Source organism: Cryptomeria japonica, chromosome 11, assembly GCF_030272615.1.
Source record: "Cryptomeria japonica chromosome 11, Sugi_1.0, whole genome shotgun sequence".
NCBI lineage: Eukaryota > Viridiplantae > Streptophyta > Pinopsida > Cupressales > Cupressaceae > Cryptomeria > Cryptomeria japonica.
This window is the reverse complement of record NC_081415.1, coordinates 585,373,358-585,445,446: the sequence shown is the minus strand read 5'-3', so window position 1 is coordinate 585,445,446 and position 72,089 is coordinate 585,373,358.

Sequence of the window (72,089 nt, the reverse complement as noted above, 5' to 3'; positions counted from 1 at the left end):
TGATAACCCATCACGCGTTATCACCATTTGATAGACTTCGCACATTCCCAAGGTAGATAGGAATAGTCTTCTTCATGCAATATCCTTCATGTGCACATAGCTTACGTGGCAACATGATCTATTCTCCATTATACTGCTAACTCATCACACAAAGATCACCGATTGAGTCACATAGGCTTGAGGTAATCCAACTAGAAATCCTGAAGTGGAAACTACCTACCAATTGGTAGTAACACAATGCTTCCATGTGCTGGTTCCCATAACTGCATGCCAGTTCATCTTGAACAAATATGCCGCTTCACTTTGGCATATAAACCAGTTCATACATATGTTGGTTCCTCTCTCTTTTCACCTATCACATGTGCCGGTTCACACCATGTCACATATTGACATCAATGAGAACATACAATATCATTATGTCTTCATGTCGGTTCACATAATGCCGACAATCTCCCCCTTTGGCATTGATGGCAATATAGAAAGATATCTTCTCCGCTTCACATCTTCTACCCCGTTTGCTACAGATATCTTTTCGCTTCACTCCTTCTCCCCCTTTGACAACAATGCCAAAGTGGAGGTACAAGCATCTCTGTTCCATCATGTTGCTCCCCCTGAGGAGTAGCATCCTTCAACACTTCAATCAACAAAAATTTGTCTTTGCAATACCTGACTGATATGGAACAATTACTTTTAGTTTACCTCCTGAAGGGGCAATACCACTAATTCACCTCTCAAATGCACAAATGTAGTCTTTGGGAGAGGCTTGGTGAATATGTCTGCTAACTGCTCCTTACTGGAAACATGTTCAAGTGCAATCTCCTTATTCTGAACCTTTTCCCTCAAGCAATTATACTTAAGCTCAAAATGCTTGGTTCTAGAATGTAAAACCGGATTCTTTGATATATTGATAGCACTTGTGTTATCACAAAATATACTTACTAGTTCAGATACAGGGATCTTGAAGCCTTCTAGTACATGCTTCATCCAAATTGTTTGAGTGTAGTTCATGAAAGCTACAACATACTCTGCTTCCACTATAGACTGAGAGATACAACTCTACTTTTTACTCATCCATGAGACCAGTCTACCACCAAGAAAGAATGCACCACCAGTTGTGCTTTTTCAGTCATCTACATTACCTACCCAATCAGCATCTGTGAACACTTTAAAATTGAAATCATTGTTGTATGGGTACCACAATCCATAGTCAATTGTTCCCTTCAGATACCTAAGAATCCTCTTGACTTCAATCAAGTGGGATTATTTGGGACTCTTCTAGAACCTTGCAGTAATGGCAACTGCATGTGCAATATCCGGTCTGCTATGCACTACATAATGCAACTTACCAGTCATTGACTGGTATTCCTTCTCATCAACCAGTGCGGAATCATCCTCTTTTGTCAATTTGCAACCAGTCACCATCGGTGTACCAACCGGTTTGCTATCTTCCATGCCAAAGGTCTTCAATACCTCTTTGACATATTTAGACTGAGTGATAAAGATTCCATCTTCCATTTGTTGGATCTCTAGTCCAATGAAGAACTTAATCTCCCCTATGAGTGACATCTCAAACTCTTTCTTCATTTCATCAGCAAACTCATGACTCATCTTGTCATTTCCTCCAAAGATAATGTCCTCAACAAAAACCTCACAGATCAGGATCTAATCTCCTTAAGCCTTCAGGTAGATATTGATATCTTCACTTGTTCTCTCAAATCCAATCTTCACAAGATGGGAATCTAGGCACTCATACCATGCCCTAGGTGCTTGCTTTAGACCATATAAGGCTTTATGTAGCCTGCACACCATATCACTATCTGCAGATAGGGAAAACCCATCTGGTTGCTTTATATATACCTCCTCTTCAAGTACACCATTTAGGAATGCAGATTTTACATCCATTTGATATACTTTGAACCTTTTAAAAGCTGCATATGCAAGAAGCATACAAACTCCTTCCAATCTGGCTATAGGAGAAAAGGTTTCTCTATAGCCTTCTCCTTATTCTTGAGCATATCCTTTGCACACCAATCTGGCTTTCTTCCTAGTCACTGTGCCATCCTCATTCAACTTGTTTCTGAACACCCATTTGGTGCCAATGAAATTTTTATGCTCTGTCCTGGGTACCAAGGACCATGTACCATTTTTCTCTATCTGGTCAAGTTCCTCTTCCATTGCCTTGATCTAGTCTTCATCTTTATGAGCCTCTTTGAATGATTTAGGCTCAAACTCAGATATCATACATGAGTTTTCTCTGATCTTTCTTCTTGTAAGGATTCCTGCATCCTTATCTATTATGATTTTCTTAGGATCATGATTCATTGACATACCAAGGAATGGTCTTAACTGGTTCCTCTTGCTTTTCCTCTTCATCCTCATCTTCATCAGTATCAGCATTCATCGGTTCAGGGACACTATTGCTGGTACATGGTTGACTAACAACTAGTTCCCAGAAGGTTGCAACTGGTTCATTTATAGCTTTCTCATTGCCAGTTTCCTCAGCTTTCTTAGAGGATTCATCAACTCTTACATTGATACTTTCCATAATTCTCTGAGTCCTATTGTTATAGCACTTGAAAGCTTTACTCTTGGTGGAATATCCTAGAAATATTCCCTCATCACATTTAGCTTCAAATTTGCCCTGATGTTCACTCCTCTTGATGTAACATTTGCTACCAAATACCTTGAAGTAGCTAACCACAGGTGTCTTACCGGTCCAATACTCATAAGGATTTTTGTCCTTACCTTTCTTGATGAGTACTCGGTTCATAGTGTAGACTGTAGTGCTCACCGCTTCTCTCCAAAAGGTGTGAGCTACCTTCCCTTGAATCAACATGGTTCTAGTTGCTTCAACCATAGTCCTATTATTCCTCTCTGCTAGGCCATTCTGCTATGGATTTCGGGGGGCAGACAGTTGTCTCTTGATGCCAAATTCTTCACAATACTTGTTGAATTCACCGAAAGTGAATTCCCCTCCTTGAGCAGTTATGAGACACTTGATCCTTTTACCGCTTTCCTTCTCCACTAATACTTTGAAAGCTTTGAATTTCCCAAAAGCTTCAGACTTGTATTTCAATAATGTGACCCACATCATTCTTGAGCTGTCATCAGTGAGGATCATGAAGTACCTATCACCCTACACACTTCTAGTTTTTATAGGACCACACAAATTAGTATGCACAAGATCAAGCAAGTTGTCAGCAGTGAAAGATTTACCTTTAAAGGTTGAGGAAGACATTTTCCCCAATTGACACTCTCTACACAAGGTATTATCCAGTTTGTTTAGCACTGACAACCCTCTAACTACCTTGATCTTACTAGACTTCACAATGTTATCAAAGTTTACATGACAGAGTCTCCTATGCCATATCCAACTATCATCAACCTTAGCCATAAGACATGTACTTACATTTGCATTCAGATGAAATAGGCTACCTTTGGTCTGCATGCCGGTGGCCACCAATTTACCATCTTTTCTATTGATTCTACAAACCCCATTCTTGAATTCCAGAGTGAGGCCACTATCATTTAGCTAGGCAACACTTGGAAGGTTATGTCTGAGACCATCAACCCAGTACACATTGTCAACACTACTCTGTCCATTTAGAGAGATGGACCCTTTTCCTTTGACCATGCATGGTGCATCATTGCCAAAGCGAACCACACCACCATCATACTCCTCCAAGGATAGAAAATTTCTCCGCTCACCAGTCATATGGTGAGAACAACCACTGTCAATGATCCACTCATTGGAATTATCAAACCGGGAGACAAGAGCCTTCTTGTATGCCACATCTTCCTTTACAGCAACAAACACAATGTCTTCATTCTCTTCATCTTCTGATTCCTCATCTGTAACACCTTCATCGAGTGCCACAAAACAGTTTCTCTAGTTTCCTCCTTTGAATTTCCTGAACCTTTCTAGTTTGTCCTTGTGATCGCCATTAGGACAATTTATAGCAATATGTCCTATCCGGTTACAAGAAAAAATTTTTATAGGTAGCTTACCTTTGTATTTACCAGTTCCTTTAGGAAGATTTCTGGCAAGGAGAGCTTCAAATGCCATCAAAATCTCCTCATCATTCATTTCTCTACTCTGACTAGGTACCCCACTAGTGCTAGCCTCTTTTCCTTTTCTAGATGGTATAACAGAGGCTTTAAATGCTGATTCAGTGTTTTGAACACTGCCATCAAAATTATTTAGCTCATAGGCTGTTAACTTGGCTATGATGGAGTCCAAGGATACTTTAGACTTGTCTATTGATCTCAGCTCCTGAATAGTAGTGACCCTTATTGCATAGACCGGCAACAGGGATCTCAGGGCTTTAATTACCACAGTGGAATCTTCTATTTTGCCACCTACACTCTTGATTTCTCCAACAACCGTTTTGATTCTCATTCCATACTACTGAATGGTCTCTCCTTCAACCATCCACGTGTCTTCAAACTTCCCTCTCAGGGTTTCTTCCTTAGCCTGTTTTACATGCTCATCACCACCATAGATATTTTCAAGAGCATCTGATACCTCTTTGGGATTTGCCTTGTCCTGAACATCAATAAACTCAATGTCAAATAGACTACTAATGAGGGTTTCCATGACTTGCCCATTTTCTTGTATCTCTCTCTTTTGGTCATCGGTGAGAGTACCAGTAGGAACAACATATACATTTTCAACATAACTCCAGTGTTGAACACCCATGCTTTTGATGAATATCTTCATCCTGTCTTTCCATATACCAAAGTTTTCCCTGTTAAACATTGAACCTTCCCTCTTAATCATTTGACTAGGATCTTTTCCTCAAGCAGTTAAGCTTACAACACAGAGGACCTGGAGGGGCTCTGATACCAATTGATAACTCAATGATGAATGAATAGTACCAAATAGGTACTGAGAGGGGGGGGGTGAATCAGTACAGACAAAAACACAATTTTAAACTGGTTTGACAATAGATACTTCAAATGACTAATAAATAGTGATACCGGTTCAACACAGACTGCAACTGGTAAAGCCAAAAGTGTCAAATACAAACATTAACCGGTTGAACACTTAGCTTTTCACTAAACTCAAAGCAACACTATCATTTCACCCTTATGCATAAACAGGTAATCTAACATTAGATCTTCATAACAGTTAGTTCAATATGTTTTATAGACAGGCATAAAACACAAACCAACATATGCTCAACAAGTAATAACAAAGCATCACAAGATAAAAATATTACACATGACACACATATTTTTCATGTGGAAACCCAACTGGGAAAAACCACAGTGGGGATGAATACCCACAAGTTGCTTTTGAACTCTTTTGAAGTCCACTCTGTTAGGAGCCTTGTCCGGTTAAAGACATTAAAATAGGTTCTGCTAGGAACTGATCCTGTTAGGGATCACCTGGTTAAGGGTTAAATCCGGTAGGGTTACCTTGTTAGAGGATTTCAAGAAATCAATAGCTAAAGGATCTCTAGAGCTCTATAGCTTCTCAAAACTCATTAACTTGAGTTACCCTATTAAGGGATTTGAATCAAGCTGGTTAAAGCTTACCCTGTTAGGGGATTTTGCATCAAGCCCAGTTAAGGTTACCCTATTAAGGGATTTCACAACTGTTGAAGTGGTTAGAGATCAATAGGAATTACAATGATCTGTTAACAACACTCAATGCTAATGCAGATCCGTTTTGGCTCCTCTTCTCCTTTTGCACATTCACTTTGCAGGTATCTCTTCTCTCCTTTGGTCTGGCAAGAATCACGTATCACTTCCCTTGGATACACATTCACAACTTTTTCCAACAACCTTAGAAAGAAACACAACATCGACCTTATAGGAAACAGACGGCCAATAGCAAAAACCCTAAACCCTAAACCTGTTAGGTTAAGCAATTCAAGCAGTTCAATCCTGACCGTTGAATCATACTGCATTAAATGCAATAATCTTGAATCGATCTCAAGACATTCTCCATCATCCATTTTCCATCGATTTCATGGTGGCTGATAACCCATCACACGTTATCACCATTTGACAGACTTCACACATTCCCGAGGTAGATAGGAATAGTCTTCTTCATGCAAGATCCTTCATGCGCATAGAGCTTACATGGCAACACGATCTGTTCTGCATTATATTGCTAAGTCATCACACAAATATCACCGATTGAGTCACATAGGCTTGAGGTACTCCAACCAGAAATCTTGAAGTGGAAACTACCTACCAACCTATAGTAACACAATGCTTCCATGTGCTGGTTCCCATAACTGCATGTTGGTTCATCTTGAACAAATATGCCGCTTCACTTTAGCATATAAACTGGTTCATACATATGTTGGTTCCTCTCTCTTTTCACCTATCACATGTGCTGGTTCACACCATGTCACATATTGACATCAATGATAATATACAATATCATTATGTCTTCATGCCGGTTCACATAATGCCAACACCAATATCCCTCGTGGGTATTTGCGACATGGTTTAACAACCTCCTATGGATTCTATAAGTCTAGTGGTTGTATCGGGCATTGAGAGGTTGATCTTTTGGTGCAACAACAACAACCCTATCTTCTAACATAAACCAAAACAAAATGTTGAACCAGTTACTCTGGTAGTATCAAAATATTCAATGGTAACTGAAGATCAGAGCAGAGGAATGGAAAATACGAAGACTCCTAAGTATGTTAGGGTAAATCATTCAGAAGATCAGGTCATTGGAGACAATAATAAAGGAGTGATAATAAGAAGAAGGCTGGTAGCTAATGAGGTATGTTTAATTTCTCAAGTTGAACCAACATCAGTAATTGAAGCATGTAAAGATGAATGTTGGATGAGATCTATGGAAGAGGAATTATATCAGATAGAAAAGAATAATACATGGACTTTAGTTCCCCGACCTAAAAATAAGAATGTTATTGGGATTAAATGGGTTTTTAGGAATAAATTGAATGAAAATGGACAAGTTGTGAGGAATAAGGCTATATTGGTTTGTAAAGGATATTCTCATATGGAAGGAATTGATTATGATGAGACTTTTGCTCTGGTAGCTAGGATTGAAGTAGTGAGATTATTTCTTGCTTATGATTCCCATAAGAACTACAACGTTTATCAGATGGATGTTAAGTGTGAATTTCTCAATGGAGATCTTGAAGAGAAAGTTTACATTGAGCAGCCTGATGGATTTTCACTTTCAGATGACAAAAAAAAGGTTTGCAGGTTAAGGAAAGCTTTATATGGATTGAAACAAGCCGCTAGAGCTTGGTATGCAAGATTGGCTAAATATCTTTTGAAGCTTGATTTCACTAAAGGTAACACTGACAGTAATTTATATTATAAGATCACTGATGATGGCATATTGATTGTTGAAGTCTTTGTTGATGATATCATTTTTGGAGTTGAGGATAAGTTATGTATAGAATTCTCTGATAATATGAAGAATGAATTTGAGATGTATATGATTGGGGAGATGAAAGTTTTCTTATGTTTGCAGATTACTCAAACTAATAAAGGTATTTTCATCTATCAAACTAAGTATGCTAAGGAGTTGTTGAAGAAATTTGGTATGGAAAATTCTAAACTGGTTGGTACTCCTATGGTTACAAGTGAGAAATTTACTAAGATAGATGCATCAGCACCGGTAAATCCTATAAGGTATTAGGATAAATGGTGAACAACTGAGAGGGGGGGTGAATCAGTTGTTAACACATTATGTGAATTAAAGAACTTAAAACTTTATACCGGTATAAATTGATTAAACATTAAAGCATAAATGAAAACTAGAGAATCAATACCATAAAACCATAACACATAACAACATGATTTGTACGTGGAAAACCTCAACAAGGAAAAACCATGATGGAAAACCTACCCACAGCCAGATGATACTTCTGCAACAAGTATATGATTACAATAGGGGCATGCACATGAAAGAAGGCACACTGCCTAGAGCACACTGCTCATCACAATGGAGTCTCACTAACTACAGAGATGTCAACCACCTCAAGATGTTTGGACTACAATCTAGAGAAGAAATTTTGGTGATAGCATAAAACATGCAAGATTACAGTTTTGGTTAAGCTTAATACCAGAGGTCTAAAACCTCTTACATAAACCCAAATCTATCACCTATGATCGACCAAATCGTCTTCACAAATGATTATTACATTATTCGCTCCTTGCCCATCATACATGATCTACAATGAGATCTTACATACATTTATACCAACCTGAGACCTAACCAATTAGGTCAACCACACAAATGATAATATAATAGACCCATTACATAATCCTAAAATAAAATTATAATACATGTCGGCCTAAGGTCAAACAAATTTCATCCAATCAATAAAACATCCCAGAAACACATCGGAGGATCCACAAACATGTTTCATGCAAACCGGTCCATAACCTAAGTAGCACCGGCCCTAAATTAGATCCACACACACCAAAGAAATGAAACCAATCAGTTGAGGCACAAACATGATCACCATTAGCATCCTGCATCCCTTCTAGAAGCTACACCAACACCACTTATGCATAACATAAAAGATCTTCAATAAAACTTTATTGGTGAAACCCTTACCACACAAATAAAGAAATCTTACTAGAAAATAAGATAGCATCCGATCATCAAGTCAATACCAATTGACTTAAACATACTTCAGAAGTATATGAACCATCCATACAAACATATTCTATCAACCAAATCATACTGGTGGCAATCAATGGATTATCTTCCCAATCCAATCCATCTACCAAAAATCGATAAACAACCATGAAAATAAGTGTTGACATCAATGACAAAAAATCAGTGCAACACATAATCAATTCCATCATATGGCCAACATTCTCCCCCTTTGGCATTGATGGCAAAACTAGATGTGAAAAACATCCAAGTGCCAAGAAAATACCAAACAAGTCTCCCCCAATGGAAGATCACCAACAATCTCCCATGAAATTATATAGTAATGAATCTATGAACCAAAATTGAAACAAAAGGACCAAATACCGCCAAACTCCCCCTAAGGAGTGCAATCAATAAATAACAATGGTTTTTCACATATATTCCTCCCCCTTTGACAACAATGCCAAAGAATCAAATAGAATAAATAACTCTAAGTCTCAAGGTTGACTACTCCCCCTGAGTAGTAGCACTGATTCATCAATCCGAAGAAAAAGGTAGCTGTGATAATGTATAATGGACTGATGCACAAGTGCATCAGTTAAGTCTCTATCAAAGGGGTAGAAACCCCCAATCTGTAGCTACCGGTGCAAAATTTTCACCATAATCAATTACTTCTTTCTGAGAATATCCTTTTCAAACCAATCTAGCCTTGTTTCTTACAACTTATCCATCCTCATTCAGTTTGTTTCTAAAAACCCATTTAGTTCCAATAACATTCTTACTTTTAGGTTGGAGAACTAAAGTCCAATTATTGTTCTTTTCTATTTGATCTAATTCATCTTCCATAGCTTTCATCCAACATTCATCTTTATAAGATTCAACTACTAATATTGGTTAAATCTGAGAAATGAAACATACCTTTTGATTTGCCAATCTTCTCCTTGTCATAACTCCAATGTTTTTGTCACCAATGATCTCATTTTTCAGAATGGTTTAGCCTTACATACCTTGGTGTTTTCTAATTTTCAGGTTCTTTGTGTTGCTCTTCCGTTACAGTTGAGTTTTTTGATGATGTCAGGATAACTGGTTCAGTATTCTATTCTAGTATAGGTACTATCAGCTCAATTATTATCATTTCTACTATCGGTTCACTGTCATAAGATTTAGCTTGGTCTTTGTACTGCTCATCCACTTTCACATTAGCCCTGTCCACAATTCTCTGCAATCTTTTTTTATAACATCTATATCATTTTCTTTTAGTTGAATAACCAAGAAACATTCTTTCATCACATTTAGGATCAAACTTTCTAGTGGAATCATCTCTTTTGATGTAACACTTACTTCCAAAGATTCTGAAATACTTAAGAGTAGGGGAATGACCAAACCATAATTCATAAGGTGTCTTATCGGTATCTCCTTTGATATGAACTCTATTGAATGTATAAACTATCATACTTACTTCTTCTCTCTAGTAGATATGAGGCAAATTCACCTCCATCATCATGCTTCTAGCTGCATCCAAAATGGTTATGTTCTTTGTTTCCATAATGTCATTCTGTTGAGGTGTTCGGGGTGCAAATAACTGTCTCCTAAAGCCATTTTTTCTCACAAAAGCTATTGAATTCATCAGATGTGAATTCACCACCTTGATCTGATCTCAGACACTTGATTTTCATTCATGTATCTGTCTCAACCATAGCTTTAAAGATCTTGAATTTATCAAAGCCTTAAGATTTCTCCCTTAGAAAAACAACCCACATCATTCTAGAATACTCATCAAACATTAACATGAAATATCTATCACCTTGAAAGCTTCTTGTATTAGCTAGACCACATAGGTCAGTATGAATCGAATCAAGAACATCATTAGATTCCTTAGGTGTTCTCTTAAAATAAGTTTTGATTTTCTTACCCATTTGACATTCTTTACATACTGGATTATGAGGCTTCACAATCTTAGGTAAATCTCTAATTACCTTAGTTTAACTGATCTTTACAATGAAATCAAAATTTAAATGACACGACCTCTTATGCCATAGCCAACTTTCATCAATATGTGCAATCAAACATGTCTTTTCACTAAAGTTCAAATGAAAGATGTTACCTTTTGTCTATGTATCAGTTACAATCTCCAAACCTGATTTGCTAATGATTTTGCACTTTCCATCCTTGAATTGTAATTGAAATCCTCTATCTACCAATTGTCCTACACTCAAAGGATTATGCTTCATACCTTCAACATAATATACATTATCAATGTCATGCTTACCATCCAATGAAATGGTTCCTCTTTCTTTGATCATGCATGCCTTGTTATTACAAAATTTGACTTGACCACCATAAAAAAACTCCAAGGTTAGAAAATTTCCTTTGTCATTTATCATATGATGAGAACATCCACTGTCTATTGCCCATTCATCTATGTCTTCAACTTTTTTTGCAAGGGCATTTTCCTCATTCTTGATAACTGTTTCCGAATCATCTTCCTTCATAGCATAAAATACCTAATCTTTTGCATTGCCAAATCCACTAGTTGAATCTCCTGCCAGTTCTTCTTCTGAGTCATTAGTTACTCCTTCCTCATTAGCATAGTAGCATGATTTGTTTTTGTATTTCCTATACTTTTGCTTGATCTGACATTCAAGGTTAGTCTTCAAAGATCTTCTTTCTCTTTCTTCCAATTTTGGATTCCTTTCAGGACATCTAGATGCAAAATGACCTATCTTGTTACATGCAAAACATTTGAAAGGAGATTTTCCTTCATACTTACTTCTTGACGGACCTCTAGGTATCCTTCTAGAAAACAGGGCTTCAAGTTTCTCAAGCTTTTCATCTTCTTTCCTGATCTCTTCCAATTCCTTTTCATACAAAAATTTCCAATCTTGCTTGCCGGTTGATGATGCAGATGCCTTAAATGCAGTATCAACCTTTTTAGCTCCAGAAGGATCAAATTCTTCAAGCTCAAAAGCAGATATCTTCCCAACAAGAGTATCTCTATTGACATAAGAATTAGGTATCATTCTTAGCTCATTAATTGCAGTTACCTTCATCTTATATACCGATGGCAAAACCCTTAACGCTTTTGAAATAATATCTTCCTCGCTCAAAGGTCCACCACAACACTGAATTCCCAATACAATTTCATTAACCCTTTCCATGAATGCAGAAATTCTTTCATCTTCTTCCTTCTTCAAGCTATCATATCTTACCCAGAACATTCAAGTTTTAAAATTTTAACAGTAAGATCACCATCATTCAGAGTCTCCAAATTTTCCCACATAGCTTTTGCCGACAATTTGTCTGATAGTCCCATGATTTACTGATCTGATAAGGCACTTAAGAGGGCTTCTCTAGCTTTGCAATCATTCTCAATGTTCTTAACCAATTCTATTGGTGTAGGAAGACCAGATGCTGGATTATGAGGAGTGTAACTATTCTGAGTTATTTTCCAAATTTCTTTTTCAATGCATCTTAAATGAGTCTCCATTTGAATCTTCCATACTCCATAGTTTGTTCCATCAAGCCTAGGGCTGTCCTTCTAGAGAACATGAGTTGAACTATTAGTTGCCATAGGATCTTCCTCAAGTGGTTAAGCTTCTGCAAAAAAAGGACCACGCTCTGATACCAATTGTTAGGATAACCAATGAACAACTGAGAGGGGGGGTGAAACCGTTGTTAACAAATTATATGAATTAAAGCAATTAAAACCTTATACCGGTATAACTCATTAAGCATTAAAGCATAAATGAAAACCAGAGAAACAATACCATACAACCATAACACATAACACCATGATTTTTACGTGGAAGACCTCAGTGAGGAAAAACCATGATGGCAAACCTACCCATAGTCAGATGATACTTCTGCCACAAGTATATGATTATGATAGGGGCATGCATATGCAAGAAGGTACACTTCCTAGAGTGCACTGCTCATCACAATGGAGTCTCACTAACTATAGAGATATCACCCACCTCAAGATGTTTGGACTACAATCTAGAGAAAAAAAATTCGATGATATCATCAAACATGCAAGATTACAATTCTGGTTAAGCTCAATACTGGAGGTCTAAAACTGATAGCTCAATGATGAACGAATAGTACCAAACCGGTACTGAGAGGGGGGGGGTGACTCAGTACAGGCAAAATTCTATCCAAAACTAGTTTGTCAACAAATACTCCAAGTGACTAGAAAGTAGTGACTCTGGTTAAAACAGAGTGCAACCGATAGGACCCAAAACAACAAAAACAATCATAAACCTGTTACTCACTAGGCTTTCCTCTTAGCTTAATACTATAGTACCATTACACCCTCATGCATGAATAGGTAAACTATCATTAGATCTTCACAATAGTTAGTTCAATTTGTTTTATAGACATGCATAAAACATAGAACCATCATATGCTCAACAGGTAATAACAAAGCATCACAAGATAAAATCATCACACATGACACACATATATTTCACGTGGAAACCCAACTGGGAAAAACCACGGTGGGGATGAATACCCACAAGCTGCTTTTTGAACTCTTTAGAAGTCTGCTCTGTTAGGAGCCTTGTCCGATTAAAGACATTACAATAGGTTTTGCTAAGAACTAACCAGGTTGGGGATCACCCAGTTAAGGGTTAAGCCCGGTTAGGATTACCTTGGTAGAGGATTTCCAGAACTCAATAGCTAAAGGATCTCCAAAGTTCTATAGCTTCCCAGAACTCAATGACTTCAAGTTACCCTGTTAAGGGATTTGTATCAAGTCGGTTAAGGCTACCCTATTAAGGTATTTCACAACTATTGAAGTGGTTAAAGATCAACAAGAATTACAATGATCTGGTAACAACACTCAATGCTAATGCAGATCCGTTTTGGCTCATCTCCACCTTCTGCACATTCACTTTGTAGGTATCTCTTCTCTCCTTTGGTCTAGAAAGAATTACATATCACTTTCCTTGGATAAATACATACAAATTTTGCAAACAACCTTAGAAAGAGACACAACATCGACCTTATAGGAAACAGACAGGTCGGTAGCAAAAACCCTAAACCCTAAACCTGTTAGGTTAGGAAATTCAAACGGTTCGATCTTGACTGTTGAATCATATTGCATTAAATGCAACACTCTTGAATCATTCTCAAGACATTTTCCATCGTCCATTATCCACCGATTTCATGGCGGCTGATAACCCATCACGCGTTATCACCGTTTGACAAACTTCGCACATTCCCAAGGTAGATAGGGATAGTCTTCTTCATGCAAGATCCTTCATGCACACAGGGCTTACGTGGCAACATGATCTATTCTCTGTTATACTGCTAACTCATCACACAAAGATCACTGATTAAGTTACATACGCTTGAGGTACTCCAACCAAAAATCCTGAAGTGGAAACTACCTACCAACTGGTAGTCATACAATGCTTCCATGTGTCGGTTCCCATAACTGCATGTCGATTCATCTTGAACAAATATACCGCTTCACTTTGGCATATATACTGGTTCACATCATGTCACATATTAACATCAATGACAACATATAATATCATTATGTATTCATACCGGTTCACATAATGCCAACAATCTCCCCCTTTGGCATTGATGGCAATATACAAAGATATCTCTCCGCTTCATATACAAAGATATCTGTCTGCTTCACATCTTCTCCCCCTTTGACAACAATGCCAAAGTGGAGGCACAAGCATCCCCGTTCCATTATGTTTCTCCCCCTGAGGAGTAGCACCCTTCAACACATCAATCAACAAAAAATTTGACTATGCAATACCTGACTGATGTGGAACAAATACTTTTAGCTCACCTCCTGATGGGGAAATACCTCCAATTCACCTCTTAAATGCACAAATGTAGTCTTTGGGAGAGGCTTCATGAATATGTCTGCTAACTGCTCCTTACTGGAAACATGTTCCAGTGCAATCTCTTTATTCTGAACCTTTTCCCTCAAGAAATGATACTTAAGCTCAAAATGCTTACTTCTAGAATGTAAAACCGGATTCTTTGAAATATTGATAGCACTTGTGTTATCACAGAATATACTTACTGGTTCAGATATAGGGATTTTGAAGCCATTTAAAACATGCTTCATCCAGATTGTTTGTGTGCAGTTCATGAAGGCTGCAACATACTCTGCTTCCACTGTAGACTAAGAGATACAACTCTTCTTTTTACTCATCCATGAGACCAGTCTACCGCTGAGAAAAAATGCACCACCGGTTGTGCTTTTCCAGTCATCCACATTACTTGCCCAATCAGCATCTGTGAATACTTTCAGAATGAAATCATTTCTGTATGGGTACCATAATCCATAGTCAACTGTTCCCTTCAGATACCTAAGAATCCACTTGACTGCAACCAAGTGGGATTCTCTTAGACTTTTTTGGAACCTTGCAGTAATGCCAACTGCATGTGCAATATTCGGTCTACTATGCACTACATAATGCAACTTACCAATCATTGATCAGTATTCTTTCTCATCAACCAGTGCGGAATCATCCTCTTTTGACAATTTGCAACCAGTCACCATCGATGTACCAACTGGTTTGCTATCTTCCATGCCAAAGGTCTTCAACACCTCTTTGACATATTTGGACTGAGTGATAAAGATTCCATCTTTCATCTACTAGATGTGCAATCCAATGAAGAACTTAATCTCCCCTATGAGTGACATCTCAAACTCTTTCTTCATCTCATCAGCAAACTCATGACTCATCTTGTCATCAACAAAAACCTCACAGATCAGGATCTAATCTCCTTCAGACTTCAAGTAGATATTACTATCTTCACTTGTTCTCTCAAATCCAATCATCACAAGATGGGAATGTAGACGTTCATACCATGCTCTAGGTGCCTGCTTTAGACCATATAAGGCTTTATGTTGCCTGTACACCATATCACTAACTTCAGATAGGGAAAACCCATCTGGTTGATCTATATACACCTCCTCTTCAAGTACACCATTTAGGAATGCAAATTTTACATTCATTTGATATACCTTGAATCCTTTAAAAGCTGCATATGCAAGAAGCATATGAACTCCTTCCAATCTGGCTATAGGAGAAAAGGTTTCTCCATAGTCTTCTCCTTCTTCTTGAGCATATCCTTTGCACACCAATCTAGTTTTATTCCTAATCATTATGCCATCCTCATTCAGCTTGTTTCTGAACACCCATTTGGTGCCAATGACATTTTTATGCTTCGGTCTGGGTACCAAGGACCATGTACCATTTTTCTCTATCTGGTCAAGTTCCTCTTCCATTGCTTTGATCTAGTCTTCATCTTTACGAGCCTCTTTGAATGATTTAGGCTCAAATTCAAAGATCATACATGAGTTTTCTCTGATGTTTCTTCTTGTAAGGATTCTTTCTTCCTTATCTCCTATGATCTGCTTAGGATCATGATTTAGCTTGACATACCGAGGAATGCTCTTGATTGGTTCTTCTTACTTTTCCTCTTCATCCTCATCTTCATCAGTATCAGCATTCACCGGTTCAGGAACACTATTACTGGTACTTGGTTGACTAACAACCGGTTCCCAGAAGGTTGCAACCAGTTCATTTACAACTTTCTCACTACTGGTTTCCTCATTTTTTTAGAGGATTCATCAACTCTTACATTGATACTTTCCATAATTCTCTGAGTCCTATTTTTGTAGCATTTGAGAGCTTTACTCTTAGTGGAATATCCTAGGAATATTCCCTCATCACATTTAGCTTCAAATTTGCCTTGATGTTCACTCCTCTTGATGTAACATTTGCTATCAAATACCCAAAAGTAGCTAACCACGGGTGTCTTACCGGTCCAATACTCATAAGGAGTTTTGTCCTTACCTTTCTTGATGAGTACCCAGTTCATTGTGTAGACTGCAGTGCTCACCACTTCTCTCCAAAAGGTGTTAGCTACCTTCCCTTGAATCAACATGGTTCTAGCTACTTCAACCACAGTTCAGTTATTCCTCTCTAGTAGGCCATTCTATTATGGAGTCTCTAGGGAAGATAGTTGTCTCTTGATGCAAAATTATTCACAATACTTGTTGAATTCACTAGAAGTGAATTCCCCTCCTTGATCAATTCTGAGACATTTGATCCTTTTACCGCTTTCCTTCTCCACTAATGCTCTGAAAGCTTTGAATTTCACAAAGGCTTTAGACTTGTCTTTCAAGAATGTGACCCACATCATTCTTGAGTAGTCATCTGTGAGAATCATGAAGTACCTATCACCCGGCACACTTCTAGTTTTCATAGGACCACACAAATCAATATGCATAAGATCAAGCAAGTTGTCAGCAATGAAAGATTTACCTTTAAAGGTTGAGGAAGACATTTTCCCCAATTGACACTCTACATAAGATATTATCTGGTTTTCTTAGCATCGGCAACCCTCTAACTGCCTTGATCTTATTTGCCTTCACAATGTTATCTAAGTTTACATGGTAGAGTCTCCTATGCCATATCCAGCTATCATCAAACTTAGCCATAGACATGTGCTTATATTTGAGTTCAGATGAAATAGGTTACCTTTGGTCTGCATGCCAGTGGCCACCAATTCACCCTCTTTTCCTTTGATTCTCCAAACTCCATTCTTGAATTCTAGAGTGAGGCCACTATCATTTAGCTGGGCAACACTCAGAAGGTTGTGTCTGAGACCATCAACCCAGTACACATTGTCAGCACTACTCTTTCCATTCAGAGAGATGGACCCTCTGCCTTTGACCATGCATGGTGCATCATTGCCAAAGTGAACCACACCACCATCATACTCTTCCAAGGATAGAAAGTTGCTCTAGTCACTAGTCATATGGTGAGAACAAGCACTGTCAATGATCCACTCATTGGAATTATCAAACCCGGAGACAAGATCCTTCTTGTCTGCCACATCTTCCTTTACAACAACAAACACAATGTCTTCATTCTCTTCATCTTCTGATTCCTCATCTATGACACCTTCATCAACTGCTACAAAATAGTTTCTCCGGTTTGCTCCTTTGAATTTCCTGGACCTTTTTGGTTTGTCCTTGTTATTGCCAGTAGCACGGTTTATAGCAATATGTCCTATCCGGTTACAAGAAAAGAATTTCAAAGGTAGCTTACCTTTGTATTTACTGGTTCCTTTAGGAAGCTTTCTGGCATGGAGAGTTTCAAATGCCATCAGAATCTCCTCATCATTCATTTGTCTACTTTGTCTATGTTCACCACTACTGCTAGCTTCTTTTCCTTTTTTGGATGGTATAACAGAAGCTTTTAATGCTGATTTAGTCTTTTGAACACTGCCATCAAAACTATTTAGCTCATAGGCTATCAACTTGTCTATGATGGAGTCCAAGGATACCTTAGTCTTGTCTATTGATCTCAGCTCCTGAATAGCAGAAACCCTTATTGCATAGACTGGAAACAAGGATCTCAGGACTTTGCTTACCACAGTGGAATCTTCTATTTTACCACCTACACTCTTGATTTCTCCAACAACTATTTTGATTCTTATTCCATACTGCTAAATGGTCTCACCTTCAACCATCCGCATATCTTCAAACTTCCCTCTCAAGATTTCTTCCTTAGCCTATTTTACATGTTCATCACCACCATATATATTTTCAAGAGCATCCCATACCTCTTTGGTATTTACCTTGTCCTAAACATCAATAAACTCAATGTCAGATAGACTACTAATAAGGGCTTCCATGACTTGCCCATTTTCTTGTATCTCTCTCTTTTGGTCATCGGTGAGAGTACCGGTAGGGACAACATAGACATTCTCAACATAACTCCAATGTTGAGCACCCATGCTTTTGATGAATATCTTCATCCTATCTTTCCATATACCAAAATTTTCCCTGTTAAACTTTGGACCTTCCCTCTTCATCATTTGACTGGGATCTTTACCTCAAGCGGTTAAGCTTACAACACAGAGGACCTAGAGCCCTCTGATACCAATTGATAACTCAATGATGAATGAATAGTACCAAACCGGTACTGAGAGGGGCAGGGAGTGAATCAATACAAGCAAAATTCTATCCAAAACCGGTTTGTCAGCAAATACTCCAAGTGACTGGCAAGCAGTGACTCTGGTTAAAACAGAGTGCAACCAGTAGGACACAAAACAACTAAAACAATCATAAACCGGTTACTCACTAAGCTTTCCTCTTAGCTTAATACTATAGTACCATTACACCCTCATGCATGAACAGGTAAACTATCATCAGATCTTCACAATAGTTAGTTCAATATGTTTTATAAATAGGCATAAAACATAGAACCATCATATGCTCAACAGGTAATAACAAAGCATCATAAGATAAAAGCATCACACATGACACACATATTTTTCACGTGGAAACCTAACTAGGAAAAACCACAGTGGGGATGAATACCCACAAGTTTCTTTTTGAACTCTTTAGAAGTTCGCTCTGTTAGGAGCCTTGTCCACTTAAAGACATTACAATAGGTTCTACTAAGAACCGATCCTGTTGGGGATCACCCGGTTACAGGATGGCTATAATACCCAGTTAAGGGTTAAACCCGGTTAGGGTTACCTTGTTAGAGGATTTCAAGAACTCAATAGCTAAAGGATCTCCAAAGCTCTATAGCTTCCCAGAACTCAATAACTTCAAGTTACCCTATTAAGGGATTTGTATCAAGCTGGCTAAGGCTACCCTATTAAGGGATTTCACAACTGTTGAAGTGGTTAAAGATCAACAAGAATTACAATGATCTGGTAACAACACTCAATGCTAATGTAGATCCGTTTTAGCTCATCTCCACCTTCTGTACATTCACTTTGTAGGTATCTCTTCTCTCCTTTGGTCTAGCAAGAATTACGTATCACTTTCCTTGGATACATACATACAACTTTTGCCAACAACCTTAGAAACAGACAGAACATCGACCTTAAAGGAAACAGATAGGTTGGTAGCAAAAACCCTAAACCCTAAACCTATTAGGTTAGGCAATTCAAACGGCTCAATCCTGACCATTGAATCATACTGCATTAAATGCAACACTCTTGAATTGATCTCAAGACATTCTCCATCGTCCATTATCCACTGATTTCATGGCAGCTAATAACCCATCACGCATTATCATTGTTTGACAAACTTTGCACATTCCCAAGGCAGATTGACCAAATCGTCTGCACAAACAATTATTACATTATTTGCTCATTCGCCTTTCCACACGCCCATTATCCTCTTCGCTGATTTTAACTTTTAGTAACCCCTTGAATAACTCAAACTACCTTCTCGATGTGACATGACAATCCTCTCCGTATAATCTTATTTATTATTGCAATTGAAAAGAGAGAACATAAAATCATATATATATATATATATATATATATATATATATATATATATATATATATATATATATATATATATATATATATATATATATATATATATATATATATATATATATATATATATATATATATGTATATATATATTTTAATTAATCATAAAAATTATTCATTTCACACATGATATTGCCTATGACAATCCGTATGGCAACATGGACAAATCATATGGCTACATGAATAACAAGCATGGCAACAAGAATAACTAACAAAGACAAAACATGATTTAATGGGTCCAATTAACATCTGAAATGCATATAGTCAAACTTTAATACATCATTACCATCCCATTATACAAATTAAAATGTGACAAAAACTTATGAGTTCTAGGAATAAAAGGAGCTAATATCTCAACTCATCAGTGTTCAATTAAACCAACCTTGTATACCAAGTTCTAGGAGCCTGTTTTAGTCCATATAGGGCTTTTCTTAATCTGCAAACCATATTTTTTCATCTGTCAGTAAAAATCCATTTGGTTGCTCAATAAAGACTTCTTCTTGAAGTACTCCATTTAGAAATGTACACTTACCATCTATCCAATAGATATTGTAGTTCCTATAGGTTGCATAAGCAAGAAATATTTTTAAAACTTCAATTCTAGCTACCAGTGCAAAAGTTTCACCATAATCAATTCCTTCTTTCTGAGAATATCCCTTGCAAACGAATCTAGCCTTGTTTCTTACAACTTGTCCATCCTCATTCGGTTTGTTTCTAAAAACCCATTTAGTTCCAATAACATTCTTATTTTTAGGTTGGGGAACTAAAGTCCAATTATTGTTCTTTTCTATTTGATCTAATTCATCTTCCATAGCTTTCATCCAACATTCATCTTTATAAGATTCAACTACTGATGTCGGTTCAATCTGAGAAAGGAAACATACCTTTTGACTTGCCAATCTTCTCCTTGTCATAACTCCCATATTTTTATCTCCAATGATCTCATTTTTTATAATGATTTAACATTACATACCTTGGTGTTTTCTGATTTTCAGGTTCTCTGTGCTGCTTTTCTATTACAGTTGAGTTTTTTGATGATGGTGGGGTAACTGGTTCAGTATTCTATTCTGGTATAGGCACTACCAATTCAATTATGATCATTTCCACTGTCATTTCACTGTCATAAGATTTAGCTTGGTCTTTGTACTGCTCATCCACTTTCACATTATCCCTCTCCACAATTCTTTCTAATCTTTTGTTATAACATCTATATGCTTTTCTTTTAGTTGAATAACCAAGAAATCTTCCTTCAAAACATCTAGGATCAAAATTTCCAATGGAAACATCTCTTTTGATGTAACACTTACTTCCAAAGATTCTGAAATACTTAAGAGTAGGGGAATGACCAAACCATAATTCATAAGGTGTCTTATCGGTATCTCCTTTGATATGAACTCTGTTGAATGTATAAAATGTCATACATATTGCTTCTCTCCAGTAGATATGAGGCAAAATGGCTTTCCTCATCATGCTTCTAGTTGCATCCAAAATGGTTATGTTCTTTCTTTCCACAATGTCATTCTGCTGAGGTGTCCGGGGTGCAGATAACTGTCTCCTAATGCCATTTTTTCTCACAATAGCTATTGAACTCATCGAATGTGAATTCACCACCTTGATCTAATCTCAGACACTTGATTTTCATTCCTGTCTTTGTCTCAACCATAGCTTTAAAGATCTTGAATTTCTCAAAGGCTTCATTTTTCTCCCTTAGAAAAGCAACCCACATCATTATAGAATACTCATCAAAGATTAACATGAAATATCTATCACCTTGAAATCTTCTTGCATTAGCTAGACCACATAGGTCAGTATGAATAAAATCAAGAACATCATTAGATTTATCAGGTATTCTCTTAAAATAAATTCTTATTTGCTTACCCATTTGACATTCTTTACATACCGGATTATGAGGCTTCACAATCTTAGGTAAATCTTTAATTGCCTCAGTTGAACTAATATTTACAATGCAATCAAAATTTAAATGACACAACCTCTTATGCCATATCCAACTTTCATCAATATGTGCAATCAAACATGTCTTTTCATCGGAGTTCAAATGAAAGATGTTACCTTTTCTCTATGTACCAGTTACAATCTCCAAGCCTGATTTGCTAATGATTTTTCACTTTCCATCCTTGAATTGTAATTGAAATCCTCTATCTACCAATTGTCCTACACTCAAAGGATTATACCTCATACCTTCAACATAATAGACATTATCAGTGTTATGCTTACCATCCAATGAAATGGTTCCTCTTGCTTTGATCATGCATGCCTTGTTATTACCAAATCTGACTTGACCACCATCAAATTCTTCCAGGGTTAGAAAATTTCCTTTGTCATATATCATATGATGAGAACATCCACTGTTTATTACCCATTGATCAGTGTCTTCAACTTTTTCTGCAAGGGCCTTTTCCTCATTCTTGATAACTGGTTCCGAATCATCACCCTTCTTAGCATAAAATACCCAATCTTTTCCATTTCCGGATCCACTAGCTGAATGTCCTACCAGTTCTTCTTCTGAGTCATCAGTTACTCCTTCCTCATTAGCATAGTAGCATGATTTGTTTTTGTATTTCCTATACTTATGCTTGATCTGACATTCATGGTTATGCATAAAATATTTTCTTTCTCTTTATTCCAATTTTGAATTCCTTTTAGGATATCTAGATGCAAAATGGCCTATCTTATTACATGCAAAACATTTGAAAGGATATTTTCCTTCATACTTACTTCTTGACGGACCTTGAGGTATCTTTCTAGAAAATAGGGCTTCAAGTTTCTCAAGCTCTTCATCTTCTTTCCTGATATCTTCGAATTCCTTTGCATTAAAAAATTTCCAATATTTCTTGTTGTATGATGATGCAGATGCCTTAAATGCAGTATCAACCTTTGTAGCTCTAGGAGGACCAAATTCTTCAAGCTCAAAAGCAGATATCTTCCCAACAAGAGTATCTCTATTGACATAAGAATTAAGCATGGTTCTTAGCTCATTAATTGCAATTACCTTCATCTTATATGAAGATGGCAAAACCCTTAACACTTTTTAAATAATCTTTTCCTCACTCAGAGATCCACCACAGCACTAAATTCCCAATACAATTTCATTAACCCTTTCCATGAATGTAGAAATTATTTCATCTTCTTCCTTCTCCAAGCTTTTATATCTTACCCTATAACATTCAAGTTTTGCAATTTTAAGAGTATTATCACCATCATTCAGAGTCTCCAACATTTCCCACATAGCTTTTGACGATGATTTGTCTAATAGTCCCATGATTTGCTGATCTGATAAGGCACTTAAGAGGGCTTCTCTAGCTTTGCAATCATTCTCAATGTTCTTAACCAAGTCTGTTGGTGCAGGAAGACCAAATGCCAGATTATGAGGAGTGTAACCATTCTGAGTTATTTCCCAAATTTGTTTTTCAATGCATCTTTAATGAGTCTCCATCTAAATCTTCCATACTCCATAGTTTGTTTCATCAAGCCTAGGGTTGTCCTTCTGGAAAACATGAGTTGAACTATTAGTTGCCATAGGATCTTCCTCAAGTGGTTAAGCTTCTGCAAAATGAGGACCAAGCTCTGATACAAATTGTTAGGATAACCAGTGAACAACTGAGATGGGGGGTGAATCAGTTGTTAACAAATTATATGAATTAAAGAACTTAAAACCTTATACTAGTATAATTGATTAAGCATTAAAGCATAAATGAAAATCAAAGAATCAATACCATACAACCATAACACATAACACCATGATTTTTCCATGGAAAACCTCAATGAGGAAAAACCACTATGGAAAACCCTACTCACAGTCAGATGATACTTCTACAACAAGTATATGATTACAGTATGGGCTTGGACATGCAGGAAGACGCACTGCCTAGAGCACACTTCTCATCACAATGTAGTCTCACTTACTACAAAGATGTCAACTAGCTCAAAATGTTTGGACTACAATCTAGAGAGAAGAACTATCGGTGATAGCATCAAACATGCCAAATTACAATTCCAGTTAAGCTCAATATCGAAGGTCTAAAACCTCTTACATAAACCCAACTCCATCACCTATTATCAAGAAAATCCTCTACACAAATGATTACATTATTTTCTTCTTGCCCATCATAGATAATCGACAATGAGATCTTACATACATTTATACCAACCCGAGACCTAACCAATTAGGTTGGCCACTCAAATGATAATACAATAGATCCATTACATAATCCTGAAATAAAATCATAATACATGTCGGCCTAAGGCCAAACAAATTTCACCCAATCACTAAAACATCTTAGAAGCGCATCAAAGCAATGACACCAATTAGTTGAGGCATGAACACAATCACCATGTGCATCCTGAATCCCTTCTAGAAGCTGCACCAACACCACTTATGCATAATATCAAAGAGCTTTAATAAAGCTCTACCGATGAAACCCTTATCGAACTAATAATGAAAGCTTACTAGAACATAAGATAGCATCCGATCATCAAGTCAATATTAACTGGCTAGAACAAACTTTAGAAGCATATGAACCATCCATATAAACATATTCCATCAACCAGATCATACTAGTGGCAATCAACTAATTATCTTCCCAATCCAATCCATCTACCGAAAGCCGATAAACAACCATAGTAACAAGTGTTTACATCAATGACAAAACATCAGTGCAACAAATAATCAATTCTATCATATGGCCACATAAGGTACAATTTTATGATTGGAGGTTTGTTATATCTAACTCAGACTAGACAAGATATAATGAATGTAGTTTGTATTGTATCGAAATATTAGAGTGATCCCAGAGAGAATCATGAGAGTGTGGTGAAAAGGATTTTAAGGTATTTGCAAAGAACAACTGAATATGGTTTGTGGTATCATAAAGATGATGGTTTTACTCTATGTGCATATAGAGATGTAGATTGGGTTGGTGATGTTGATGACTAAAAGAACACATCCAGTGGAGCTGTCTTTCTTTGAAAGAAACTTGTTTCATGGATCAGTAAGAAACAATCATGTACCTCTTTATCTACTTCTGAAGCAAAGTATGTTTCTGTTGCTACTAACTGTACACAAGTTCTATGGATGAAGCAAATGGTTAAGGATATAAGGGTGGATTGTAATGAACCGGTAGTTATTCACTGTGATAACTCTATTGATATTGACATATCAAAGAATCCAATATTTCATTCTAAGACAAAGCACATATCTATCAAGTACAACTTTTTGAAGGAGAAGGTGGAAGCAAATGAAGTCAGACTAGTTTATGTGAATACTAAAGAGAAGATTGCAAATATATTCACTAAACCCTTTCCTAAGGAATCATTTGAGTACTTCAAAGACATATTTGGGGTTTCTTCCCCTCTGAAAGAGACCTGAGTGATGCTAATTGGCATCAGTCCAGTATGCATTTACAAAACTACTATTCATTTTGGATTGATGTGTTGGTGCTACTCTCAGGGGGAGTAGTCAACTATGTAGCTCAGTGGATTTATGATTTTTCTTTGATGTTTATGTTATATTTTTGGCACTGATGTTCAAGGAGGAGAGATATATGTGAAAAATAGAGCTTAACATAATATCAGTCAAAGGGGAGAGATCAGAGCTTAATAGGGATATCATTTAGAGGGGGAGTTTGTTAACATCATTGTTGAACAAAATATCATTCAAAGGGGAGAGATCAGATCTTAACAGGGATATCATTCATGGGGGGAGTATGTTAACTTCATTGTAATATCATCTTATGGGAGATTGTTGGTTGTCTCCCTTTGAGGGAGACTTGTTTGGCATTTCTTGGAACTTGGGAGTTTTTCACATCTAGTGTTGCCATCAATTCCAAAGGGGTAGATTGTTGGAAAATTGAAGGAATTGATTATGTGTTGCATTGATGTTTTGTCATTGATGGCAACACCAGCTGTTTTGGTTGTTTACTGATTTTCGATAGGTTCTGATAGAGTTGTTGGATTATGATATTGATTCGGTATGCTCCAGTATGATTTGGTTTGTGGAATTGGTTTGGATCTATCATTCATGCTATTCAAATGCATATCACAATCAGTTGGTTCAAGATTTGATGACTCAGGAGCTATCATTTTCTCTAATAAGCCTTTTTGTCAACAGTAACGGTTTTACCGGAAGAACTTTGTTGAAGATCTTTTGATGCACTTGATAAGTGGTGTTGGTGTAGCTTCTAGATGGATTTCAAGATGTTGTTGGTTATCTTGTTCATGTTCTTGTTGATCAGTGGTGTTGCATTTAGGACTAGACCTAATGCTATCTTATTTTTCTAGGTTATGGATGGGTTTATGTAATGTGTTGGTGGATGATCCTGATGCATTACCGGTTCAATCTATTGATTGGATTATGATGTTTGGGTTGTTAGGCCGACTTGGTTGATCATTGGATTGTAGGTTTATATTATGAATTTGTTGTATTATCTTTTAGGTGGCTGACCTAATTGTTTAGGTCCCGAGGTTGTATAAATATGATTTAAGATCTCTTTATAGATCATGGTTATCCTGACGGGTTTATGGTTTTAGGGGTTATACAATTATCTGTGTGTGAATAAGGTTGTAATCATATGCAGAGGTTTTGGTCAATCGTAGGTGATCGAATTGGGTTGGTGAAAGAGGTTTAAGACCTTTGGTACTGAGCTTAACTGGAATTGTACTCAGACATAGGATATGTTATTCTTGTAGTTCACTCTTCTTTCCGGATTGTAGTCTCGATTTATTTTATAGTCAGTGACGCTCTTTTTGTGATGAGCAATGTGCTCTAGGCCATTGGCCTTCCTGCATGTACAGAACCCTCTTTTTGTAATCACATGCTTACTGTAGAAGTATTATCTGACTGTGGGTAGGCTTCGCACTGTGGTTTTTCCCTTTACTAGGTTTTCCACATACAAATATTGGTGTTATCTTTTGTGTATGGCTGGTAAATGTTCTGTGGTTTATATTTGGGCTTAACTATTATATCTTCTATTTTGGGATTTGGTTTATGTATTCCAGTAATAAGGTTTTAAATGCTTAAAGTTCTATAATCTATTGAAAACTAAATCACCTCCTCCCTCCTCTTAGTTGTCCATCAGATATCTAAGATGTCTAACACCCTCCAATAAATATCAGATAATTTTGCTTTGGTAACATAGTCCTTGCCATATCCAATATGGTTATGTTCTTCCTTTCCACCAATCCATTCTGCTGTGGAGTCCTAGGTTCAGAAAGTTGTCTTCTGATTTCATTCTTATCACAAAAGTTGTTGAATTCATTGGATGTAAACTCACTGCTTTGATCTGATCTCAAACACTTTATCTTAAGTCCTATCTCAGTCTCAACTATAGCTTTAAAGATTTTGAATTTCTCAAAAGCTTCAGATTTTTCGTTCAAAAATGCTACCCACATCATTCTAGACTAATCATCAATAAGGAACATAAAGTATCTATAACCTTGAAAACTTTTTAGTCCTTTCTAGTCCACACATATTAGTATGAATAAGATCAAGAATTTCATTAGATTTATCATGTATGCTTCTAAAAGAATTTCTGACTTGCTTACCCATTTGACATTCTCTACATACCAAATTATGAGGTTTCACAATTTTGGGCAAATCTCTGATAGTCAGTGTTGAACTAATCTTCACTATGCAATCAAAATTTACATGACATGTCCTCTTATGCCATAACCAGCTTTCATCAATCTAAGAAATCAAGCAAGCTTTCTCACTGGAGTTCAAATGAAATATGTTTCTATTGGTCTCGGTTTTAGAAGCAATTTCTAATCCAGGTCTATTGATGAACTTACATTTCCCATCCTTGAATTATAAATGAAATCCTCTATCCACCATCTGACCTACACTTAAAAGATTATGCTTTAAGCCTTCAACATAATAAATATTATCAATGTTAGTCTTACCATCCAATGATATTGCTCCCTTGCCTTTGATCCTACATGCCTTATTGTCTCCAAATATGACTAATCCACGATCAAATTATTGTAGTGATAGAAATTTTCTCTTGTCACTAGTCATGTGATGTGATCATCCACTGTCTATAATCTAGTCATCCTTTTCCTCAATACGAGTTGTTTCAATGACAGGTTTCGGAGAATCATTCTTGATAGAAATAAAAAACCAGTCATTACTGGAGGAAGATCCATTATCGGTTCCACTCACAAGTTCATCATCATCATCAGTAATACTAAAATCATCATCACCAACATAATAGCATGATTTATCCTTATTCCTTCTGAATCTAAGTCTGTTCTGATATTCCAAATTAGGCTTATAAATCTTCACAAATATTTCATCATTCATAGCAGCTCTTTCAGGGAATCTAGAAGAAAAATGACCAATCTTATTGCATGAAAAACATTTAAAAGGGACTTTTCCTTCATACTTACTTCCAGCTGATCCTTTAGGAATTATTCTAGCAATGAGGACTTCTATCTCTTCAAGTTCCCTTTCTGCTCTTTCAATGTCCTCCATATCTTTAGCATACATCTCCTTCCAAACTATCTTTTTCTTACCGGAGGTAGATGCTTTAAATGTAGTCTCAATTTTATTAACACTCTGATCTCCAAGTTCCTCAAGCTCAAAAGTAGTCAATTTACCAAGCAGTTTATCTCTGGTAATAGGGGTAGTTGACATTGTCTTGAGTTCATTGATTGCAGTAGCCTTCATCTTATAAGTTAGAGGTAGAACTCTCATAACCTTTGACACTATCTCATCCTCACTAACTGATCCGCTACAACATTTGATTCCCATAAAAATATTATTTACTCTATCCATGAAAGAACTTATCTTCTCATCTTCTTCCATCTTCAAAGTTTCATACCTTACCTGGAAACCTTCAATTTTTGTAATTTTCATAGCCTGGTCCAGATTAGCTTTGCATTCTCCAACTCTATGACATTCAATAGCTTTTCATCAAATAGGGTGCTTAAAAATGCTTCTTTTTCTATGACATCATTTTCATCCTTCTTCTATTCATTGGCAGGTGTTGGTGTTTTAGAATTAGGATCATGAGGTATATACCCTTTCTCCAGTATCTCTCAAACTTCAGCTCCAAGACATTTGAGATTAATCTTCATTCGCTTCTTCCATTTTTTGTAATTTGTACCATCAAATCTGGGACTCTCCTTCAATAGGGATTAAAGGTAGAACTAGATGCAGTTTCCATCAAATCTCTTGAAGCATTTAAGCTTCTGCAGAGAAGACCAAGCTCTGATACCAATTATTAGACACATCTGATACCGAGTGTAAACTGAGAGGGGGGGTGAATTAGTTTACCATCATAAATTAGAACTAATGCATATCAAAACCATTAAACCAGAGCATAAAGAAACCAATAGAATAAAGGATATAACATAAAACATAGTATGCATAGCACCAATATTTTGATGTGGAAACCCTAGTAAAGGGAAAAACCATGGTGGGAAACCCTACCCACAATTAAATAATACTTCTACAGTAGTATGTGAAATTACAATGGGGATTGCACTTGCAATCAAGCCAATGGCTGGGAGCTCACTGCTCATCACAAAAAGAAGTCTCACTGACTTACAAAAACATTGGACTACAATCCACAAAGAATGAACTATGAAAGTAGCATCTCCTAATGCTTGATACAGTTCCGGTTAAGCAATGATGTATGCCCTACAATACAAAAACCTTCACTAAATGATATATCATTTGTTCACACATAAACCTTCCTCTGATAATATAGACATAACCATCGATCCCATTTGTATGAAAATTACATGAATAAGTCACCTATAAATATAGATCATCAACCTTATTGATAAGGTCGGCTAAACCCTAAACCCATAAACCCATAATAATAAAAATTACATTACACGGTATCACTAGACCAATATTATGATTTACATTACATAGCATGGACCTTAATCAACTATCCAAACAATTCCATCTGTCGGAAATTCCGCTAAGACCAAAATCCAACACGCTTCATGAACCGATAGAAACCCTTAGTGAAGTAACACATAAATTTTAATCGGATCCAAATAGGACCACCATAATAGCACGCTAACCAATGAAAAGTCACTAAACACTCAGAATATGATCGAGAAGAACCTTCAGCATGATAGAAATTGATTCCATAAGATAGACCAAAATTGCGTGACCAAAATACAAAATATTACTTACCAGTAAAGCTAACTGATACCGAGAAATACCAACTGGGAACATAAGAGATAGTTATTGGAGCACCAAAACATGAACCAACAAGATATGTCAAACAAATAACCATCTAGAGTAAGCATCCAAAACTAATCATACCAGATCAGAATCATAGCCAAAACCAAGATGATCACTAAGACTAACCGAGATAGGTCTAACTGGGATAGCCTCCAACTGGGATACAGTGTTGACATCAATGAAAACACTTAACCAAATCCAACATATTTCCAACAAGGACAAGGTCATTCATTTTAGCCAAAATTTTTTATGTTCTCATCTTCTCCCATCTTCAGCATATCATACTTCCCTTTCAAACTCTGCAACTTAGCAACTTTTACTTGTTTATCTCCTTCATATAGAATCTGAAGCTTCTCTCAAATCTCATGTGCAATTTGAAGTCCCATTAAATCAATAATCTCTAAATCTGCCAGGGTTCTCATTAATGCTTCCTTAGCTCTAATGTTATGTTTAACTTCTTTGATCTCATCAATAGTGACCGGTCCATTCTGAGGAACAAAATAGGCATTCTTTGTAATCTTCCAATAATCTTCTCCAAAACATCTCAAGTGCACCTCCATCTAGTTCTTCCATATAGCATAATTACTTCCATCAAATCTTGAACTCTCCTTCTTAAAGATAACATCTCCAGTTTCCATCCCAGATCTCCTCAAGCGGTTAAGCTTCTTTCAGAGGATCTAGTTTCGATACCAATTGTTGGCAACAACAATGAAGGAAAACTAAGAGGGGGTGAATAATTTTTCACCGGATCTACAAACTTAACCACAAATATAGATCTGATAAATTTTAGTAACAACAAAGATAAGCAAGTTGATAGCACAATACACAACACCACTTATCAAATCTTCATCTATCAACATTTGAAACTCAAGAATGCTCAAACAACAACAACTATCACAAAGAAAGATAACTTTCAGAGCACCAAATCATGAACCATAAAAACTGAAGATGCACAAGAACATCCCAAATAATCTCCCAAAATCTTGTTGGTATTTTGGTATGATTTTGTCATTGATGTCAACACCTGCTATATACACCTGTGGCATAGAAATTAGGATTCATCAAAACATAAGTAGATCAATCAAAACACAAGACATGATAACATAATCAAAGGAATACTCATGAAATGAACCTAATTCCAAAGCACATTCAATAGAGGTATGGAAACAAAGCATTCAAAAGAAAACATTAAGCAAACCAGATCCAAGATTGAATACTCCTTCCATGCGGCTCCATTGTTGTTCTTTCCTCTTCAATAGTTTTGTGGATCTCACCTACAAGTGCCCTCACAATTGAAAGCAAAAAGCTCAAGAGTACTAGAACTAAGATTTGATAGTTTGACAGCAATTCGGATTTCAAGAAGTAATTGAAGGGGATGATTGAAGAAAAATTATCCAATTTATAGAGAAATTGGAGAAATGAGCAAATTAGTATGAAAGAGATTTGAATAGAAATTCAAATCAATAATAGCAAAATTATGACATATCCATGACAAATTGCTATGCAAGGCTTATGACAATTCATGACAAATTTCTATGTCAAGAATTTATGACATTTTATGACAAATTTCCATGACACATTTCTATGTCAAGAATTTTATGACAATTTTGGACAAATTTCTATGTCATTGCCATAAATTTAGGAGAGAAATAGGAGGAAATTTAAGAAAATTAGAAAATTAGAGAAAATTAGAAAATAATGAAAATAGGAAATTAGAAATTGAAAGAAATTAGAAATTAGGATTTAGTGAATTAATTAATAATTTTTCATTTATTAATCAATTCACAAAGAGGAATAATTAGACAATTAAATGAAGATTTAATTGTAATAAGGAAACTTAGGATAAATAAGTAATTTATTTAATCCTAAAGGAAGAAATGACAAATTAGGTTAAATGATTGAATCATGAAACCCTAGAAGACGAATTAGAAATGCGAAAATGACAATTAGGTCTATAATTGACTTGATCATGTTTTGATTTGATAAATGACCAATGCGACAAAATGATTTGATTGATAGATGCGCCAATTGACGAGGAACAATGACAAATTGATCCAAATTGACACAATTGAGACAAATAACGATCGATGACAAATCGGTTGAAAAATGACAAAATTGACAAAATAGATTGCAAGATGACAAGATTAGACATGACCACGATCGATGACAAATCGATCGCAAGATGACAAGATTGAAGGATTGATGATAAATCAACAAGATTGATAAACCGATCGCCAAATGATAAGATTGAAAACAGGACAAAACCCTAATTAGGATTGACGATGTCCAAAATGATAAGATTGATAGGAGGACAAAACCCTAATTAGGATTGACGATGTCCAAAATGATGACAAATGAATACGCACATTGATGCGACAGGGTAAAATCGATCAAAATCATGACTGAATATTGTTGTCGACAAGACCAAATTCAAGGATGAGATGATTGAAGAATATAGAAGAATGACTCGATGTTCGCAAATGATAAAGACCAAGTGCGTGACATAGGAGAAATGTTAATGCGACGCAAAAACCTAAAATGAGGCAATGCGCAAATGTTAAAGTATGACCTTGCAAGCGTTGACCATTTTTGGGTGTCTACATTTTGCCCCTCTTTGAGACAATGCGATTTTAAGCGTTGTTTCAAAGAACAATAACAAAATGCCCCAAACAATAATGATGACATATGAAAATGCCCCAGACAATAACAATGACATATGCATGCCCCCTCGAGGAATTGGCCGGAAACATGCAGAAAAGAGGCCAATTGATCGATAAAAATGACAGGATCGAACGGACTGACAAGCAGAGATCGGATGCATGACAGACAAGCAATGTAAGGTGCACAAGACCATGACCAACATAAGATGGAGAGGACACACGTCCATCTATGCAATGACAAAGAGCTATAAATGAGACCAAGAGGGTGAAAATGACTCATTTGCACTAGCTAAAGAGGAGGATTTGTTGCTCTGGACAAGGACACTTGCAGACAGATGGCGAACATTCCAACGGCGGATCACCTTGGAGAATGTGTACGCACATTCAGATGATCAGAGGACACAGGAGCAGAGGTATGTATTGCGAAAACCCATGTGTTTGATTTCATGAATTTTGATGGCTTACGGGACATTGCGGGACCCACAGAGGATACCAAAATGGACATCTGCGCTTGTGTGGTCTAAACCTGCGCTTGTGTAAGGAGTTTTGCGCTTGTGTATGAATACACAAGCGCAATTCATATAACACAGGCGCAAGTTTCTCCAACACAGGCGCAAGTTGTCATAAAAACCCTAGTTTTGACTTGAAATTGCATGCAAATGACCTGACAGGGGGGGGGAAGGGTAGGATAGGTTAATGTGGATGAAAAACACCCTGATTTGATCATGAAAATGAAGACATGCAACCCGTAGGAACAAACCCTAAAACTGACAAAATGATGCCTTGATTGTGATGCAGAGGATCTAGACATTGTCGAGAGGGAGATTCGGTGGGAGACTATGGCGGCCGAGTATGAGCAGCGATGTGTGGTGAGGACGATGAGGAGCCAGACTCATAGAGGCTCGGGATACAGCCATAGCTCAGGCACAGCGAGAGGGACAGAGAGTCGCTGAGTTCATTGGATCGATTAGGGATGCCAGTGCACGGGAGATGGCACAGATGCTAGTAGAGACCGGCGAGGAGAGACTGTACTGGAGGACATTATATGAGGGTGCAGTTCCACCGGAGCGGAGAGCACCTTCATATCGGGCACGATCGAGGACAAAGAGCAGGTCACGCTCTCGGAGGTCATTGAGCAGCATAGGAGGGAGTGGACCGATGAGACCACCACAGCCAGGACCAGGACCAGGTACATCATCTGCGAGGCATGGCAGGGATGAGGAGGATAGAGGGAGCACCCAGTGACAGAGGCACGTGCTCCGTATGACAGACAGTGGACGTTATGTAGTTTGACATTATGTAGTCAGCCTGCGGGCCATACTTAGGATAGACAATCCGATTTTGTACTCCGATATGATTATGATATGTGATATGACATGCATCGATATGATGGGATGCAATATGTTATGACTTATGTTTTTTTTTCTGAATGGATGACTTATGCATTGTGTATGGACATGTATGGATGTATTTTTATGTATTTGTAATGTATTTATGAAATGAAATGGATAAAATGCTTGATGTAATATGTAATGGAATGCAAATGTACTAACCAAATGTATGCAGGACACAATATGGTTTTGGATATTGGAGTACAAAATCGAACTGACTATCCGACCGGACGGAAGAAGTGTTAGTAAGAAGAAATAAGACAGAGGACAATTAGAGATGATGAAAATTTGCTTTCAGTAATGCACTTTGTAGGTGAGAACCTTTATTTTTATTTAGCAAAATGGATGCGTAGCATCATGGCATTGAAGGCCAGAGCTGAAATGCAACCCGATTTGCAAAAGACAGACACATCATAGACAAACGACAATCACAATCAAAAAAGAAAAGGATCATGAGCCATCCCGGTCACTCTAAATCACTCGGTGACATCATCGAGCAACATAGGAACATGATCGAAGCCAAAGATAAATCAATAAAAAGATAAGACTCACAAATTCAAGCAAATCAAACAAACATCTTGATCTTCATTGTCAAAAGTTGAACACGCTGATAGGACGATCATGCTGTCTGGTTTCAGGAAATGAGGTACCCCGTCTAAGACAGGACACAGTCTGGTTTCGAGTATACCACACCCTGTATAAGACCCATGATAATGTGACAAGGACAAATGATTTTGATGCTGATATTCGATTGATAAGACAATTTGGATCAGTTTGAATGCTTGGTTTGAGTTGAAAACGTTCATCTGTTAATGTGTGATTTCATTAAAGCACAGCGTTTGGTTGCAAATTGTTGGATGAATGCTCACTGATCTGTCAATGCATAAAGGGAATACTTTATTGCAAAAATGCATGTTTTTGGTTTTTGGAGTTTTACAATTTTTTTGTGGTTTCAATTTTCTCAGGACTTTATATGATTTTTATGAATTTTGTTTTCAGGACATTATTTGATTTTTATGGATTTTTTCATGACATTTTTGAAATTTTTAGAATTTTTTTTTTTTTTTTCAGGACTTTTTTCAATTTTTATGATCTTATTTCAGGTCATTTTTTGATTTTTATGAATTTTTTCATGACATTATTCAATTTTTTAAGGATTTTTTCAAGAGATTTTTGCCCCCAGTGTCTAGCAAGGAAAGGAATATGATAGGTGAATAAATAGGCTTGCTGAAATGATGGTGGATAGAGGGAAGACAAAGGCCTTTTATCATGGAGACAAGATGGATGCAATTTTCAAGGGCTATTGCGTGATGGGACAAGAGACTGGATATGACAATGTAAAGCAGGAACATGGCATGAGGGACATGTCAAGAGGTTTTTGAAAAACATGTTTAAATTTTTGTGTCCTTATGTCAAATCAAGATCGAGGAATGAAACAAAGTGTATGGATAGCGATAAGATATGGATAGGATAAGCAAGACCAAGAATGGATAAGGGACATGGACTGAAGGTTAGGATTGGCTAAGGGATAGTGGCAGAAAGTTGCAATAAGCTAGGGAATATGGATGAAAGGTTATAATAAGCAAATGGATAAATGACCAAAAGCTATGATGGACTAAAAGCTGCAAGCATGATGCTCATGAAGATCCTCAGCCTTGTCAAGATCAAAGGTGGAAAGGGAAACTGGACATGAGGGACAATAGGATAATGGAGGGTAATGACAGGGGTATGATAGGATAATGGAACAATGAAGGACAAAAGGATATGAAGGAGGAAACCTACCCCCAAGTGTGGTGTGCAAGAAGTTCATGGATTACACATGACGCCTGTTTGCCAGGTTTTCATCATGGTACTTGCCCAAGGCGCCTGTTTTCCAGGTTTTCACCAGTGGACGAATTATTTTTCTTTATTTTTATTTTTTTTCTTTTGTCTTTCTTTTTTCACTTTTTTTTTATTTTTTTGGATTTTGACTTTTTCAGAAGAAGAAGGACACATGATAGGGAATGGAAGAAGGACTCAAGCGTCTTTTTGTTTGGATAGTAGCCTTGAAAAAAAATAGACCATGACCTTTAAAAGTATGATCAAAGACGTTGGTAGGATAAGGACATGGACAATGAGATGAAACTAAGGCAATGATTTATGCAAAGGATTGGACGAGAGGGATGGAAGGATGGAAAATATGCATTGGATAGTGGATAGGGTATTGGAAGAATTGGCCTTGAGTGTATGGAAATGAAGGCAAGATCGACATTGGCACACACCTTGAGGGGTGATGGACTGATGGAGGAAAAATGTATTTTGGATATTGAGATTTGGATGGAGGAAAGGCTATAGATTTTGGGACATAAGGGCCCAAAACGGATGAAGAAGGTGATGGAGAAATAGACTTGGAAGGTTTGGATGGAGGAATAGCAATTTTGGATGCCAAGTTGGATGTTTCTTTAGGCTTTTGTGCTTCAAGGAGCTTCTTAGGGATCCACATGGTTTTTGATTTTTCATGCTTTTGTGGTTCCTTGGTGTGCATTGCTTGCACAAGGGATTTAGGAACCCATATATATTTTGAATTTTCTTTATTTTGCTCAGCGGGCCTTTTTAACCTTTTGTATTTTTCTTTTTCTTTATAGATCATATTGCTCTTTGTTTTGACATGTCGATTATATTGGACATGTTGATCTTTGAATACATGTGGATTGCTAGACTTATGACTTTTATACTTGGCATCCAAATTGCTTGGAAGAGGGAATGAATGTTGGTGTGGATGGGAATGATATGAAGGCATGTGGGATGGATGGAAGGTTCTCCAAGATGTGTGCCTTTGTTGATGTTGCATAGGAGATGGAGGGATATAGGGACCTAGAATGGATGGAAGCGATGATGGGGAAGGTGGACATTTGGATTTTGACTTTGAAGGGATACCAATGCCTTGAGTGATTTTATTGAGGCCATGACCCTTAATATTTTCTTTGACATGAAGGGGTTCTTGCTTATGGAGATCTACCCCTTTGCCTTTATCAATATTTTGACTAATAGGATACTCTTTTCTTTGGGAAGAAGACGAGAGTCCATTATGAGGTGGATGTGATATGAGAGAAATAAGGAGATCTTGAAGTGGATCGGATTGCACCAAAGTGGAAGAACCCATTATGCATGTAGGGGGTTCATGAACATCTTGCACTGACACGTTAGAATCATGAGGGGTATCAGGATCATGAGGGGGACTAGGAGTGTGTAGTGGACATGGCTCAATGACAGGCTCTTCAAGAGATGGAATGGGAGAAATAATGGGATCCTCAAAAGAAATGCGATCTTGGAGTGAATATGTTGGATTAGGACAAGGAGATGGAGGAACAAGTGGATCTTGTGGAGGATCTGAAGGAATGATTTGATCTTGACAAGGAGGAAGATCATTGGATTCCTCTTTAAAGGTGCTTTGCTCTTGACTTTCAATGGGATCATCGGAAAGAATGGAAGGGATATCTTGATCTTTCTGAGGAAGTGGAATATCAATGGGATTTGAAAGGACATTGTGTTCATGAAATTGAAGGGGATCATTTGGGATTGGATGAACTGGGATATCTTGATCTTGCTCGAGGAATGGAGTGTCAATAGGACTTTGGATATGATGGACAAGAATAGGAGAATCATCGTGAGTGTTTGGGAAGATGGAGTCCTGGTCAACAATTGGATGGGATGATAAGGTTTTGGGATCTTGATCTTGATCTTCTTTAGGACTCATTTCTTCATGTTCTAAATTATCCTCTTGACATGGGGTTGGACTTTGGATATGCATGGGGGATTTTGGCAAGGGATTAATGCTTTGGGATGAAGGAAAGGCAATTTGAACATTTGTAAGATCAGACATTCCAATCATAAAGCTTTCTTGCATCTTAGATTTGGATCCACTTTTTGGTATTCGAGGAATCACTTCTTGTTGAGGGACACCTGTCATCAACATTTGTGTGGCCTTCATTTGATCTGGTGTTAAAGGTGTTGCATTAAACAATGGATTGTTTATTATTTTGAGTGTGGACTTTTGAGGAATAGTCACTGTCAATGCCTTTGAAGCACGTTTACTCATCAAGGTGGGTTGGATTTCTTGTTGCACATGTTCTTCATTTGGATGCGGAGAGAAACCTAACAACTCACCGCCTTGTTTTTTTTGCACATTAATTTGCTTACTTGAGGAGGTCACATTACTCATCATGTCAAGATATTTTTGTGGGAACCTCTTAAAGAGCTTATTCAAGAATTTATCCATCTTTTTTGTCAACTTTGGATCCTTAAGGTACATAACAACATCATCCGAGACATCGAAATCTGATGAAGAGTCTGGTTGGACATTTGGATTTGTTTCTTGGTGAATGCCTTGATTTAAATCACATCCTTGAGATAGAGTTGGTTCTTCATACAGTGTTTGTATTTCCTGTTGCAAGCTGGACTGATTCCAATTGAAAGGTGCATTTCCTGGTTTCATCGGTACAAATAGTGGTCCATATAATGGTGGTGGTCCAAGTTGAACCATTCCATATGGTGGTAGAGATGTGTTTGATGAACCTTCAACTTGCATTGTTTGACTAGTTTGAAACTACGAATTTGCTATGTTATCCATGGATTGATACATTGGTCCACTCATCTTCTTAGATCTTGATCTTGTCTCAACAGGCATGTCACTTATGCAAATGCAATTTTTTTTGGAATTTTTCAAAGACAATATATGATATGTAACTAAATGCAAACTAAATATATGAAAATGCAATCTATGTTTTTGGTTGTTTTTGAAGATTTTGACAAACTTTTGAAATGCAAATCTAAGAGATGGACCTTTAGGAAAATGAAATGATGTCTAGACCTCAAAGGACAAAAGGACTTAATTGACAAAGGACAAGATGACAATGTCTCCCCTATATGCTTGGATACTAAGCTAGGTTTGACGAAATGATATTGATGACAAAAAGGACAAAAGACTTGATAAGGTCTAGACTTCTTAACAATGACTTAGGGTTTATCAAAGATTTGGATTGCTCAAGTATGACAAGACCTAGGTTTGACACTATATGCAAAAGGACAATTAATATGCAAATGATCTTAATATGATATGACAATGACTTAGGCTTAATGAAGAGACTTGGGATATGCAAATGCAAATGTATGACAATGGTATGACTTTAATGTAAGAGGACATATGCAAATGAATGACTTCTATTGATATGCAAAAGAAGTATGACTTAGGTGAAACCTAACCTTGATATTTGATAATGACTTTTGAAAAATGCAACCTAGGATGAACCTAAATGTAAGTGACATAAGAGTTGAGACAAGTTTTTGAACAATGTTGGATAACCATGCTTGAAGGTGTGTTTGAACCTTGTTGAACTTTTTGTTGGATGAATGTCTCTTGTGCTTAATCTTATGTTATACTAATGTGTTTGTTCTTGAAATGGTATTCAACTTTTGACAATCAAAGAATACAAGATGTTATAACTTAGACTCAAGACAAGCATGCTCATTTCCACATTCCTTATGGTAGGCAAAGACATTAGGTACTTGAGAGGTAGACTCATTATGGGATTCAAGGAGAATACATAGATGCTTGACCCCACGGGCTCCCCTCCACGGCACTCACTTCTCAGGGCAGCCAAGCATCAGTCCCCATGGAATCTCCCCATGGCGAACTTAGTATCTCTTCCAAGTATCCGAATTTGTCCTTCTCAAGCAACTAGAAGGGTTTTTGGCTTCTAAAAACAAAGTATGTAGTAAGGATTTCTGTTAAGCATTACTCCTTGATGTCATGCAAGCATGATTGAGACATTAAGCCCATCAAGATACCAAACAAATGTAGTCGCGCAAGCGCGATTTAGACCAAGAGGCCCTACTTAGATGTTGATATGAGAAAGAGTTTCAAGGGGCATCACTTCCCAAGTAACTACAATTCCCACGTAACACTTCCTTCAAAGCTTTCGCTCATCAGGTATTTGTTTATAGTGAGTTAGAATGCCAAGGAATTCTAGCCGTACTCACTTTAGGTCGTTCCCTTCTCATGATTATCACTTGCTTGCTAAAGCAAAGTGGTCGGGAAGGCAGGCCCTCTAATGGAGACAAACAATCAACAAGACAAGCATGGTATCGAAGATCTGGATTTCTGATCACCCTATTCATACACAAGCGCAATTCATATAACACAGGCGCAAGTTTCTCCAGAATACCCTGCACGGCCCTGTTTTTGAGTTTTTGACCTGCAAATCAGCTTAGAAGCACTCCAAAACACAGTAAGATGGTTAGAAGGTTAGTATTCACGTCGGGTTCACCAATTAATGTGGCATAGAAATTAGGATTCATCAAAACATAAGTAGATCAATCAAAACACAAGACATGATAACATAATCAAAGGAATACTCATGAAATGAACCTAATTCCAAAGCACATTCAATAGAGGTATGGAAACAAAGCATTCAAAAGAAAACATTAAGCAAACCAGATCCAAGATTGAATACTCCTTCCATGCGGCTCCATTGTTGTTCTTTCCTCTTCAATAGTTTTGTGGATCTCACCTACAAGTGCCCTCACAATTGAAAGCAAAAAGCTCAAGAGTACTAGAACTAAGATTTGATAGTTTGACAGCAATTCGGATTTCAAGAAGTAATTGAAGGGGATGATTGAAGAAAAATTATCCAATTTATAGAGAAATTGGATAAATGAGCAAATTAGTATGAAAGAGATTTGAATAGAAATTCAAATCAATAATAGCAAAATTATGACATATCCATGACAAATTGCTATGCAAGGCTTATGACAATTCATGACAAATTTCTATGTCAAGAATTTATGACATTTTATGACAAATTTCCATGACACATTTCTATGTCAAGAATTTTATGACAATTTTGGACAAATTTCTATGTCATTGCCATAAATTTAGGAGAGAAATAGGAGGAAATTTAAGAAAATTAGAAAATTAGAGAAAATTAGAAAATAATGAAAATAGGAAATTAGAAATTGAAAGAAATTAGAAATTAGGATTTAGTGAATTAATTAATAATTTTTCATTTATTAATCAATTCACAAAGAGGAATAATTAGACAATTAAATGAAGATTTAATTGTAATAAGGAAACTTAGGATAAATAAGTAATTTATTTAATCCTAAAGGAAGAAATGACAAATTAGGTTAAATGATTGAATCATGAAACCCTAGAAGATGAATTAGAAATGCGAAAATGACAATTAGGTCTATAATTGACTTGATCATGTTTTGATTTGATAAATGACCAATGCGACAAAATGATTTGATTGATAGATGCGCCAATTGACGAGGAACAATGACAAATCGATCCAAATTGACACAATTGAGACAAATAACGATCGATGACAAATCGGTTGAAAAATGACAAAATTGACAAAATAGATTGCAAGATGACAAGATTAGACATGACCACGATCGATGACAAATCGATCGCAAGATGACAAGATTGAAGGATTGATGATAAATCGACAAGATTGATAAACCGATCGCCAAATGATAAGATTGAAAACAGGACAAAACCCTAATTAGGATTGACGATGTCCAAAATGATAAGATTGATAGGAGGACAAAACCCTAATTAGGATTGACGATGTCCAAAATGATGACAAATGAATACGCACATTGATGCGATAGGGTAAAATCGATCAAAATCATGACTGAATATTGTTGTCGACAAGACCAAATTCAAGGATGAGATGATTGAAGAATATAGAAGAATGACTCGATGTTCGCAAATGATAAAGACCAAGTGCGTGACATAGGAGAAATGTTAATGCGACGCAAAAACCTAAAATGAGGCAATGCGCAAATGTTAAAGTATGACCTTGCAAGCGTTGACCATTTTTGGGTGTCTACAACACCTACTTTGGAGATCCAGCAACATTCACCGCCAATCAGTAAATTGTTCAACAATCATCGGTATATGGTTAACCGACAAGATATAATGTACACCGGTACATGCAATGACATGGAAGACACTTGGTAATGTCGAAGACATCATGTGGACACTTTTCCTTGAAGTAATATCATTGGTATATTCTTATTTGCATATTTGCCTTTACCGGCAAATAGGTCCAGGTTATCTAGGGTTACACCGGCAGGTTTATCTTTTCCAGATCAGCATGGCACGCTATGGAGATGATTTATTATTGTTGTAAATGCATTAAGCCGACATGTTCAATCGGTTATTGCATCGAATATTGTATTATTTGTAAAATGTTTTATTGTAATATCTTGTAGAGCCGACCTACTAAAATTGGTCTTAGGGTATGGTATAAATGTAAGATCTTATTTGTAAGATCAAGTGTGGAATGTGAAAAAAATTATAAGAAGGTATATGTGAGATTAAGCAGAGGTATACACAAAGACATCATTTGAAAGTAGGTTTTTGTAAAAGCATATCAGCATTACACCGGTACTGAATCCAGCGTATGAAGATGCTATTTTGTGCAGTACATTCTCATTGGATTTAACCATCCAACTGTAGTCAGTGTGACTCCCATTTGTGTTTGAGCAGTGAGCTCTAGGCTGTTGGCCTTTATGCATGTGTAGACCCCTCTTGTACACTTACTATCTGTAGTAGTATCATCTGATTGTGGGTAAGGTTTCCCACCATGGTTTTTCCCCTTACAGGGTTTCCACGTACAAATATTTGTGTCATGTGTTGTGGTTGACTTTGTGCTTATGTTTCATGCTTTAATTCTTACCAGTACAACATTTCCTATTAACATTGTTTACTGGCACAATTAACTGTCTTACCGGTATTAAGTAATAAGTTGGTTAATAAGATTTTGGTTTGAATTTATTGGACAACTGATTCACCCCCCCCTCTCAGTTGTCCCAGGGACCTACAATTGGTATCAGAGCCTAGTCCTCTTTCTGTAGAAGTTTAACAACTTGAGGAGATCCAATGTCTAGTAATTATTTCAAGAAGGATAGTCCTAAACTTGATGGAACCAACTATGGAATATGGAAAATCAGAATGGAGACACATCTGAATTGCATTGGTAAAGACATCTGGGAAGTTACTAAGAATGGTTATACTGCTGTTGTAGTTGGTCAGCCTGTTCCTATTACTCTAGGTAAAGATGAAGAAAATGATTGCAAAGCAAGAGAAGCACTTTTGAGCGCATTATTAGATCAACAAATCATGGGATTATCAGATAGATCTACTACAAAAGCTATTTGGGATCATTTGGAAACACTGAATGAAGGGGATTCCATAGTCAAAATTGCAAAACTTGAAAGCTTCCGAGTCAGGTATGAACATCTGAAAATGGAAGAAGATGAAAGAATTTCTACCTTTATGGAAAGAGTAAATGAAATTGTTTTAGGTATCAAATGTTGTGGAGGAACCTTGAGTGAAGATGAGATTGTTTCAAAAATCTTAAGAGGTTTTCCACCGGCATATAAAATGAAGGTTACTACTATTCATGAGCTGAGAACAATGCCTAATACATAAGTAACTAGGGATACATTGACTGGAAAACTTTCAACTTTTGAAATAGAGGAATTTGGTCCTGTTGCTATAAAAACTAATTTGGCCTTCAAAGCATCAACATCATTTGCTCCATCCTTTGAAAAATCAAACTAGAGAGCCTTTTATGCAAGAGAACTTGAAGAAACCAGAAAGGAGAATGAAGAGCTTGAAGAACTTGAAGCACTATTTGCAAGAAAAATGCCAAAAGGTCCAATTGGAAGTAAGTATGAAGGTAAAGCACCCTTTAAATGTTTCAACTGCAATAAGATTGGTCATATGGCTTCAAGATGCCCTGATAGACATGCTAGACTAAGAGAAGAAGCTAGAAGGACATACAAACCTAATCCTGAATATTAGAGATACAGATATAAGAAAAACAAAGATAAATCCTGTTACATTGCTGATGAAGGTGTGACTGATGATTCTGATGAGGATCCAACAGACAACGGATGGGTCTTTGTTGCTATAATAGAAGATCAACCTGTACCTATTGCTCCACCAGTAGAACAAGCCCTAGCAGCTAAAGTTGAATCAAAGGATGAATGGATTATTGACTCAGGATGCTCTCATGACATGACTGGAGACAAAGGCAAATTATTGAACTTTCAAGAATACAATGGAGTTTTAGTAAGATTAGGAGATCACAAAGCCTATTCAATCAAAGGTAAGGATTCAATATCTCTTGCTAGAAAACATAACATTGACAATGTTTACTATGTTTAAGGATTAAAACATAATCTTTTAAGTGTTGGTCAATTAGATGAGAAAGGTTTTCACTTACAATTTAAAAATGGAAAATGCAAAATCATGAATAGAACTGGTTTGGAAATTGCAACCGATAATCAGACTAGAGGTAATATCTTTCATTTGAATAACAATGAAAAAGCATGCTTAATTGCTCATATAGATGAAAGTTGGCTATGGCATAAAATACTATGTCATGGAAAATTTGATTGCATGGTAAAAATTAGTACTTCTAAGGCAGTTAGAGATCTACCTAAAATTGTGAAACCTCAGAATACAATTTGCAAGGAATGTCAATTTGGAAAATAGGTTAGAGCTAGTTTCAAAAGTATTCCAGAAAAATCCAATAATGCTCTTGATTTAATTCACACTAATTTATGTGGTCCGGCTAGAACTAAAAGCTTACAAGGTGATAGATATTTCATGCTAATTATTGATGATTATTCTAGAATGTGTTGGGTTACTTTTCTCAAGGAAAAATCAAAAGCACTTGGGAAGTTCAAACTATTCAAAGCAATGGTTGAAAATGAAACCGGTAAGAAAATTAAATGTTTAAGATTAGATCAAGGAGGAGAATTCACATCTAGAGATTTTAATACATTCTATGAAGTGAATGGAATCAAAAGACAGTTATCAGCACCTCAGACACCACAAAAGAATGGAGTTGTTGAAAGGAAAAACAGAACTATTTTGGATGCAGCAAGAAGTATGTTATCAGAAGCAAATCTACCACATGTGTACTAGAGAGAGGCATTAAGCACTGTTGTCTATACATTCAACAAAGTTCACATCAAAGGTGAAACTGGTAAGACCCCTCATGAACTATGGTTTGGTAATACTCCTACTCTTAAGTATTTCATAATTTTTGGAAGTAAATGTTATATTAGAAGAGATGAGTATATTGGCAAGTTTGATCCTAGAAGTGATGAAGGAATATTTCTTGGTTATTCATCTAAGAGTAAAGCTTATAGATGTTTTAATAAAAGATTACAAAAAATTGTTGAGAGTACAAATGTAAAGATTGATGAACAATTCAGAGGAACCTCAAGGTATATAGACTTTGAACCGGTAACAGAAATTATGACAAATGAACCAACAGTAAATCCACTGGTACAGAATGATGACCCAGTTACTCCGGTATCATTAGAGGATACCACAGTAATTGAAGAACAACAATAGACTAAGACACCCTGATATGTAAGACTGAATCATTCTGAAGATTAGATAATTGGAAGCAAATTTAAAGGAGTCATGACAAGAGGAAGATTGGCAAATGAAGAGGTATGTCTTATTTCTCAAATTGAACCATTATCTATCAATGAGGCATGTGAAGATAAATTTTGGATTAAAGCTATGGAAGAATAATTAGGACAAATTGAGAAAAATAATACTTGGACATTAGTTCCCCAGCCTGAAAATAAAAATGTAATTGGAACCAAATGGGTATTTAGAAACAAACTCAATGAAGATGGTAAGGTTGTCAAGAATAAAGCAAGACTAGTGTGTAAGGGATATTCTCAGAAAGAAGGAGTTGATTACAATGAAACCTTTGCACTAGTAGCCAGAATTGAAGCAGTTAGATTATTCTTAGCCTTTGCAGCTCACAAGGATTACAAAGTTTATCAAATGGATATTAAATGTGCATTTTTGAATGGAGATCTTGAAGAAGAAGTTTATATTGAACAACCTGATGGATTTTCTTTGACAGATAACAATGATAAGGTTTGCAGATTAAGAAAAGCTCTGTATGGAGTAAAACAAGCTCCAAGAGCCTAGTATGCAAGATTGGATAAGTATCTCTTAAAAATTGGTTTTACTAAAGGAAATGCAGACAGCAATTTATATTACAAAGTAACTAATGATGACATTTTGATTATGGAAGTATTTGTTGATGATATAATCTTTGGAGGAGAAGATGGATTATGCAAAGAATTTTCTTTTAAAATGCAGCATGAATTTGAAATGTCTATGATTGGAGAAATAAAATTCTTTTTAGGATTGCAGATTTTACAAACTGATAAAGGCATATTTTTGAGTTAATCTAAGTACTTGAAAGAACTACTCAAGAAATTTGGGATGGAGAACTCTAAATTGGTAAGCACACCTATGACTACAAATGATAAATTATCTCAAAGGGATGAATCTACACCTGTTAATCCAACTAGATACAAATCTATGATAGGAGGTTTACTATATTCAACACAAACTAGACCTAATATTATGAATGCAGTATGTATAGTTTCTAGATTTCAGAGTAATCCCAAGGAAAATCATGAATCAGCAATAAAAAGGATTTTTTGGTACTTACAAGGCACAACAAATCTTGGATTATGGTATAATAAAGATGAAAATTTTGATCTATATGCCTACACAGATGCAAATTGGGCAGGAGATGTGGATGATAGAAAGAGCACCACTGGAGGAGCATTCTTTCTTGGAAAGAGATTAGTTTCTTGGTTAAGCAAGAAACAAAGTTGTACATCTTTATCAACAGTAGAATTAGAATATGTTGCAGCAGCAACAAACTATACACAGGTACTTTGGCTCAAGCAAATGTTGAAAGACATAAAGGTAAAATGCAAGGAAACTATTACTATATATTGTGATAACACTGCAGCAATTGATATATCTAAGAATCTAGTATTACATTCTAAAACAAAACATGTTTCTATCAAACTGAATTTTCTAAGGGAAAAAGTTGAAGAAAAGGAAATAAAACTGGTTTATGTGAATACTAAAGAGTAGCTTGCAGATATTTTTACAAAACCTTTGCTTAAGGAAACTTTTGAGTATCTCAGAGATCAGCTCAGAGTCTTACCTCCACCGATAAAGACTTAGACAGTTGATGATTGTCATCAACCAGAAAAATTAAATGGACAAATCTTTTATTCCGGTATTTGATGAGAAAGCTACTTCTCAGGGGGAGTAGTTGGTATATTGAATTGATTGGTATTTTGTATGAACTTGACCTTTTTGTGACTTTGGCATTTGATGTCAAAGGGGGAGAGATATATGCAAAAATGCATTATCTTTTTGAGGAGAGATTGGTATGACAAATTGATATTGAAAATAAATCTTTGGGTAAACACATATTACTCCCAGGGGGAGAATTGGTTTTTGTACTGGGCATTTCTATTTTTGGCACTTTCATGGTTTTTCCATCTTGTGTTGCCATCAATGCCAAAGGGGGAGATTGTTGGTATTTTGGTATGGTTTTGTCATTGATGTCAACACCTACTAAATACACCTACTTTGGAGATCCAACAACATTCACCAACAATCAGTAAATTGTTCAACAATCACCGGTATATGGTTAACCGACAAGATATAATGTACACCGATACATGCAATGACATGGAAGACACTTGGTAATGTCAAAGACATCATGTGGACACTTTTCCTTGAAGTAATATCATTGGTATATTCTTATTTGCATATTTGCCTTTACCAACAAATAGGTCCAGGTTATCTAGGGTTACACAGGCAGGTTTATCTTTTCCAGATCAGCATGGCATGCTATGGAGATGATTTATTATTGTTGTAAATGCATTAAGCCAACATGTTCAATCAGTTATTGCATCGGATATTGTATTATTTGTAAAATGTTTTATTATAATATCTTGTAGAGCCGACCTACTAAAATTGGTCTTAGGGTATGGTATAAATGTAAGATCTTATTTGTAAGATCAAGTGTGGAATGCCAAAAGAATTATAAGAAGGTATATGCGAGATTAAGCAGAGGTATACACGAAGACATCATTTGAAGGTGAAGCTAGGTTTTTGTAAAAGCATATCAGCATTACACCAGTACTGAATCCAGCATATGAAGATGCTATTTTGTGCAGTACATTATCATTGGATTTAACCATCCAACTGTGTAGGAAAAAAAGTGACACTAAGCAAACATGCCCTAATCTCACTTTCAACCACACACTTGTGGAATACGAAAGAGCCTAGAGGTATCACACAATTGGCTACTTCTTTTTGTGGAAGAGAGAGCCATAGGCTACCTATTAGGATTTCTATTCCTTTGTTGCAATTGAAAGATAAAATGATGCAAGTTCAATCCCTAACCCCAAAGTGCAAGTATGAACTAATAACAAGATTGCAGAATTGAACTTAAACAATGGAAAACTATAAACACAAGGACAAGACAAGAATGTAAATGCATACCCGGTGTTAAAATATGAATGAAAATGTTCGAGACGGGGGCGCGGGCACCACTGTCCTGATTCTGCCCCTGAAACTGCTCTAGAAACTGTTGTTTTACAACTTAGAAAGCTGTCAAAAATGCTTAAAACTGTTGTCTATCAGGAGGACCAGGGTGCCCAGTGCCCCTATCCCAGGGACCAGGGCACCCAGCACCCCTGTCCTGGTAGGACCAGGGTGCCCCATGCCCCTGTCCTGGTCTTTTGCTCTGAAATTTGGTGTGTGGTTCAATCTCTGTCTGCTTCTTCCGGATCTGTAACTTGCGGCGTCGTCCGAATCCCGAAACCTACACTTATATCTGAAAAGGTATGGTGGGCGGCTATATAGGGTTTTGCCTTAGTCAAACCCCCACTTCGGTGATTTCCACCTCCACGAATAGCCAAGTTGTATTGTAAAAGTAGTGTGCGTGCAAGATCTAAAATGCAAATAACCAAACTAGAGCAACCTAGAAAGTAAACCCTAATTGCTTGTAAATGATAATGTAAATGCTCCAAATCAAGATGCAAAGTGATCTAAAGCATGAATACAAATGATGTAATGAAGCTTATGCAAAGACATGAAAACAACATGAAATCATACCCAACCCCAAGGGAGGGGTACAAGCCAATCTTTAGTCAGTAATCCCCTATTGCACTTCAATGTCTTCAAAGCCCTAAATGGATGAATGAAATTGATAGATGCTTGATGGATGGATTTTGAATGTTGTTGAAGTCTTCAAAGATCTGCTCTTTCGCTGCATAGAAGGTCCTTGAAACCAAAATTCCCATCCTTTCAAATGAAGAAAGAGAGCTCTTATATATGAATCCCTAGGTCTTAATTTCAACTGTTGGCTGACCTAGAGATTGAATCTCCCACCAATTTCTTGGGGTTAAGCTTTATTTAATGATTGGATCGCGCTCCTAAAATTTTGGGAAAAATGTCCGGGACCGTGTGCACTCTGGGCGCCATGGTCCCGGCAACTTTTCACCAAATTTTCAGGGCCATCAGATATGATGATTTTAGAGAGAATCCCGAAGTTACAGGTGATTTCGTGATGTTTTGACCCCCGAAATCAAGCCCCCAAGTTCAAAATAGGACCTAATTAGGGTTTTTGATTAAATGATGTATTGGAGGAATAAAATGAAAGGGGCACACTTTAATGAAAGGGCCCAACTTTATGATGTGGAAGATGATGAAATAAGACCTTAGACTTAATTAATTTAATTAATTAAGTGCTAAAGGGGAAATGCAATGCAAAATACAAAATGCGCCAAGGCAGGTGCTAAACTAGGTGTGAAATTGTACCACCCTAGCAAGTGCGTACAATTTACGACGCTACACCAACTGTAGTCAGTGTGACTCCCATTTGTGTTTGAGCAGTGAGCTCTAGGCTGTTGGCCTTTCTACATGTGCAGACCCCTCTTGTACACTTACTATCTGCAATAGTATCATCTGATTGTGGGTAAGGTTTCCCACCATGGTTTTTCCCCTTACAGGGTTTCCACATACAAATATTTGTGTCATGTGTTGTGGTTGACTTTGTGCTTATGTTTCATGCATTAATTCTTACCGGTACAACATTTCCTATTAACATTGTTTACCGACACAATTAACTGTCTTACCGGTATTAAGCAATAAGTTGGTTAATAAGATTTTGGTTTGAATTTATTGGACAACTGATTCACCCCCCCCTCTCAGTTGTCCCTGAGACCTACAAATCTGACCTCAAGAATCACACTAGAATATACTGGAAGAAATACTAAACTCTACAAAGCCCTGATTAGAAAAACAAACTGCAAATCGGATCATATGATATGATCAATTAGGCTTTCTGGATTATTGAAACTAATACAAAAAGATGAAATAACACTATAAATACTCCATACATCAAGTCATGATCCTATTAAACCAATCTGCAAACATCGGAGCAGGAATATGTTGGCATCAATGACAACAACATATCCTAGCAGTAACAATGTCCAGTAGAGGAGACTTTCACTTCAGTTGCTAGAATTGAAGCTGTTAGACCATTTCTATCATATGTTGCGCATAATAAATTTAAGGTATATCAGATGGATGTGAAGTCAACCTTTTTGAATGGTGAGTTGGAAGAAGAAGTCTACATTGAGAAAGGAGATGGATTTTCATTGATAGATGAAGAAGACATGGTTTGCAGATTGAAGAAAGCATTGTATGGTCTTAAACAAGCCCCTAGACCTTGGTATGCTAGATTGGATAAGTATTTGATGAAGTTGTGATTTTCCAAAGGTACTACTGATAGTAATTTATACTTCAAGATTGATAATGATAACATTTTTATTGTTGAATTCTTTGTTAATGATATTATTTTTCAAGGAGATGATGATTTGAGTAAGAAGTTTGTTGATGATATTCAAAAATAATTTGAGATGTCTATGATAGGTGAGATGAAGTTCTTTCTAGTATTGAAAATTTCACAAACTGATAAAGGCATTTTAATATCTCAATCTAAGTATGTGAAGGAATTGCTAAAGAAGTTTGGCTTAGATGATTCCAAACTTGTTGGAACTCCTATGGTGATGGGATGTAAGATGTGAAAAGATGATGAATCTCAGAAGGCTAACCAGGCCTTGTATAGATCTATGATTGGTGGACTGCTTTATTTGACTCAAACTAGGCTTGATATTATGAATGTTGTATGCATTATTTATATATTTTGAGCTGATTCGAAGGAAATTCATGTTACTATTGTAAAAAGGACATTCAAATACTTGAAGGGAATAGTAGATTATGGTCTATGGTATCCGAAGGAAGATGATTTCACTTTGAAGTATTTTACTAATTTTGATTGGTTAGGTGATGTTGATGAGTAGAAGAGCACTATCGGTGGAGAATTCTTTTTGGGAAAGAAGTTGGTTGTCTAGACAAGTAAGAAGGAAGATTCTATTTCTTTATCTATTGTAGAAGTTGAATATATTGTTGTTTCTACCAACTGTACTCGGGTACTTTGGATGAAGCAGATACTAAAGAATATTAGAGCTATTTATTATGAGCCTACTATTATATATTGTGATAATTCTAATGTTAATATTTCTAAGAATTCAGTGTTACATTCTAATACCAATCATATATCAAGCAAGTTTCATTTTCTGAGAGAGAAAGTCAGTGATAAGGAAGTCGACTAGAGTATGTATCTACTATGGAACAGATTGTAGATATCTTCACTAAACCTTTTCCTATAGAGACATTTGTATATCTGAGAGATAAGTTAGGGGTGATTGCCCCTCCTGGTGGAAACTAGATGCTTTGGGTTGCCTCAATCTGGTGGACTTCATTGTCTTATCTTGTTATCCGGATTGATGAGCTGGTATTGCTACTCTGGGGAAGTAGTCAGTATGTAGTTTAGTTGATCAGATTTGTGAGTTCATCCTAAGGGGGAGTGTTTTTCCTTCTTAGAGGGAGAGATGCATGAGAATAATGGTTTGTATTTGTCTTTGGCATTGTTGTCAAAGGGGGAGAAGAGCATGTGAAATTCTAAAATATTTTTAGAATTATTTGTCTAAGGGGGAGATGATCCTTGTGATTTTGAGGGAGGATTTTGGATGTTGTTTTCTTTCTTTGCATTGATTTTTTTCACATTCATATATTTTCATCAATGCTAAAGGGGGGGATTGTTGGATATTAGAGTTGTTGGGATATGTCATTGTCATTGATGTCAACAAATTTCTGTGTTGCGGAGAATTGGTTATTGCAAAGAGATGGTTTTGGTGATCCAGTGTAGATGTGCTATTGTGGTTTATTGGGTTTTGAGATGCTTATCTCTATTTGACTTAGTATGATTTTTATCATGCTATGAGGTGATTTGGTTGAGTTATGTGGTCTAGTATGTGGACTGGTTTATCTATGTTTTGTGTTGTAGAATTGTAGTATTTGATTTCATTTCTTTAGAATGATTATATCATCAATTGTAGATTTTGGAGAGTGTTTGGGAAGTTTATGTGTGTCCTCTAATAAGATGATTTATGATTTGGAGGTTCACAAGCATATCTTTCAATTTGTCAGTTGATGTTCTTGATCTTTGGTAGTGGTATTAATGATGAATCTTATGGTGTGAGTTGTTGTGGTGATTGCGGTGGAATTCACATTGCTTGTTGATGTTATATGATCGTGTCCTATGCATTTTGGTGGTCCACTTTGATCATGGTACGCATTACTAAATATTTAATTGGTCTGGTATTATTCTTCATGTTATGTGACATATTCGGTGGTGTAGCATATGGTAGATGATCTTGGTGAATTATTTGATGGTGTTGCATGTTTGAGAATTTGATTTGGGTACATGCTATGTCCTTGCCAACATTGTATTGGTCTGGTTATGGATTTATTTATCGTGTGATGTAATTTTGTAATTAGGTCTTATGTGTTGAGCTAACCTTAAGGTTAAGGTTGATGAATTATATAAATAGGTGATGTAATCATGTTAGTTGTGTGTCTACGGTTGTTTTTATGATTTAAGAGCTTATTGTATGTGTGAACAAGCGAATCTATTATTCCATAGTGTGGAAGAGCAACGAAATGTTGGAACACAATGGACCACTAAGAGGAGGGTGAATTAGTGGTGATAAATAAAATTTTTTACCTTCTAAAGGATCTAAGCAACAATCACATTAATCACAAAACCATTAGCAGAGACACTAAAAAATGAGCACAGACACACATAAGAGCACATATCACATAACACCAGATGTACAAGGAAAAACCATGGTGGAGAAAAACCTTGGTGATAAATGTTGCTAGAGTCTACTACTCCAATCCAGCCTCACAGGTAAAACTTGTTACAACATTTAGGGCACCAACCCAAGGAGCACCAACCCCTAGTTCTAGGGCACCAGGCCAAGGAGCACCAACCCCTATAGTTTATGGGCTACAACCCAAAGGAGAACCAATCCCTACTTATAAGAACCCACTCAGAGATTACAATGAAGATATACTAAAAATACAAACTATGCACCTTGTTATAAATGAGATTTTGTAACACTTTACAGATCTACTTTTGAGATTGACTTGTCTCTTTTCTACTCACTATCCCTAGGCTTCGATCTTAGCTAGCTGCTCTCTATGTATCTCAACTCTCTGCCTTTTGTCATGTTCTTTGTTCTTTTCTTTGTTTCGCTTTCCTTTTGCTGCACTCTGATCACTTCTCTCTATCTTTGATCATTTCTACTCTATCTCTACTCTCTGTCTTCTCTACCCTGCCTCTCTATATTATCACCCTATAGCCACAACAACTCTACACTCTATTATGTCCCAGTACTTCACTCTTTATCTATAGTTCTAGCACTAGCACTACTCACCGCACACTCTACTCTTTGCTTCACAACCACTTCACACAATGAGTCTACTACACCTATCAAATCATGCTCACTACTTTGTTCTTCTCTTCACAGTTGCATTCAACAACCCCTGCACAAGTTTGGTCAGATAATAACTCATCACTGATCAAATGAGATTTTTTTGCCTTGTTGTCATACCACATGGTCTGGACAATTTCCTATGCACCATGCTGATCATTCATTTAGTTGGCCTAGTTGGAAATTCAAGTTTTAAGACCCACCAACTTGTATCTTTTACAAAATTTCAATCTTAGTCATTGATCAGATGGATTCGACTAGGAATCCTTGATCTCATCCTTCATTGTGGTGGTTCCACATGCCACATCACCATACACCTCAACCTAAATAATGAGTCATTCTTTGTCTACTCTACTACTTGTTCACATAGTCCTCTTTGGATCAACCATCTGCAATAAATGTCCCTGCTCTGATTTTTCTATTTGCCTCTATGCTAGATTGCTAATTTTAGCAAGCTCAATCTATCTAGAAGATATTGTTTTACCACAGTTGATCACCTTGAGCCCATCACCTATCTGCAACATAACTACCATTAATGAATTCTTCACCCTCTATCGACCTACCCAAACAAGATCAACAACAACCTCCACTAGATGCACTAACACTATAGATATGATTTTTTCTACACACTAGGGAGCCACATGTCTTCACTATCTTCATCCAAATTAGATGGTCACGGTTGATCAAAACCTATTTGGACAATCAGGATACTTAGATTGGTCAAACATCATACTATAAATAACCTTCATATTATGTAGACATATCGCACCTATTGGGTTGATGGTAGGCACCTATTCCATCTTCACTAGCTATCTCGATGACCATTTGATTCCTTTGAGAACACTCACCTTTGATTTCTGCTATTTCCATAGGATATCCCAAGTGAAATCTCCATGATGACACACCTTATTGGCAAAGTTACTCTGAACTAAAAAACTTACAACCAAACGATCACTCATCGAATTAACCATAACTATCGGCATAGGAAAACGATGTTGAATCGCCAGTGCAAGCTATTCTGAAACATACTGTCAACCTCTCTTTTTTGATATAGGCTACTCTGATGAGAATCTCCCCTTTTCTTACCTTTATCGCCATAAGCTATACCGAATCATATTCTCCATTTTGACATTCTTCATCAGTATAAGCTACCTCGAACTGAAGACTTCAAGACAAACAACCATTCATCAGAATAGCCATCGCTATTGGCATAGGCACAACATGCTAAATCGACATAACAAGTTATTTTGAAGACATACTATTATCTTCTCAATATCGACATAGGTATTTTGAACTCACAACTCCACAATGACAAACCCCATCAGCATAGATTATACCAAAGCGCATACCCATCAGAATAGTTAACACTATTGGATTAGCTTTTAGATGTTATATCGTCTGTATAAACTTGTTTTGATGACTCCACTTGAACCTGCATCTGGATAGTTATTCCGAGAACCCATCTCCACAGACCTACAACACATCAACATATGTTATTTTGATGTTCTAACCAAGGGGTCTTCTCTACATTCTTCCTCTATCGGAATAGCCATCTCAATCTCATATGTGATCCGATGGTGTCGACACCGGCATAGAGTATCCCAAACTGCATTTCCACAGTCCTTCAACATATCACCATATGTTATTCTGACTAACTCACCATGGTTTCTTCTCAAAATTTTCTTCTGTCGGAGTACATTACACTATTGGTATAGCAGAAATTTGTCATTCCACCCTCAATAGCTACTCTAAAACACATTCTTAGTCTTCTGGTCGGCATAGCTATTCTAACATAGTGATTGTTAGAGTAGTTAACACTATTGACATTACTCAAAAACACTACTCCGCCTTTGTCTGTTATCTCGATAGGTACTCCAAGTTACTATTTCGACCGAGCTATACCAATATAGTGCTATCGAAATAGTTTGTTCTATCGACATTACTCAATATTGTTACTCCACCTATTTTTAGTTATTCTGATGTCTAGCTTGCTTTGTTATTTGGCATATCTATCCCAATCCAACCTAACACTATAGAAACTCCACACGACTCGACATCGGCCTGACTTATGCCAATTGAAAATTTTCTCCACACAACTTGGCATCAGCCTAGAAATTCTGATACGACCACCTGAGCAATTATCACCTGATCAACACTTTAGTAGCACATCACTTGATTAGCTTAACTATCCTAATATTGCTTGCGATGCTTATTTATTAGCTCATAATGTGATCGGTATAACACAGTGAAGTCTTGTCGATATACATGATTTCTTGTTTTTCACAACCTTAGCACCAGGACATCCAACAAGAACTTCATAAACACATTATATGGCATTATGGGAGTCTGCAACTTCTCAACCCTGTACACACACATGTTGACATCAATGACAATTTCAATGCTTACAAGGAGAATTGTTGTGTAGATAGTGTACTTAACTGAAACTATAATCAGGCATTTGGAAATGTTATTCTTTCAGTTCATATAATTTGGAATGGTGACTGATCTTTGTAAGGTAGTGATCCTTCCTAGGGTTGTAGCCCTTTGTTGTTTTGAGTAGTGAGATCTACAAAGTGTGCCTTAATGCATGTGCATTCCCTAATGTAATATTTACACATACTACTGTAGAGTATCATCTTATTGTGGGTAGGTTCCCATCATGGTTTTTCCCCTAATCATGTTTTCCAGATCAAAAGTCCATGTGTTATATATGTTGTTGATGTGTTGTTTATCTTTTCTATTGTTGTTCATGATTAGATCTGAAATTAAGGTTAATTTGGTTAGGTTTGGTGAAAACTGATTCACCCCTCTTAGTTTTGTTGCATTTTTGTTGCCTGCTACCAACATCTCCACATCCGTAGGTCTCTCTTTCCATCTATCTTTACCTCTCTACCTCAACCTCCTTGTCTCATTACCCACCTTCTCTCTCACATATATCTTCCCCATAGGTATCTCACCCCTCTATCCCCAAGCTCTAGGTCTCTCTTATAAATATCTATCCACGCTCTAGTTCTTTACCTTCCTCACCATCTCTCTCCCTATCTCATTACCTCTCTTTCTCTCTTTGTTAACTTCTCTATTCCTCACATTACTACATCTCCCCTCTATAGGTCTCAACCCTCCTCTCTCCTCACATTTTCCTTCCCTCCTTACCCCATCACTATGTCTCTCCTTCCCTCCTCATATTTTTTGAAAATAAATAAAAGACATCACTTTTAGTTTTTCTCCTATTTTCTTGTGTATATGTTACATGAACTATGGTATTAATGATGATATGGATTGTCTTCTGTCTATTAGGATTCCCATAGATACTGAGAGGGGGGGGAGAATCAGTATCTAATTGGTGAATTGAATTTCTTAACTTAAAACATGTGGAACATATTATAACAGTGTACCGGTATGCAAGAAATAATGCAATAAATAGAATTAAAAGCATCCACATGAAAAACACACCATAACACAATGTTTTAACAAGGAAAAACGGTGTGGGAAAAACCTCGGTGGGATTTGTGACCCACAATATTCACTTACTGACCAATAAGAGAATATTACTTACAAGAGGGGCTTGCACATGGAGGAAGGCCAACTCCCTAGAGCTCACTACTCAAATACAAAATGGGAAGTCTCACTAACTTACAATGATAGATTATATAAATCTAGTATCTTGTATTGCTTTAGAATAGCATCTATAATGCCAGATCTAGTACCGGTTTCTACTATGCTTCTTACATAAACCCTTAACCTATAATTCGCATAATAGGTATGCCTTATTTCACCTAAATATATTCCTCTCTCACTTACAAATGTTCTATAATGATCTCTCTTATATAAGAGTCATTTTACAATGATGCCAAGTCGGCTTACAAATATTTTACAATAACAAACAAAATATAATATAACAAAAATCATGTCAGCCTTTGTGCCAATATGCTTCCTTTCTCTATCGGTGCCAATGGTCTGAGTGCCAGTGTAGAGTCCGATCTTGCTAGTTCCGGTGTAATGCCTTGCCGGTGCCATAGGATTGTAAGGTTTCCATCAATGACAAAACCTTCAATCACCTACAATGTCTCAATGGAGTGTGCACATGCCAACAATCTCCCCCTTTGCCATTGATGGCAACACTCATGAGAAAATTCAAAAGTGTATCCAAAACTTGTAATCCAAAAATGTTTCCAAAAATATGTTACCAAAAATATAAGAGCTCCCCCTAAGTAGATAAGTCTTCTGCCAGTTATTTTTTGGTTATTTTCTCATACTACTACTCCCCCTTTGGCATCAATGACAAAGGTTGTCAAGATGTCAGTAGAGTTGTAGTCTCAACCTATAATGGGACATATTCCTTGTTGAGAAAGAAAAACAGGAAGAGTACAAGATTTTTGTTATATTATATTTTGTTTATTATTTGTAAAATCATTGTAAGTCAGTGAGACTTCCCATTTTGTATTTGAGCAGTGAGCTCTAGGCAATTGGCCTTCCTGCATGTGCAAGCCCCTCTTGTAAGTAATATTCTCTTATTGGCCAGTAAGTGAGTATTGTGGGTCATAAATCCCACCAAGGTTTTTCCCACACCGGGTTTCCTCGTTAAATCATTGTGTTATGGTGTGTTTTTCATGTGGATGCTTTTAATTTTGTTTATTGCATTACTTTCTGCATATCGATACACTGTTATAATAAGTTCTACATGTTTTAAGTTAAGAAATTCAATTCATCGGTTAGATACTGATTCACCCCCCCCTCTCAGTATCTGTGGGAATCACCTCTCTAGGTCTCAACCCTCCTCTATCCTCACACTTTCCTTCCCTCCTTACCCCATCACTATGTCTCTCCTTCCCTCCTTATATTTTCCAAAAATCAATAAAAGACATCACTTTTAGTTTTTCTCCTATTTTCTTGTGTATATGTTACATGAACTATGGTGTTAATGATGATATGGATTGTCTTTTCTCAAGTAGGGAATGTATGTTCTCTATGATGGGTTTCATTTCAAGAAAATGAATTAAATTTTTTCTTAAGAATATTGCGATATATTTGTGGGGAAGTGTGAGGAAATGGGAAGAAGTTTCAGTTGAGTATTGTAGGAAAGACATAGAATATTTGATAGATGATTCTTATGCTGAATTATCACATTGTTTCTCATCATTAACTTGTATTTTGACTCTATTTTCCATAGGATAGGAATTGATCATACCTTCATGTTTAGAATCATTCTTATTTAACCTTTAATATTTCAGCAATAGTAGTAGCTTTAGTTTAGAAACTAGTCTCAATGATTGCATGAATGATATAAACTAAGGTTGTAGCCCTAACTAGGAGTTTATCCATCTTTCCTTGGTATATTTTCATTGAGACAATCTATTGTAGCATGCAATATCTAAGCATAAAATTGTTGTAGGTCATTAGGACTATTGGCAATTGACACTCATCCAGTAAATTTTGGTAGTTGCTTATTTCTCTAGGGTTTTCATTGATGGAAACTCTTCTTGGTGGTTCAATCTAGCGGTTGTGATTCATCTTATCTCGAAGCTGGAGTTAACTGATAGACAGTTAACTAGTAAAATAGGGTATCTTAGTATTATTTATTGGTATTATGGATGACTTTTTCATGTGTTGCATTGGTTTTGTCATTGATGTAAACACTTATCTTCTTAGAGTTCTACATTGTTGATTTGGCACTATGGTTATATTGGTTTATTGTTGAACTGACACATTGTGGTCCTGATATGGATATTGGCTTATGCACAGTCACCGGTAAATGTTCACCAGCGGGATATATTGTTCACTAGCAATGATGATGACTTGTTATCATATGGAGATCATTTGGTTATGTCGAAGACATGGATTGGATGTTTGCATTTGGTGTTTTTCTTATTGGTCTAATCGTGTTGATAGATTTGCCTTTACAAGAAGATAGGTCTAGGTTATGGACCGGTACAGGATATCACATTTTAGATTAGCACGACATGTTTTAGAAATGGTTTATTGTTTGGATAATATGTAATTGTATTGAGCTGACATATTGTATCACGTGAAGACTTATTTGTAATTAATTTAATTGTAATATCTTTAGTGATCCAACCTTAACATTTGGTCTTAGGTTTTGTATAAATGATTGTAAGATCTTATTGAAGATCGGGATATGAGATATGGTATGATTGTGTGTGAATATTGAAGAGCAAAATTAAGCAGATCCTTGTGTGAATCACGCAGACATTATTTGAAGGTTTAAGGAAGGGTATTGGCACTCATGTTCAGTGCTTAAAGTGGTACTGAATCCAACATTGCAAATGCTATTTTGAGTAGTACATTATAATTGGATTTAACCATCCAATTGTAGTCAGTGTGACTCCTATTTTGTGATTGAGCAGTGAGCTCTAGGTAGTTGGACGTTCTGCATGTACAGACCCCATTTGTATACACATACTATCTGCAATAGTATCATCTGATTGAGGGTAAGGTTTCCTATCGTGGTTTTTCCCCTTACCGGGTTTCCACGTCAAAATCTTTGTGTCATGTGTTGTGGATGTTGTTTCTCTTTCCATTTCATGCATTAAGCTATACTGGTACTGCTATAACTGTTAATTTGTTTATCGGCATTTAAGTTTGATTTACCGACACTAAGTATTAAGTTGGAATAATTTGCATTTGGGTTATAATTTATTGACAACTGGTTCACAACTGATTCAAACCCCCCCCCCCTCTTAGTTGTCCTTCTCGATTCCTAACATTATTTTGGTCTGGAATGACTTCCATTGATTGCAGTATTTTTGGTGATTTATTTTATGATCTCGGTGAATCAGAAGATCCTTAGGAAGCGTGTGATTATAATCTTTTGGTCTGGTGTTATGTTTTGTTTGAGATTGAAGCCAACATGTGACTACATGTTACACTTCCTAAAGCTGACTTGAAGGAGATTACTTTTATGTTAAGAATGGATATATAAAATTGATTTGGCAATTGGTTTTCAGCTAATACTATTAAGGTGATCCATTTTGGTGCGATTGAGTGTAGTTTCACGTGCACATAATTTAGTTTATAGACAATTTGGAAGCTGATCGAGATAGAAATAGAGTATTTGCAGAGCGAGTACAGTCAGAGATCTAGTGCTTAACCGAAACTCATTCTTCATTGTTAGATGCTATCTTAGAGTTCATTTTATAGTGCTATCTTATTGTAATCAAATTGTAAATCAATGAGACTTCCCTGAAGGTTGTTGCCTTTCGGGTCATTGTATTTGAGGAGTGAGCTCAAGGCAGGGAGCATGAATGCAAGTGTATTCCCCATCTATGTTATATTTATGTACTCCTGGCCATAGTATATTAATATTGTGGGTTCTAGCCCCACCATGGTTTTTCATTTTCTAGGTTTCCATAAAAAAATTTCGGTATTGTGGATCTATGATTTATTTGTTGAATGTTTATGTTCTTTTCCTGTTATGCATTTCTAACTAGTGGATAAAGAATAAGTTTGTGGATTTGATTTCTGTCAAATCAGTGATTCAGCCTCCCCTCTCAGTGATCTCTAATTCTAACACTTGGTATCAGAGCCTAGTTCCTTTGAGAAACCTTAACCGAGTTAGGAAGATCAAGGCGATTGATTCAATGGATTCTGGTTTTTAGAGACAACTCAATATGGCACTTGAGGATCTTGATGTAGCTAGAAATGAGATATGTACCCTGAAGAAGAACCTAAATGCTACAGATGAAGTCATTAGTGAGTTGAACGAGCAACCAAGTGTCTGTAGAGATAAGAGGAAGGAATTGATGGACAAGTTGAAGGAGAAAGAAGACTAGATCATAGAATATCAGGACAAAGATGATGAAGTTGACAAGCTTGAGAGAGAAAATGTTGACTTGAAAAATGAGATGCAATCCATTATGATGAGGATGACTAAGGAGATTGAGGACCAAAAGAAGAATGAAGAGAATTTGACACAATCATTAAAGGAAAGAGTTGATGAATGCTTCAGGCTTACCTATGAGAATGATCATTTGAATCTTGAGTTGACACAATCAAGGAATAATGGTCAAGAACTTGAAAGTTAGATTGCTACCTTGAGGGATGAACTTGCCACTGCTAATGAGTACAAAGACAAATTCAAAGCTAGTTCATCAAGGCTTGATGAGATGCTGGAAAGTTAGAGATATGGAAAGGAAATGTGAGGTTTAGGATTTGAGAAAGGTGAATCCTCCGGATCTAGACAAGGAAATACAAAACCTGATTAGAAGAAGAGAAAGAATCCACTAGTAAGACAACCTAATTCTCATAAATTCAATAGTAGATGTTTTACTTGAAATAAGTTTGGTTATATGGAAATTCAATATAGATGTAGGATGAATAATGGAATGATGAACAATAACAATATGATGAAGAATATGAATAATGTGTTAGATACTTGATCAGTCCCAAAGACACTAAGAGGGGGGGTGAATCAGTGTCTAACTCGTTAACCAAAGATTTAAACTTGTTTGCACCTTTATAACCCAAATTAATATACCGGTAAACAAGAAATAATGCAATAAAAATAAATAAGAGAGACATCATCAATGCACACCATAACACAATATTTTGGCGAGGAAACCCAGTAGGGGAAAAACCTCGATGGGATTTGTGACCCACAATATTTACTCACTGGCCAATATGAATAAATATTACTGATACAATAGGGGCCTACACATGCAAGAAGGCCAACAGCCTAGAGCTCACTGCTCAATCACAAAAGGAGTCACACTGACTACAAAATTGGATGATTAAATCCAATGATAATGTACTACTCAAAATATCATCTACAATGCTGGATTCAATACCAGTTTAAGCTCTGTCAAATACCTCTGCCATAAACCTTACTTCGCTCTACTTTGCTCTTATTTTCTAATAAAATAATTACATCAAAATGCATATACAGATATTTGCTCTCATAATCCGCTTGCATTACCTGATTACATATCCTTTCACACATTTCATACTTATTTCTTACATTACAAAATGACCTACAAGATCTCATACATATATGAGTCTTTACAATATATCATGTCGGCTATACAATATAATTTCCATGTCAGTTGGGGTTCTAGTAAGATCTTCTATCGATATAGATTGGATGTCGGTGTGAATATCTTATAGTGTTTGCCAGTGCCAGTAGATGATGTCTTTGTTTCCGATGTAACCTGTGAACCATGTTACCAGTTGGTTGCCATCAATGACAACATCAACTATTCTCATCTGAGTGTAGAATGCCACCATAATGTTCCTACCTTTACTGGTCATTGTTTTATATGCAATAACTTTCGACACAAGTCAAATATGTGTAGAGAAGTAATGATTAACTTTTAGAATAAAAGATGCTATGCTTGTGGAATGTTTGGACATATCTCTAATGAGTGCATGAAAAGACCAAATCAAATGAACTTCAGACCTATGCAGAATAATGTTGTTTGCAGAGCATGCATCAAAACTGGTCACATTGCAAAGTACTGCAGAAGAAAAAAAGTTTCTCCGATAGACATGAACAAATTAGATGAAAAGGGAAAGGCGAAGGTATATAAGATCAGAGATTAGCATAATAAGATGTGGGTAAAGAAGGATGAATTTAAGGTAGATAATGGATCTATACCTGAATCTAGTGCAGAATCTTCATTCGGTAACTAGGGCTTTTAGCCTCATGGGGAGGAAAACTCATACAAATTTTGCAGTACCCCTTGATGAGATTTGTAGTCAATGGATTACAGATGATAACAATTTAATTTCATTTGATATCTAGGATTCAAATGGTTGATTTCAGCATCTGGTTAGATATCTGAGGCACATTTATTTCAAAGTGAAATTAGGGTTTGCAAAGTTAAAAGGGCAAATATGTGAGTCATTATTCACTTTGTAAATAGTGTTTTTGAGCTGCAGAACCAAGGTGATCAAGGCTTCTAGGCAATGAGTGAGCTAAAAGCGATACGATGAGTGATCTAGGGTATCTGCCAGTCACTTGAGGTATTTTTTGAAAATCATTTCTGAGTTTGGTTTTCTGAAAATTTAAAATGGCATCCTCGTCCTCCATTTCTACTCCACTGGGTGTTGAGGTCAAGGATAGATCCCATCCTGATTTCAATAAGCACTGCTACAAATCTATGGAGACTGACCCAGTTGGAGCATTCTCTTCCATTTCACATGATGTATTGCATATAGATGATGTACGGGCCTACATTCACTACGAGATCAAGTGAACCAAAAATGAAGACATTTTGGACCTTTATATCGATAGTATCATGGATTAAATCGACAACCCCAAGCCTAAATTTGTGCAGTTGTAGAGGAAGGGTTTCACTCAATTTGTGAACTTTTCATCGTTCGATGAAATTGAATGGGTGAGGTATGTATTGAGCTGAATTCACGCTAAATTTATATGTTACTACTTATCAAATTGCCATTAATTTTTATATTCAAAGTCATACTATATATTCTAGTCGGTTAGCATTACCAAATCATGCAGTCGATACACACAGAGAAGTCAGTATGAACAGTCTAGTCGGTTATAGAAGAAAGCAGTCACAGAACGTAGTATTCACACACCGAGAATCTTTTTATGGCTACCGAGCAGTAAAGTTAACACACCGAGTTGATATTCACCGAGTGAAACGTGTTACCAGATACATTGAACCTGGACATGCACATGAAAATGTGTTACAAGATCGAGGCACATCTAAACATTATTACATTGGAAATTGCACTAGAAGATTGTGTATGATTACAAGGTCAATCTAACCAATGAAATATTTTGTTTAGTTATTCATTCGAGGAATATTTTTTGTAAGATCGAAGCAATGAATTAGATCACCGTTTTAAGAGATCTATTTATACAGCATGGATTAAGGAGAAGGTGTGTGCATATATGTATGAAGGAAGACTGTTACAGAGACATAGAGGTCACTGAGAAGGTTATTAGAGAATAGCCGAAGAATAGAGTAAACAAAAGGGTTTACCAAGTTACAATATGGGTTACCGAGGTATGCTATAAGCAAGGTAATCTTATTCTGAGCACATAGAATCTGCTACAACATTTCAGATGTAAAGTTGTAGATATTTGTAATGATTTTATTGTAATATTGTGAAGTTGAACAAGAAACCTTTAATAGGGTAAAAGACTCTAACCAAGTCTATATATTGTAAATCCTCTAACCAGGTGGAACATTCTGATTAATGTTGTAAAATCCTTTAGCAAGGTAGATCTAACAGATCTTGTTACTCCTAACAGGGTATGCTATCAGAAATAGCTAAATATGTAGCTCTAATCGAGCACTCTTTATTATTGCAGTAGTGAAGTTGTGGGTGCCATCCCCACCATAGTTTTTCTCTCTAACCAAGAGTTTCTGCGTAACCAAAATATATGTGTTATGGATTGAATCATGTATGATTGTTATCTGTTTGTTTTAACTTTATTTTATGTTACTGCACTATTCTATTTATGCATAACAGTAAGGTTATTATTGAAGAAAGGTTTTGGAGTACTGATTCACCCCTCCCCTCTCAGTACATTAGCTTTCCATATTGGGCCTAACAATTGGTATCAGAGCTTGAATCTTAGAAAAGGGTTTAACTGCCTAAAGAGAAAGATCTTATCAATGGAAGCCTATAAACAATCTCGGAAGATTGTATATCTACAAGAAGAGCTAGATCATGGGAATCAAGTGATTGCAGACATGCAAAGGCAAATGAAAAAATCTCTGAAAGTAAGAAGAAGATTATTTGATGACTTGCAGGATTCTCAAGAGTTAGTGGAACAAATCGAGACATCATCTGAGAATAGTATATCTGAAGAGACTGAAGAAATGATTGGAATGTTGAAAGAAAAGAACAAAGCATTGGCTGATCAACTAAAAGCAATGAAAAGAGAACATGAACATTTTAGTACATAGATGACTAAAAATCTAGATGCATTAAGGATGGCTGAGGATAAAGAAAGAGATCTATGAAGAGAGAAAAAACAACTTGAAGTCTTAGTATCTGATAAGAATGATGAAATCATAAGGCTAACTGGTATTCAACAAAATATGACAGATCAACTAGGTTATGCACATCATGAAGCAATTCCAAAGAATGATGAAAATCAAGCATTGAAACTTGAAGTATCAAGGTTGATTGGTGAACTTGAAATAGAGAAGAAATCCAAAGAAACATTGAAGAAGAGTTATGAAGCATCAAAGATGTTGGATGAACAACTAAATACAAGAAGACCCAACAAAGATGCATGACTCAGTTACAAAGGAAAAGAATCAACCGAGAAAGGAATTCATACTACCGAGAGAGGATAATCATCAAAGCAAGCTGGAAACAAGAATAAAATCAAAAGGAAGAAGCCTATTTGCTACTACTATGGAAATCAAGGTCATACTGCCAACATATGCCATATTAGAAAAGGTAAGCTACCGAATATCACTAAGTCCAATGGATATTGTTACAATTGCAATAAATATGGTCACACATCTAATCAATGTAGCACAAAGTTTGTTAACAACTATCAGAAGGAAAAATTCAAAGGGTTTTGTAGAAATTGCAATAGATATGGACATAATATCGAGAAGTGCTGGTCTAAGTAAAAGAACTACATGCGGTATCCACACTGAGCAAACACTAGAGGTTACCAAACTCACATAGATCCTTACCGACAATATACAACAGTACCATGGGATTACAATACAAGGATATGGAGTGAATGTTGTGGAAGATATGGACATATAAGTGCCAACTACTTTATAAGGTTTGGAATGAACAACCGAAGATCATGGAGAAATCTTGGTATGGCATGTTTTCATTGTCACAAAGTTGGACACTTGGCTAGAGATTGCAGAGATCAACCTAGAGAAGACACTGAGGAAATAAAAGAGAAATTAAAGATGATTTGGAGAAAGAAGGAAAGTGTGTCAAATAAAGAAAGCACCTTACCTACTGAGTTAGGTGCTCCCACTCCAAATTAATCGGTAAAGGTATGAAGGGAATGCATTCTCACAAGGTTAAATCTTAAATAGTTCCTATTTTAGTATGTACTGAATTCAAAATATGCATAGAAAGATGTAGTAGTAAGTTTGAAATTCTATCAAAGTCTTTTGGAGCAGTTTACAGGAAATCTGTCAAGTCAGTGAATTCAGGAAGTCTGTCAAGTCGGTATATGAAGGAAATTTGGTTACTCGGTTAAAGTACAAAAAGGGAAAGAAAGTTAAGTAGAACCGAGTGCATTTAATGTCTTTGACCTAGCTTGCATGAAGCCCGATAAGGTTTATTATGTACTTAAAGCATTCTTCGAGGTCATTTTCATTCACCAAGTTTTTGAGAAGCAGAGCAGAGTGAATCAAGGCAATCAAACCATCTTCAAAGCAAAATCTAAGGTATTTACATCAAATCTCATCGCATTGCTAAGCTGGTTTACCGAACTCATTAAGTTGTTATTATCTGTTGAGTGTGAAGCGTCTATCATTTGTTAAGTTCTCAAAGCCTAAGGTTCCTATGTCAATTTTTATTTGAAATCAAAATGGCACCTAAGATCCAAGATCCCGTAGTTGTCAAAAATGTGGAGAAGCCCTCGTTGAAATATTCTTTGACTCCCAAATTTGCCTCTGAACTGGATGACAAAACTGCATTTTCACTCATCCTAGATCGAATCTTGTTAGTTGAAGATGTTAGATTCTTCACCAAATGTCGTGTTGAGGAACTCAGTCATGTTGAGATTAGTGATACATATGATGAACTTTGTACTAATGGAAAAATGGATAGCAAATTCAAGCATATCAAAATCAAAGGATTAACTGAAGCCCTAGCCTATCCCCATCTGTTCAAACCCCAGTGGGTTAATTTTGTCTTGAGCAGAGTACATGATGATTTTATGTGGCTAGAGGAGCAACCATTCAAAATTACTAAGGAAATTATTCATGTGATCATCGGGTATCCTATCTATGATCATGCACGAGCATAGAAAATGATATCATAGAAGGAATTGATCAGTTTGACTGGAGTAGAACCTGATTACCAAGGACTAAAATTGAACAATGTCACTGATGCAGAACTCAAGTTTACAATTAGAGTAATTGGTTACTATTTCTTCCAATCTGCAAGGGAAAACAGTGTACCATGTGTCACAGTTGACTTGGCCTACAAAATAGTGAAGAAGGGAATTAAAGTAGATTTATGTGAAGTGCTACTGAAGAACTTGTTTGAGAACCTGAACACAATAAGGAAGCCGAAGAAGAACAACTCGGCAAATACACTGAAGTTTGGTTCACTTCTTGTATGCATGTTTTTCTACTTTGAGAAGTTCTTTCCCTTAGTCGGTAAAGTAGTTTGGGAGCTACACCGACCTATCACCCATCAAATCAATGATTTTATCAAGAAACTGGGAGATAACTTTAATGATATCATGGATGACTACTTCAGAAAATTTCAAGAGAAAATGCATAACAGGTATCGGATTCCACCCCAGCTAGTAGAAAAATACAAAGATGAAATATGTTTTGAAGTCGACACTGATTATTGTTATTTGAATGTTGTTGAACCAAGGTCTCAATCTTTGCCACCAATGGGTTATGAGATTGACTATGATATAACACAATAGCAAATTGATGCCTAGCTATCATTGCCAAGGCATGCTACCGAACTAAGATATGGAACATATGAAGAGGTGAAGGAAAAAGTAAAAATGAGCATTGTAGTACCTAAAGCTACAAGGAAGGCATCAAAGATGATTAAGGCATTAACTGAGAAATTTAGAGAAGAATCCTCCTCTACACCTATCAAAGGCACTCTTACCATTACTGAAGAGGAATCAGAAGCTCAAGAGGAAGCAATAACATTAAGTACGAATTGCCTAAGGGAAAAGTGTTGAAGATAAAGAAACATGAAACTTCAATGGCCCTACTGACACCACCAACAAAGAGATCCAACACTAAAGCATCAGCTGCATCCCCAAGTAAGAAATAAAAGAGTGTGACTGTACCCAAGGTAACCAAGACCTATAAGAAATCTACTTGAAGACTCATTTTGGCAAAAGAGTCTAGTGATACAGAATCTGATGATGTGAACAAATTTCAAATTGTAAAAAGCAAAAAGGTAAATATTCATAGTGTTGAAATTTTTTGTGCCAATCTTAAAGAATATGGTGGATTTGCAGGATTTAGATTTGTTAAGTATGAGACTAGGAATAATGATGAGAAGTGACAAATTGAAGAAGTTGGCATCTGCACACTTCTAAAGTTTCAGCTAGCTCCATTAGAACTAGTAAAGTCACTTCTGAGTGAATTATACTTACATAATGATAATAGATGGAAATATGCAATGGACTCAGAGAAACAAATAAGAGAAAGAAGTCTAGTCCATCTATTCCCTGATATGTTTGTAGCAGAAATTAAGGAGCATTTGACAACATACAATTCTAAATTTCTTGTCAAACAAAGAGCCTTAAATTGATGAATGGAATATACATTGATGTGGAAAATAAGACAAAAGCCAAGTGGTAGGAAATTTTCAAACTAAAGGATGTCGGTGAACAATCTCAAGTTGAAATTGTTGATGTCACCGAGCAAGCTCCTGATGCTACCAAGCAAGACCTGACTGACACTATTCAAATTGATGAAGATGTTATGGATGAAGAAGCACCAGAGTAGGAAATGATAGAAGGCAATGCTTATGCAAAACTTGTCTCCAGTGAATCTGTTTCAGAACAAGTTCATCCTTATCCGCCAGTGAAGCCACCTATCTCAACCGAAGTTCCTAAGGACATAGATCAAGGCACCGAAGGTCACAAGTCTGAAGCGACAGAAGATACAACCAAAGATCAGACGTCTCAAGCACCATCAAGCACTATGAATGTTATAGCTGAGACCCCTAGCACCAAGACACCGAAGGACACTACAGAGGCTAAAGAAACCGACCAAAGTGTTGTCTCTACCAAGCAACCTACCGAGGGTCAACAAGCCTCACAAGCACTTGTCGTAGTGCAACTGACCAAAGGAAAAGAGAAGAAGGTGAGAAAGCATAGTTTCAAAATTGATTTGACTAAACCGATAGTGTTGCCCAATGTGGATATCTCAAAATCAAAAGGGCAAGCACTTACCGATTTCGGTGAACTATGCAAAGCAAAGGCCAAACAAGAAAAACAATTGGCTATTCAAAAGAAGAATAAAGTACTTTGAAAGGTAAAGACACTACTAACAGAAATACTACCTTCAACAATAGTGTCAACCGATGCAACCATCCACATTCAACTGGATGAACTCCTTACTCAAATAGAAACATCTGGAGTTGATGCATCTGAGTACTTGAGCAAGCTAAAAGATAAAGAACTTACAACAAAAATGATTGAAGAGGTACAAAAAGCTCTAGCTATAGGAAAAGTAAAGCTTGTCAAATTCATTGCTGAGTTGTTCCCTCAACTCAAGCATATTCTTTATTTATTTCAGAAACTTTGTACATTTTCCTTATTCATTAAAGATATCAAGAATAAAACTGATGCAATTGAGAAAGAGATCACCAATCTCTCAACTAAGTTGACCACCGAGCCTAATTCAGTTCAGAATTTTTATACCAAGCTTCAACAGCTCATGGCTCAACAGTTAGAACTCAGGAATGAAGAGCATAAAATCAGGATGGATATAATGACCCTTCAGGCATTATTCCTTCCTCATCTCTCACCAGTATAGGAACAGATCAACAAAGCTACACGCCTATCAACTACACAAGAGGGAAGCACTCTTGATGGCTTAATTTCATTATTAGATGATATTCAAGCACAAAATTCATTAAAGGAAAGTGTAAAGGATTCACTCTCAGTCGCCCTCATCGATGCCCGAAAAAAGTATAAATCTATTTTTGATCAGTTACCGCCCCTGGATGGAAATTAAGTTTTTTATGTTTGTCAAAAAGGGGGAGTAATACTAGACAAAGAGGGAGTAATACTATATTTGGAGAGTGACACAGTTTTGGGTATTGTATACAAGGGAAGTATATCGAGCAGAATATACAGAGCAATCAGAGCATACAAGCACAAAATAGAACTGAGCATGCAAAATCCGAGTTATGTACAGAATAATTATAAGGGGAGTATATCTGCATATACTATTTCATTGACTGTTGTATATATTGTCAAGTATAGTCATTTTGCAAAGTATATAGATTTTTGAGTTATGACTTTGAAAGTAGTTTTTGTCAAACATCTCAACTAATGTCAAAAGGGGAGATTGTTACTACTTATCAAATTGCCATTAGTTTTTATATTCAAAGTCATACTATATATTCTACTTGGTTAGCATTACCGAGTCATTTAGTTGGTACACACAGAGAAGTTGGTATGAATAGTCTAGTCAGTTACAGAAGAAAGCAGTCATAGAACGTAGTATTCACCGAGCTGTTTACCAAGTATCTTTTTATGGCTACTGAGTAGTAAAGTTAACACACTGAGTTGATATTCACTGAGTGAAATGTGTTACCAAATACATTGAACCTAGACATGCACATGAAAACGTGTTACAAGATCGAGGCACATCTAACCATTATTACATTGGAAATTGCACTAGAAGATTGTGTATGATTACAAGGTCAATCTAACCAATGAAATATTTTGTTTAGTTATTCATTCGAGGAATCTTGTTTGTGTTGTTCTCAAAATCTGATTTCCCTTCAATGCCCTTAAAATAATACAATCTGAAATGAGTGCCGAGGAGACATTAAGGATAAAGGGATTCTAGAGACAACATATGACAAGGTTTGGTTAGACCTTCTACACTTCGGACCTTTCTTTGAGCCTAGGTGGGTATACCTTCTGTGAATTAACTCCACACTCTTAAGCAACAAATCCACAGCAAACCAGTCCAGAAACCAGTGGATTCATTCACCTTGAAAAACAATTGAAAACAAAGGATGAAACAATACTCAACTTCAACATATTTGATCAACAAAGTATGCAATAAACAGCCTTCGATTACTACCACTGCTTTATCCAAGGCTACAGAGTCACTCAAACTCAAATAAAACTCCTGAAACAAAATATCTCTATACTTCCCATCAACTTG